The sequence below is a fragment of the Taudactylus pleione genome, unplaced genomic scaffold (genome assembly GCF_031769625.1).
Source record: "Taudactylus pleione unplaced genomic scaffold, aTauple2 ptg000046l, whole genome shotgun sequence".
NCBI lineage: Eukaryota > Metazoa > Chordata > Amphibia > Anura > Myobatrachidae > Taudactylus > Taudactylus pleione.
In genome coordinates this window covers 13,962,586-14,034,674 of record NW_028284448.1, presented here as the reverse complement: position 1 = coordinate 14,034,674, position 72,089 = coordinate 13,962,586, and the positions used below count along the sequence as shown (strand labels likewise).

The following is a 72,089-nucleotide window of genomic DNA, read 5'->3' as shown; positions in this document are numbered from 1 at the left end:
AGAAAAGCGATCCACCACTACCCATATGGTATTGTATCCTTGGGAGCATGGTAGTTCAGAGATGAAATCCAAGGATATATGGGTCCAAGGAGTATTAGGAATGGATAGGGGTCGCAGGAGACCTGCTGCCTTCCTGCGGGGAGTCTTATGCTGAGCGCATTTTACACATGAAAGAATAAATTCTCGAATATCCCCTTTTGTTGTGGGCCACCAATAGGAACGCTCAAGGAACTTGTAAGTCTTGAGGATACCAGAATGGCCAGCGAACAAAGAGCTATGAGCCCAAGTTAGTAATTTTCCATATAGTACCGGGGTCACAAAAATTTTCCCTGGGGGAGGAGTCAAAATTTGAGTAGAGGCGAAGACTACATGATCTAAAATTGGTCGGGAACGTTGATGATCCTCTTCCTGAGTGCTGGACAAGAAAGACCGTGAGAAGGCGTCAGCTTTTTTGTTTAGTCTGCCAGGACAAAATTGAAGTTATAAATTAAATCTTGAAAAGAACAAGGACCAACGGGCCTGTCTAGCATTTAAACGGTGAGCCGTTTGGAGGTAGACTAAATTTTTATGATCCGTGATCACGGTAACTGGAAAGTTGGCTCCTTCCAACAAATGCCGCCATTCCATTAAAGCTAACCGCATTGCTAGTAGTTCCTGATCACCAATTCTGTAGTTTTTGATGGCAATGGAAAATTTAGGAGAATAATACCCACAGGGATGGTACTTTCCATCACTTGAGATTTGAGACAGCACTGCCCCTACCCCTACTGAAGAGGCATCTACCTCAACTGTGAATGGTTTGTCCAATTGGGGTTGGCACAGGGTAGGTGCAGTGGAAAACACTTCTTTTAATTTTTGGAAGGCTTGGATGGCAGTATCTGGCCAGCGGATGGAATTGGCACCCTTTTTTGTGAGATTAGTGATAGGTGACACCAGTGTGGAGAAATTTGGTATAAACCGCCGGTAATAATTTGAAAATCCCAAGAAGTGTTGAGTAGCCTTCAAGGATTTGGGTAACGGCCAGTCGGAAATGGCTTTTAACTTCTCCGGATCCATCCGGAGGGTCTTTCCAGAAATTATATGCCCTAGGAAGGGTACCGAGGTTTGTTCGAAAAGGCACTTGGATATTTTTCCATAAAGATGATGTTTCCGGTGGCATGACAAGACTTGGCGGACATGCTGGCGATGGTCTTGCAGATTTTTGGAAAAAATTAGAATATCATCCAAATAGACTATAACAAAGCTGTAGAGGACATCCCGGAAGATCTCGTTCACATAACCCTGGAATATCGCTGGGGCATTGCAGAGTCCGAATGGCATTATGAGATATTCGAAGTGGCCGTCTCTGGTGTTAAAAGCGGTCTTCCACTCATCTCCAGCTTTAATACGTATTAAATTATACGCACCCCGTAGATCAAGTTTGGTGAACAAAAAGGCCCCGCGAACTTTGTCAAAAAGCTCTGGAATCAAAGGCAGAGGATATCAATTCTTTACTGTAATCTTGTTGAGACCACGGTAGTCAATACAAGGCTGAAGCCCGCCATCCTTCTTGCTAACAAAGAAAAACCCTGCCCCTGCTGGAGAAGTGGAGGGCCGGATAAACCCCTTAGCTAGATTTTCTTTTATATATGCCGCCATAGTGGCTGTTTCAGGAACTGATAATGGGTAGGTTCGACCCCAAGGAGGGTTCTTCCCTGGCAGGAGCTCAATGTCACAGTCCCAGGAATGATGAGGTAGAAGTTTATTCGCAGCCTGTTCACAGAATACATCGGCAAAATCTTGATAAGCTGCTGGTAGACCGGGAACAGAGGAACACTTGGGCTTGTCAGACGGGGGGGAAGCTTGCATTACCACTGGAGGACACCACATTAGTGCGGACAGGGAGTACTTGGATGAGACATCCATGGAAACAACTTGGACCCCACTATAAAATTTGCATAATCGACCACTCAAACATAGGAATGTGCTTTTTTAGCCAGGGGAGGCCTAAAACTAGTTCATAGGCTGAGTCGGGAAGAACAAAAAAATTAAATTGTCTCCTGGTGCAGACATCCAATCTGGAGGAACACTGGCAGGGTCTTTGAGGAAATAGATCTCCCTAGCAAGTCTTGCCATCCACACTAGAGAGCAGTAATCTGTTTGGCAATGGAACCACCGGAATGCCTAGGGTCCGAACCAGTGACTTAGAAATAAAACTGCCGGCAGCCCCAGAATCTACAAGGGCTTTGACCACCCTTGTCCTGGACTGGTAGGAGAGCGACATGGGCAGTAAACTGTCATTTATCTGGGAGGAGTCAGAAGTAACCACCAATTGCATGCTCCCAACATCAATTAGGGTTTCGCATTTCCCGCCAATACAGGACAATTCCTTAATATGTGCTCTGGAGCAGCACAATACAAGCACAATTTATTTTGAAAACGCTGGTTCCATTCGGCGGTACTTAACCGGGATCTGTTAATTTGCATCGGCTCCTCACTGCTAGAGAAGGAAGGAGAGGAATGGCCTCCCAAGGATGGGCGATCCCGAGGACGATCTCCACGCCCCCTACTTCCCCACCACTCTCTATGGCGAAGGTTAATTTTAATACAGAGGGATATAATATCCGAGAAGGTGGAGGTAAATCCCTAGATGCCAATTCATCCTTCATCCTCTCAGATAAGCCATGTAGGAAGGCTGCCTTAAGTGCTTCCTCGTTCCATTTTAGTTCAGATGCATGGGTTTGAAATTGTGCTACATATTGCCCGACAGACCGGGTACCCTGACGGACACGAAGCAAATCATAAGAAGCAGAGACAGATCTCCCAGGTTCATCGAAGATACTTTTGAAAGTGGCCACGAACTCTTCATATCTAGATACGAGCAGATCTGCTCGTTCCCACAATGGGGAGACCCAATCCAGAGCTGCCCCGGTTAGTAATGAAATTACATACGCCACCTTAGACCGGGAGATAGGGAAATTATGGGGTAGGCATTCGAACTGGATCTCACACTGGTTTATGAAACCATGACATCGTTGAGGAGTACCATCGAACCTCTCGGGAGTAGCCAAGTGCAAATGGGATATTTGAGGAACGACCCCCAAAGGTAAAGCAGGAGAAACCATAGGAGCGACAGAAGGTGGAGCATGAGACATAGCTGCCAGAGTGTTCTGAATGGACAGGAGCTGACCGGATAATTCCTGTAGGTACTGGGCCACATGCTGCTGTGCCACCTCTTGGTTATACATGCGAGCCGTTAGCTCCTGGAGATTCCCAGTACCTGGGGAGCCTGCAGCTTCCATTGGGCCTGAACAAACTGTCACGGTGGGAGGCGTGTTTCTGAAAAGCTGAGGCCTGAGGCTGCGGGAGGAAATGGAGGCGAGGGGCCTGAATGTATGACCTCCGCATCCACGGGTCTTGGTCGTTGGCGAGACCTAGTCAAAGGTGTGGAATCTAACCCACGAGATGGTGTTCGCCAGTGACCCCACCAATCGGGATATGGGCTTGAGCTGCACCTCATAAGCAGGTCGCCGTCCTTTGACTAGGTGACCAAAGCCTGCAGGAAAAAGGAGAGACAAACACTCGTGGCCCAAAGGGTCGGTGCCAGTAAGAGGCACGTAAGGACAGGGGTGGAACCCCTAGTTCGGGATACTGTACTTGAGGTACAAGGAAGTGTGCACTACGGACACACTCTACTGGGTTGCCGGTCAGAAGTCGTGCTCCACGGTGCGATACTGTAGCACGTAGGTAGGGACCACAGAGTCCAGTAACGAGGTGGGTAGTGGTGCTGGAGCCAGCCAGAGATGATGACACTGGAGAGGTGGGTACATATAATTACACTCAGGCTGTGATGGTAAAGCACTGGTGAAATGGATAGTATACTGCACACAGGCCGGGGATGGTAACGCACTGGTGGAATGGAGGTATACTGCACACAGGCGAGGTGGTAACGCACTGATGAGATGAACGATATAACTGCACACAAACTGAGGTGGTAAAGCACTGGTGAGATGGATGATATAGCTGCACACAGGCTGAGGTGGTAAAGCACTTGGTGAGATAGACGATATAGCTGCACACAGGCTGAGGTGGTAAAGCACTGGTGAGATGGACGATATAGCTGCACACAGGCTGAGGTGGGAAAGCACTGGTGGGATGGACAATATAGCTGCACACAGGGATAGATCACTGGAAGCAAGGGAACCTGGAACGAGAGACCACTAGTAACACTAGCAACGATAATGGTTGTTCAGGCAACTACCTGATACACAGGTGCCGGATGTATACCCCTGGAAGCCCACTGATTGGTCCACAGTATAAGCTGACCGGCCAGACTGTCAGGGAAGGAAGGCTAGTCAGAGAAGGAAGTGTCATGGAAGCGCCCACGACGGAGACTCTGATCCCCGCGCACCAGGCCGCCTGACACACCAGCATCAGGGAGAATGCTCAGCACCTCCCACATTGCCGCACCAGCCGCCCGACTGCCCGGGAAGTCAGAGGAAGCCGGCGGGACGGTAAGGGATGGCCGGTCCCCGGCTGAACTCTGACATAGTGTTTAACGAAGGTACAAGTGGAAGACCAATGAGCGGCTTCCATTATAGACTGTAATGGCAAGCCCTAGCTGCTGGCAAAGTGACAGCAGCACCACTAAAGGACCCTTGAAGTGGAAGGTGTCTATCGCATAGCGGAAACTGTCCAACCCCTGATTGTGGAAGGTCTGGTGGGTTTACGGCATGTAATAAAAGGTTAGAATTGTCATCTCACAGTGGGGCATTGAGTTTTAGGTAGGTAGATAAGCAGTTGACTATGCAAAGATCCGGGTCTGACTGGTCTCCGGGTAGATCGAACTCCACCAGAGGGGTCTGGATGGAACTGGTCTTTGTGTGCCCTCTCAAAACTATATGGAAACCCAATGGAGTGGGTGTCATCCATGGTTCGGATTTGTATATTAAAGAAAGTTCGGCTCCTCTGGCTGCAATTGCCAGAGCTAGGAGTGAAGCCAGCTTTCTCAAAAGATTAGAGATGTCATCAGTGGAAGGAATATAGGCTAGGAAGTTTAAAAAGGGATTAATGTCCCACGTAGTAGAATATCATCTGAACAAGAAAATACCTTTAAGTAGTCTAAGGTATAGTTTATTTTCTGTGAGTTTTGGAATAAGGAGAGCCAGTGCCGAGCCATATGAACATATTGTGGCTAAAGCAAGGCTTGACTCACTCTTGGTAGCTAGGAAATCTAGGGCTAAGTTGGGCTCAGAAAGTGAGCCCAAGAGCAGAGCCTGAGCAGCCCGCCAGGCCATAAACTCATCAATTATGGATTGGTATCTGAATCTTGTTCTGGGTCTAAGAGATGTGTTTATCAAGGCCATAGATGAAGCCGAGAGGTTAGTAGAGATCAATAACCGAGTAATGTCGCTATCCACGTGCAATGGGGAAGATCCTGTAGGAGGCCTGGAGTCCCCTGGAAGCAGTCTCTGGACATGCCTAAGAGACGTTTGGGACCCTTGCTGAGAGGGGTGATCAAGTGGAACCAAATTCTGAAGGGCCAGACGAAGTATACTAGAATGAGTTGAAATACCAGTAGCATTGCAGGAGGGGGAAAGGTGTAAGGAAAAGGAAGGTCTGTCTATGAGAAGGACTTTGCGTCCATGTGCATGGCCCCTTGAGTCCAGATCCTGGAGACAAAGTTTGGAACATGAGTGTTTGACAGAGTTGCAAACAGGTTCACCTGTGGTTGACCAAATGTCTTCACAATGCTGAGAAAAACCACCGGTTTCAGAGTTGCATGATCCAGTGTGAGTTTTTTCCTGGATAAGGAATCGGTTTCCCCTTCTGTTGTGATAAGAAACTGTGGTCCTGTTGTCTAGGCAGAGCTGGACCAATATCTCCCGGGAATTCGGTGGGACTAGTGCAGAAAGAGCTAACCTGGCAGCCCTTAACTCCAGGAAAATTGATATGAGCTGTTGACTTTTGAGCGGACGACCTTCACCTTACTACTGTGTGATTTGTATATGCTCCCCAGCCCGAAATAGACGTGTCTAACATGATGACTATTTCCTGTAGAAAAGGAAGCAGAAGTCTGGGAAAGAATACAGGAAGGGCTGTCCAGCTGCAGATCTCTCTGTGAACTATGGGATCTAAGAGGATTTTGTCTGTCCAATTCTGACCCTGCCAAAGGAGAGAGATGGATCTGAGAGTGCCTACATACCAGGGGAGCATGGCAAAAACCTCCGATCTAAGGCTCTCATTTTGCCAATAACTTTGGCCAAATCTCTCTTTGAGAATTGGTGTTTGAGGGTTTGAGATATGAAGTCTTGAATATCCTTCCACTTGTCTGGGGGAACTGCTATTTATAAAGAAGGGATATCTATCAAGAATCCAATAAAAATGATTGACCGGGAAGTAGTTAACATGGATTTGTCAATATTTATGGTAAACCCTAGTTTCTGTAGGAGTGACAGTATAAGCTCCCTTTGGAGTAAAAGTCTGAGTGAACCACCCAGGAGATCATCCAGTTAGATTATACAGCGGACTCCCATCTGACGGAGGTGTGTAACTACTGCCTTCATTAGCCATGTGATAGCCCAAAAGCCATCACTGTTCACTGATAGAGGACACCTTTCCAGAGAAATCTTAAGAACCTCCTGTGATTTGGACGCATTTGAATTGTGTGAAAGGCCTCTTTGAGGACTATTTTGATACAAAAATCATTCTTGGCAAGCAGGAAAGGTACATGCACTAAGCCCTCCATATGGAAAGAACAAGGTTTTATATACTAGTTTAGGATCTTGACATTTAAAACCAGTCTATATGAACCATCCTATTTTTTTTATTGGGAACAGGTGACTGATCCAGTTTCTCCTGGAAGGATCTGCCAACTCTATTTGCCCTGCTGAAGGGCAAGGGATAGGACCCCATCTAACAAAGGACTGGCGTTCTTTGAGCAAGAATAAACCTGATGTGAAAAATGGGAAAGTTGGAGGGGCAAACCTTTTTCCACAATCCTTAGCAACCACCTATCTGTGGTGATCTGTCTCCAGGATACTATTGTTTGGGAAAGACAAGGAGGATGAAGCGAGGGTAACTGACTTACCATATCCTCGGTCTTTCCTGGAGGAGTATGCATTGCTGGACCCTGTGCCTCTTGCAATCTGTGTCTGGGAAAAACCTCCTCTGGGAGCTCTGGGGGTGCCCCATTGGTCTTGGGTTGAACTGCTGGCTCCTGCAGAACAAACCCCCTGACAAATGGGCAGTTTGGAAGGCTGGGGGCACTTAAGGTCTGCAAATGACTTACGGGCTTTATAGCAGACTTTCACTTCATCTATGAAGTCAGTACCAAAAAGATCAGAATTTTGTTGTTAGGAACGTCTAGTGGCCTGGGGGCTAGACTAGTCAGACCTGCACTAGCCAGCCAGCGAGTGCAATGGGAATTGGACGTAAAATCAAGTCTGCCCAATCATTAAAGTAGCCCTGCTTATAGCTTTTAAGAAGGCCATCTTTGAAGCTACCAGGGAATCTAGGGAGCCCCCTGAGACTCCTTCTTTTTCAGCTTTGTCTAGGACAAATAACAGAGGACCGGCTGCGTTCGAAATTGGAAGCTGAATTTTCCTAAGTAATTTATTTATAGAATCACTCTGGGCCTTATCCCAAATGAGTGACATAAGGGCTGGATCAATCCTTGGGGCAAACAGAACGAGAATGTCAGGAATTGCAGAGAACCATCTCGTCCTCCTTAATTAGAGATGAACTATAGGCTAATTGGGCAAAATTATTTACCTGGGACCACTCGCTCAGAGCCCAGTGAGAGGAATTCTTTTTTGACGGGTGCATTCAGCCAGCTATGCAATTTGTAAATCACTATACTCGCCTCTGCAAGAGGATGCGCTAGCCCTAACTACTGTACCTCCTTCGGCTCCCAACCTACTGAAGGGTAATTAATGTCCCTATGTGAGTGAGTCAGGTGCTGTGTGTGGTGGTGTTGACTAGCCCCTTTATGAGCTCGCTGTGGTGCAAACTGCAGGTTCAAGAGTTAATTAATTTTCTTCTTTTAAATATTATCTCCTCATCTGAGGAAGAAGTACTAGCAGCCTCATCCAGTTTATGCCTGGTAGACTGCCTAGCTCTTTTACTGATGGATGGGGACACCAGCAGCGTGCCTGTCGCAGATACAGACACTGTGTCCTCCATCTTGCTGAGGGAAAATCTAGCAGGAAGGGCATGGCTTAGCCTGTTATACTGAGCGCACGCATGTGCCCAGCATGCGTGCACACATTTGCTTAGCGTATGCGCACGTGACTAGTGCGCATTATCTTCACCCATCACCCGCGACTTGCAGGTCTCCTGGGCCCCGCTCCCCCTAAGCTGTGGAGAAGGCAAGTAAAAGATTGCTCATTGGGATTCTAGCACCTTTCCCACCAGCTGTTGCTAGCTAGTTCTTTATCTCATTGCAGGTAATCGATGGAAGGCCGGATGGTACAGAATGCCGACAGCGGTAGGTAAGTACTCTAACCTACCCCTTCCCTCCCGCTAACCCTAACCCTCCCTTAGGGGTGCCTAACCCTAAACTCCCCCACTAGTGCCTAACTTTAACCTCACCCCCTGGGGTGCCTAATCCTAACCCCCCATCCTTGCACATTAAACCTAACCCTCCCGGAAGGTGCCTAACCCTAACCCTAACCTCCCCCCAGTGGTGCCTAACCCTAGCCCCCCTTCCCCTAGCCTAACCCTAACCCTTCCAGGGGGGTGCCTAACCCTAATCTCCCGCCAGTGGGTGGCTAAACCTAAGCCCCCATTCCCCGGGGACAAAGCCATTACATACCCATCTGGACGATGGGGATTGCAGCACTTGGAGATGCTGGCGTCGGTATCCTGTTCACCTTGGGGATATTGGCATCTGCATTTTGCCGGGTGCCCGGCATTCTGTCCGCCAGCAATATGACTGCATCCCCATCGCAGGGCCGTATGCTAACTGCATCTCTCAGAATGATCTCTTTTTTGGTGCATTTCCTGTCCAACACTGTTTGGGGGCAGCCCCACTGACATCACAAGTGATGTCAGTGAGAGAGCTTCCGGCTCTGTTAGAGCCGAAAGCTCTCTGGGGCTTGTGGCCACGAGACCCTAGCACAAGGATCTCGTCACAAGCCCGATGGTCGCGATGGTCTTGACCATCGCGACCATCAACCTGTCTGCTCGCTATAGCTGTGGGTGGTCACCCACAGCTATGCGAGTGGCCAGGAGGCAGCTCCAAATAAAAAAAAAAAACGCCCTGATTCAGAGCTGGACACTCTAATAGTGTCTTTGCACACTGACAAAAGAAGCTGCTGAGGAACAGCAGTCTATAGATATACAGAGGTGGCAGCTGATGTCTGATACGGAGCTCTCCACTAGTGTATGGTGGCTTCTCAGGTGCCATGTATTGGGTGGCCATGACAGTACACTCTGGGGACATAGTTACAGCCCTAAGTGGGGTGAATATATTGTGGGCAATAGAGGAGGTGCCCCTTCAGTGCTGGAGCTCGGCAGCAGGTGCCTCCATTGTCTCCCATAGTTCTGCCCCTGCCCCCTGACATCATCATCATTTGCCGCAAGTGAACTCTGAAAATTGAATGTTTGTTGATAATGTGTAGGACAAGCAGTATCTTTCTTCCTACAAAAGGATGCCAATAACATTCATAGGAGTTAATGTATCTAGCAGTAAAAAGAGTGAAGTTGCCCATAGCACTTCTCAAATACATTATATAAAATGATCGCAGTTGCTGAATGGTTGCTATGGGCAACTCCTCCACTGGTCCACTTCTTGATACATTAACCCCATAGCTTCAAATCAGCAATGTAATGAAGACAGTCCAAAAGTTCACAATGTTAACCAATACAGTAATTATAATAAGCAACACAGCTTATTCTAGTTTTATTCGAGCCGCCAGCAGTGCCCCCAGTAGTAGTCCCCCCAGTAGTGCCCCAATAGTAGTCCCCCCCAGTATTGCCCCCAGTAGTAGTCCCCCCCCAGTAGTGGTCCACCCCCAGTAGTGCCCACAGTAGTCCTCCCCAGTAGTGGTCTACCCCCAGTAGTGCCCCCCCGATGCAGTGCCCCCAGTAATAGTCCCCAGTAGTGGCCCCCCCTTGAATGCAGTGCCCCCAGTAGTAGTCCCCAGTAGTGGTCCCCCCTGATGCAGTGCCCCCAGTGGTAGTCCCATCCGCAGTAGTGGTGTCCCACCCAATGCAGTGCCCCCAGTAGTGGTGTTCCCCACCCCTAGCAGACAAACATGTAAAAAAAATGAATTAAATAAAACAAATGAAATCCCCCACTCCGGCTCCTGCTCCCGCCAACTCCATCTGCTCCTCCGTCCGTCCTCTCGGGCCGGCCCTCTCTGCGTTATGAGAGAAACATCATGACATCTCTCCCATTACCCACTGTGGGAGCCAGAAGATGGAGCTCATGAGTGAGCTCCAGCCCGGCTCCAGCAGTTGGTGCAGCAGTCAATGAGAGTCTGTCTGACTCTCATTGGCTGCTAATTAAAACACACAGATGCTGGCGCCAGCAGCTGTGTGTTTGTCACTGTGTAGTGCTGACCGAATTCCGTCCGGTCAGCACTACACGCGCGGTGCAGCTGTGTCACAGAAACACAGTCTGCCCACGGCCTGCTGTTATAAATAAATTAGCATGGTCGCAGCCAAGGCGCCCTCCTCTATGTGGCACCCTACTCAACTGCGTACCATGCGTATGCATATAACCGGCCCTGTAGACTTGATGAATTCTAACTTAAAGCTGATTAGTTGCTATGGTCAACTTCTCCACTGGTCCACTTCTCATTCTTTTCACTGCCTGATACATCAACCCCTAGTCAGTGGCATCACTATGACTGGTGACACCCAATGCGACACATAGGGCCCCCTACAGTATACGTTTGAAAGGGGGGGTGGCCTCGTGCCCGAAAGGCCATTCATTCTGATGTGTGACAGTTTGGGGGTGTGACCATTTGTCATGCCTCTGTTCTTGTGATGCTGGGCACATGCCCAGCCCTCCGAGATCTGCTGGACAACCCCCAGCCTCTCCAAGCACAGATGACGTGTGCAGCACTGCTCAGTGACACCATCCAAGGGGGTGACACCAAAATAGTACAGCGGTATTGCTAATTTGCTGCCATCCCCTTAGATGGTGTCATCTGGTACGGCCTGCACTCCTCTAGTGACACCACTGCTCCTAGTCACTAAATTTAGAGAGATAGGTAGTTTCTTAGTGGGTTACTCCTTGCAGGGGCAAGGAGGAAAGAGTCATGATGGATACAGTAGACAAGTGAAAGGACAAAGAATATAACACTAGCAAAGGAGAGACCACTAGAAAAATATATGAACATACGAATGACAAAGATGCAAAGTGAATGTGCAGATATTGTATATTTAACAATTGCTATTTATTGTTATGGGGTAGAGAAGCACGAGTGACAGAAAGCCGAATTCAGAGGTGAACACAGTGATGATGTTTGCGCAGTTGAGCGATTATTGCTACCGCACATGCACAAAAAGTCTTGAGAACCCCAACGGCGCATACGTCACCCTGAGTGTATGGCTACACTGTGGTGTATGGAATTGCAGGCATTAAAGGTGGTGGAGCAAGACTATGGGCATTTATTGGAGGTGGCCTGATTTATCTTGGCTGAGTATGTCACATGATGATAATAGAAGACCCCTTACCATGACCTCTGTCTCTCAATACACAATTTTTGTTCCTATTTTTTAAACGTGTTTTCCTATTGCAGTAATCTGTGTAGAATTTAATAACTGGTGTCATTATCACATTAAACATCAATTAACTATTTCAGTAAAAATATCATCTTGAATAATAGTTTATTGTGAACAGGTGAGGGAATACAACAGTGTCTCATCTCCTTTAGCTATTTTTTGAGATCAGCTTCTGACTTTCTGATAGTTGTTTCTATGGATAAAGCAAAAATCTGCCTAATGCCAAGAACTAGCCAGTGGCTGCAGGGGCACTTAAGGGCCCCCCAATGTTTTAGAGAGAAGGAACATTGTGTATCGCTGCCATTTTTATCAGCACCAAAACTAGCGCTCCCGGTGCCTGGGGCAGACCATGCCCCCTTAATGTGATGTCATGTGGAAAGCGGGGCCACAATCGCCGGCGATTACAGCAATGCCTGGAGCAACCTTAGGATGCTCCGGGGGTCTGTAAGGGCAGTGGTGTGAACGTCTTAAGTGTCCTAAGGATACTCCAGGCAGCACTGCTGCATAGATTCTGACTGCAGGGTGCCACTCTAGGCAACCTGCTAGCCAGATGCAGAGAGCTGTGGGTGAGCGGCGGTGCCGCCAACATAGCGCTGCGTTCTGTGCGCCCAAGCCGCTCGCACACCCCTAGTTACAGCCCTGATCTTTATGTTCAGTAATGCGGCGTCGAATACGGTATTGTCTCCGTTCTCCCACACTGCTTCTGATCTGCAGCTACCAGCCTTGGGGAGGAGGCAAAGGCACAGTTGAGGATGGTGGTGGTTGCACAGTAAGAGATTGAGTGGGTGGTTCAGAGGAACGCATGGAGAGGGGGGTCAGAGGTGCACATGGTGAGGTGGCTCGGAGGCACACATGGAGAGTGTGGTTCAGAGGAACACATGGGTAAAGGGGGTCTAAGTCACACATGGGGAGTTGAGTTCAGAGGAACACATGGGCGGGTGGTCAGAGGCACACATGGGGAGGTGGTTTCAGAGGAACACATGGGAAGTGGGGGGTCAGTGACAAACATAGAGAGGTGAGTTCAGAGGCACACATGGGGAAGGGTGTCAGCGGCACACATGGGTATGTCGGTTCAGAGGCACAGTTTGGAATCAGGGTTATAGGCACACATGGGGGGTTGGTTTGAGGTACACATGGGAGTTAGGTCAGTGGCACATTATGGTAGGGGTTAAGAGGAACACTATGGGAGGGTATCAGAGGGACACTAGAGGAGGGATAAGGGAAGAGGCACACATGGGAAACTTACTATGATACTACTGTGCAAAGCAGGGGCAGGATGAGAATAAAGGATGAGAGATGGGGGTGGGGACACATGTAAATAGAACGAGTTCAGCATTTGTGGTGGTCTCTAAGGTGAAATCTCCTATGAGAGATGAGCCAGGTTAAAGTTATTTCTGTGCCCTCATCTAAAAATGGTTCTGTAGCCTCTTCTGAGAGTATCAATGTGTTAGTCAGGGAGTCTGCAGAGCTGTTGGCCTCAATAGCAAACTGCTTCTTAGTCACAGACAGACATCTGCCTGTAACTAAGAAGCTTTTGCTGTCGGGTCCATCAGCGCCACTGCCAGCAGTCTTTATCACACACATTTAATCACACCAAAGCGTCCCCACCACCCCCATCTTCCTGTAGCACTGCCACCATGGTGATATAGAGAAAGTCACCAGTGCTCGGAGCAGGAGAGCTGTGATCATCTGATCATCTGCTGTAAGTTCCAATTGTACGGCCAGCAATGCAACCATGGCCATGCAATGTGGTGAGTGATATGAGCTGGGTGCAGTGGGGGTGGACTATGTAGGTTCTCAGGGCCCCATAGCAACTGCACCTACAGTAACTATGGCCCTGAATGCCTGACTACACCAATTGTCTGTATCCATAAACATATATTCCAATCAATAGCTGAAATTGTCATTTTAATGCATTATATATGAAATATGCCCCCAAATTCTTTGCGTTAAGGCTTTTTTGGCTATTGTTGTCCTTATTTATTGTGTCTTTTGTTTGTTTATGATCTCGTCAATGTACAGCGCTGCATAATACATTGGTGGTTTATAAAGGATAATAATCAAAATTAAAATACAAAGTACTGAATAAAATGATCATTTGTATTCTGTTTAATTGTTGTTTTCATTTTAAAATGGGTGCAAAGCAAAAAAACCTACAAGTACCTTTGGCAAAATTATATTGCACAGCAGGTGGGGCAGATTTAAGGGTGCCACACATCTGGAAGCCAATTCCGATATCACCTGATCGGACCTGAACTGCCATCGATGGTCGCCGATCCATTGGGGAAACAGTGAAATTATACATGTTAACAATCCCCGATTTGCTGATCACGATCGGCAAATCAGTGAAATCCAGCATGTTGGATTTCACTGATGTCCTGACCCCAGCATCTGCGTATCGGAGAATTGCGACAATTTGACACTAGTGTATGGGAGTCTTTATAATGTGAGGAGAGATTTAGATTTCAGAGAGGAGTGTCCGAATTCAAATCTTAATTGCAGGTTAAAAATAAAGCTGTCCAGCATTTGTGGGCTACATGCAAAAGCGACCAGTATGTACCCTGCATGCAAGAAAGTTGTTTGCTTTGCTCCCAACTCAGTATCAGGCCCCCAGATGCTGAAAACTAGAATGAGCTGTGTTGCTTATTATTATTACTGTATTGGTTAACATTGTGAACATTTGGACAGTCTTCATTACATTGCTGATTTGTAGCTATGGGGTTAATGTATCAAGCAGTGGACCAGTGGAGGAGTTGCCCATAGCAACCATTCAGCAACTGCGATCATTTTATATAATGTATTTGAGAAGTGCTATGGGCAACTTCACTCTTTTTACTGCTAGATACATTAACTCCTATGAATGTTATTGGCATCCTTTTGTAGGAAGAAAGATACTGCTTGTCCTACACATTATCAACAAACATTAAATTTTCAGAGTTCACTTGCGGCAAATGATGATGATGTCAGTTCCCGGATGCTTGACCTTTCCTAATAGAAGATATTTTGGAGTACATTGAGGAGTGTCTCTTCAGAATTACACCACCAGCTTCCATCTCTGTGCACTTTCTGTTTATTTTTTTTTTTTATTAATACACTATAATTTATATAAACCTTTTTACATTCATTATATTGACTCTGAGAAATTTGAAGTGTAGTTTTCCAGACGTTTTAGCTAGGCTGTATTATTATTTCCAGTGTCAGTACAAACTAAAGCTGACTTTTGAGCATTCCTACCATATCAAATTAATGAAGATGAAAACTGTCATTATTTATTGTGACAAAATGAGCATGTTTACAGTAAAACCACCTGCAATCACAGCTTCAGCCACAGAATGAATGGGACTCTTGTTGTCATGGTAACAGATGGAATCTAAAGTGAAATGCGTGTATTCAATGCATGGGATACACTAGTACCATGGTCTAGAAATTAGGCCTCATTAGCATTTTAGTGCATGAAAAGCAAAATGATGTTTACAAGCAGACACAGTGTGCCTTGGGTAATTTACACATGATAAAATCTTTATTCTGGATAAGCCAAAATGAAATATAACAAAAAGAAAATATGTTTTAATTCCATTAAAAAAAGTAGATTTAAAAAATCTAGAACTGTAACCTGATTTAAAAATAGTCTATCAACAACTCTAAATGTAAAGTCATTATGGCACAGCAGAAAACTAATATAGCAACTTGATATTTTTTATAAAAAATTTTTTATTGAAAATATACCAAGCTTTATTTGGAAAATTTTGTATCCTCTTTGATGTCACTTATTATCCTAATCATCAGTATGGTACAGGATATCATATTTTGAGCCATTGCACATAGATTTATAGACCAGCACACAAGGGTGGATCCAGAACAAACTGACAGGGAGGGCACCACAATAGGGGAAGGTGTGTGCGGGGGAGTTTGCGCGCACCAGAGAGTTCCTGGAAAAGTGGGTGTGTCCTCATAGCAAGTGGCGTGGCCTTACAGGGAGTGCCATACCCACAAGCCATTTCCTCATTTTCAACATGCTGAGGTCATGGAGTACATACTATAACCAAGGCCATGACAATTTACAGTATGTCCTACCTGCCAGCTGGTGTTCTAAGCTCCGCTGGTAGTTGTCTAAATCTTGGAAAGTTTCAGACCTGTCTAGAAAAGAGATGGGGAATAAATAACTGCATTGAAAGGTGTCAAATAGTTTAGAGCCCTCCCCCTGAATCTATAACTGTCAGCCAACATAAAGCATTAGAATGTATGGATCTCTCGCATTGCCCTCTCCCTGCCCATATCTATATTACTGCCCCCTCCATAGCTGTCTCATTGCCCCCTCCCTCCATATTGATCTGATCACCCCCTCCATTGTTGTCTCATTGCTCTTGTATATCACGCCGAATGCCCCCTTCATAGCTCTCTTATCTAGTCCTCCCTGCATATATATGTGACTGCCCCCTCCATAACTGTCTCTCATTACCCCCTCCAAAGCACTTTCTCACTGCCAGTTCCTTTAATGTAACACTGGCCTCCTCACAGCTCACTTATGGACTCCCTCACTGTCCCCCTAACAACACCCACTGTCCACCTCAGAGCACTCACTGTCCCTTTTTGATTGTCCACCACACAGCACTCCCCCCTTCACTGCCACCTCATAGCACTCCCTTCCCCACCAAACAACATCCCCCAGTACCTTTAAAAAACACCTAACAGCACCCCCTCGGCCCATCCAATGTCCACATCACAGCACTCCCCACTCACTAGCACCTTGTGTGAGACTTTTTGAGTGCCCCCATCCAAATATGGGCCTGATTCGGCAAAGAACGCAACTGCGAGTACGCAAGCTATCGGCTGCGTGCACGAACCAGCCACTGTGATCGGGACTGCGATCACAGAGGCTATGCAGACCCATCGCAGAGTGATTGACAGGAAGTGCCATTTGTGGGTGGTGACGGGGGTGGTCGTGCGAACGCAGGCGTACCAGTGCATTTCAACGCCGTTGCATGGGCATGCATAAATTATCCACTGCAACGCCATACGCAGCCTGAGGTCTCTTAGTGTGCATGGCCATGAGCCATTTCTGAGTAAGGTCAGGGCTTGTGCAAGTGTGTGTATGGGCCCGATGCTACTCATTTGTAATGATGGTTTCGCTATTCTGTCAAGTATTATGGATGTGAGTATGGTAAAGTGGGTGTCCTTATGTGGTGCTGAGTTTGTATTGCGATTGCAGTGGTTTGGCTTGCTATCACAGCTGAACTGCATGCGTATGCAGTATTGCGATCCAAGCTGAAGCAGGCCCTCTATCAATGATTAATACTTTTACTATTTTAATAATAAAATAAACACACACACACATTGGCTCCCACAGGAAAAAAAATAAAACACACATATTGCCCATGGCCCGTTACTGGCCGGCTGTATTGCCCCTTCCCCTGGTATTACTGGCCAGCTTTGCACCCCCCCCCCTCACCCCCAATCCTGACTGTGTAACAGTGTAACATGTAACTATGTCAATCCTCCCTGACTGTAACTGTATGCATTCCTTCACTAGCCGGACTGTGTAGCTGTGTGTATTTCCCATTTACCATGATTGTTAACTGTGTGCATTCCTCAACTTACCCCCAGCACTGCCTGTCCGTAACCTCCCCCTTGTGCCCAATAATACCCCAGCTATCTACCCTTGCCCCCTCCCTATCCTTAGTACTGCCTGCCCCTAACATCTTCTTAGGGTACTGCCCCACCCTAGCCCCCTTCCTAACACCAGCGCTACCTCACCCTAGCCCCCTCCTTGCCCCCAGCACTGTCGCAACTGCTGTCTGCACTTACCCATCCCTACTGCCAGCTCTACCCTAGCTCCCCTCTAGCACCAGCTCTACCCCAACTTCTCCCTGCCTTTACACCAGCAGTGCCCCAACTGCAGCTTGCCCTTAACCCCCTGTTCCCCAACTGCTACCCCTGACCCCGGCACTGTCCCAACAGCTGCCAACACCCCACCCCCCAAAATATGACCCCAAATGATCAAAGTGATGGGTCCCACAATTTTTTTGGCTCACTGCAATCACTGGTGTCTCTCCATTTCCAGCCAGCCCCCTTTCTCTGTCACCAGCCCCAGCAGCCCCTTGTCTCTCCAGCTAGCCCCCATATTGTGTCTCCAGCCTAACCCCCTTTTGTGTCTCCATCACCAGCAGCCCCCCTTCTGTGTCCGCATCCAGCCGCAGCAGTCTTCTATGTCCCCATCCAGCCCCAGCAGCCCCGTCTCTCCAGCCAGCCCCCATATTGTGTCTCCAGCCTAACCTCCTTCTGTGTCTCCATCCCCAGCAGCCCTCCTTCTGTGTCCACATCCAGACCCAGCAGTACCCTTCTATGTCCCCATCCAGCCCCAGCAGCCCCCTTCTATGTCCCCAGCCAGCCCCCCTTCTGTGTCCAGAGCCAGCCCCAGCAGCCCACTTCTGTGTCCAGAGCCAGCCCCCCTTCTCTGTCTCCAGCCTCAGCAGCCCCAATTCTGTCTCTCCAGCCAGCCCCCAATTGTGTCTCCAGCCTGTCCCCTTCTGTGTCCCCAGCTCCAGCAGCCACCTTCTGTGTCTCCATCCCTAGAAGCCCCCCTTCTGTATCCCCAGCCAGCCCCTCTTCTGTGTCCAGAGCCAGCCCCAGAAGCCCCCTTCTGTGTCACCAGCAAGCCCAAGCAGCCCCCCTTGTGGCCCCAGCACCCCCCTCTATGTCCAGAGCCAACCCATGCAGCCCCACTTGTGTCCCCAGCAGCCCCCCCTTCTCTCTCCCCAGAAGCCCATCTTTTGTGTCCCCAGTCAGCCCCAGCAGCCCATCTTGTGTGTCCCCAGCAGCCCCCCTTATATGTCCCCAACCAGCCCAACTTCTGTGTCCCCAGCCGGCCCCAGCTGCCCATTTTATGTGTCCCTAGCAGCATGTTCCAAGCCAGCCCATCTGCTATGTCCCCAGTCAGCCCCTACAGCCCATCTTCTGTCCCCAGCGGCCCCCCTTCTATGTTCCCAGCCTGCCTATCTTCTGTGTCCCCAATCAGCCCCAGCAACCCATCTTCTGAGTCCCCAGCAGCCCCCCTTCATTTCCCCAGCCAGCCCATCTTCTGTTTCCCCAGTCAGCCCCAGCAGCCCATCTTCTGTGTCCCCAGCAGCATGTCCCAAGCCAGCCCATTTGCTGTGTCCCCAGTCAGCCACCTTCTATGTCCCCAGCCAACCCATCTTCTGTGTCACCAGTCAGCCCCAGCAGCTCATCTTCTCTGTCCCCAGCAGCCCACATTCTGTCCCCAGCCAGTCCCCACACTTACCTTGCTGGCAGCTGCTCACAAGGCTCCTCTGAGTCCTCTCCTCTCTTCAGCAGCGCGCGTGACATCATGACATCATGCGTGCCGGGTCTTAGAGAAAAAACAAATGAAACTTTAATGCACGGCGCCGGAAGGTGCACCCATCATCAGAAGCTGCGGGGAATGGGAGGGCTGACAGCAGCAGCCTCCTGGTGGTGGCTGTGCAGCACCAGCTACAATAAAAGTAAAAAAAAAATCTAAATGACAGGGGGGGCACGTGCCTGGGTGCCCCCCCACCACCACAATCCACCAGTGCCAGCACAGGCCTTTACTATATTAATCTGCTCAAGTGCTTTTAGGAATTATAAGAATCCAAAGTCCAAGGCAGAGAGAAGTGAAAATGTCATCACATACTGTAATATATTCTATTATCATGCATACATACCTACTGTCATCCCAGAAGAGCATCCCATGCTCCCATATCCCACCAACTTCCCTAGTTATTAGATGTGATTATCAAACCTAAAGTTTCGTTTTTTAGGTAATTTTTTACATATTTATGTAATAGTAGTATTCATTAAAAGACTTAACGCAGGAGATATGACTAATATCTCCTCGTTAAGTCAGTCTCCGTTAATTTCCACATTCCACATACTTTAGGGGCTCCCACTGACCGCTCCCAGCACAGGTGTTCCCGCTGACCACTCCAGCTGATGGCTCCCAGCACAGGGGCTCCCACTGACCGCTCCCAGCACAGGTGCTTCCGCCGACCACTCCCGCTGATGGCTCCCAGCACAGGGGCTCCCACCTACTGCTCCCAGCACAGGTGCTCCTGCCGACCACTCCCGCTGATGGCTCCCAGCACAGGGGCTCCCACCTACTGCTCCTAGCACAGGTGCTCCTGCCGACCACTCCCGCTGATGGCTCCCAGCACAGGGGCTCCCACCGACCGCTCCCAGCCCAGGTGCTCCCGCCGACCACTCCCGCTGATGGCTCCCAGCACAGGGGCTCCCACCGACCACTCCCAGCACAGGTGCTCCCGCCGACCACTCCCGCTGATGGCTCCCGGCACAGTGAGTGACACACTGCTTGCTGGCTGGTACTCCACGGTGCTAATTGCTCCCACTCACTGCGCCCCAACTACTTGCTGTGGCTGGTACTCCTGCGGCCCTGACCATGCCAGTCACAGTGTACAGGCTGCGCATGTGCAATGCAGGCATGGGAGCATTAAGAAGTAATAAAATATCACTATCCGAAAAAATGTTTACGCAGAAATAGCAATGGCAGTTTTTTGGATGTGATACTTATGTAGCTTCAACATGATGAATACAACCAAAATTTTTTTTTTAAATCAATGCGAATTCTAAACTAATTTAATACTTAACAATTTTAAGTGTTGATGAATAGGCCACCTAGTGATTAGATGGAACTTGATGCTGTGATTCATAAGGAATCTCAGCATTTCACAGTGGAAGGAGGGGTACTGCATTGCCAACACTTCCGCTAGTTGCCACTTGGATATGCCAATGAAATTTGCAAATTGGAACGATATATGTGTACCAGTAATGTGCGTGTGGTCAGGTGAGGCAGATCCTTTCCTGTCATACTTCAGTATACCCCAGAGTTTTAACAAGACAAATTACAAGAAAAATTGAAAGAAACTATTATAAATATCTTCTTTTTATTATTCTAATTATTTTTATAGTCAAAACTCTGGAGTAAAAAATGTATGGCAGGTGAGGCACTGCCTCCCCCGTCTACCTTTTGCGCACATCCCTGATTAAAACAAACCATATTTCCAGCAGTATATATTGCTGCACCTTTGTATAATGCCTACATGAACCCTAGGGTTCATATATGTATCTGTATAGCTGGCTCTGATACTAACCAGTGCTTCCCCATCCATTTACCTCACCACACGCCACTGGTGTGTACACCCGATCACGCCTGTCCGCAAGCCGTTCATCGCATTGTACCTTCTGCTGTGCAATGAACGCCACCATGCTGCTAAATGAAGCATAGAGCTACACATCGTGCTGTCATCTACTGCATCGTACGGGCGTGCAATGTATCGTGCAGTCGCATCATGCTGTTGCTGGGTACACATATCGTGTTGTGTGTACCCAGCATTACTTGCTTTTTTTGCTTTACTCCCACCTCAGTATCAAGCCCAAAGCCTCTTTTTCAAATGAGAGATGTCCGCGGACCCCTGTGTTTTGGATTTGGTTCTAAATCTTCATAAACAGCTATAAAAAAACAAAAACAAATTAAAGACATGGAAAAACTATTAAAACAATCTTCCAAAAACACAATGAGATTTTTAAAATGGTAACTGAATCCAAACAGCAAATCGCAAGCCTCAGGACAATACAAGAGCTTTAAGGTAGAGTAACAGCCTAGTCAAAGTCAACAATTATTAATTATATGATTATATGATTGTTTTATACTACTCTGTATTTGTGGAGATGCTGCAGGAGATGGAGACTATATGCCTTGATGAGAAGCAGGTGATGGATGGCCTTGCATGATACATAAGAACATGAACACCACAGTAAGCTGCCTATCAAACACACACAATCTTGCAAAGCCCATAATGAAAAGTGGTGCATGCTGGAAGTGTCCTTGGGCCCTCCCAATCACCTTATGTTGTATATTAAAAAGGTCATGCACATTTTTACAAACCAAACCCATTAGTGACAGGAACTGCCACTTTTGTGGCTGAAGTGCTAGGTTTTTTTGGGCTACCATAAAAAAAACCCAGCTGCAAATTGGCTTATCGTAGCTAACAGTGTTGCTAATCATCACCACAGTTAGAAGATGTCATTATCATCCTCATCATAAACTGTTGTTAATATCATCCTCACACAATATTAGCTCATCCCTACTTGAATAGACCACTACAGAAGTCTCTGTATTTTTTTTTGTAATTGGCAGCAAAGGTCTTTCTCATAGAATATGTACCTCATTTTTATGAACATCAGCTTTTAAAAAAAATTTGGAAGGAGGCTCCTATGCTCACAAGCTTCTGGGCTGTGCAACAAACTCTTTCTGAGTACACACTGGAGGATTAGCAGCTTAAGTACACCAAAACTAGTTTGTACAAGGGACTCAACATTGACTTTTTCTCCTCCCAGTATGCAAAACAACTGTGTGACATGCTAATGTACGCATTATAATTTAAAATAATACCTCACCATTCTACTGATGCTTACTGTATCACATTGAGTCATGGTAGAGGTGTCAATTACTGTGAGTAATTCTTTTAAACCTGACCACATAATGTTCCACTCTGGTGTGCTGAGTTGACTCATCATCATCATTACCACTGTCTCTCTTGGAAAATTACAGTTTTTCCTGGCAGTAGCATTTGCAGGAGAAACTATAGCAGGAGATGTCATCATCTCATGTACCACTTGAGCTGACAACTTGCTAGCCAGCAGCTCTTTGCATCTCTTCCAATCTTTGTTAGTTGGAAAGAAAAACATTACATAGGACTTAAATATAAGATTGGAGCATGGCTGCCAAAATATAGTGATCCAATTGCAAGAAGTTGAAAACCATTTGGCCCTGGTGAAGCAAAACATGAACTTGACCTACAAATCCAAATTATTTAGCTGCGGAGAATAGCTTAGAATCCTCCTTCAGCTTCTCTAGCTGCTTTTCCAGTAGTCTAATTAAGGATATGACATGACTGGCACTCACTTCATTGGTTACAATTTCAAATGGTTTCAGTAGCTTGCATTAAAAGGATAGTATTCTCCACTGTGCTGGACTAAGGAAACATGTCTTCCATCTCACACCACAAACTCCCAATAAGATAATAAGAAAAGAAGTCTATTGGGATAAAAAGGCGCTTAGGAAATAACAAAAAAAGGACCTGTTTTATCATCAATAAACACCGGTGTCTGACACGTGCCTTGAGGAGGAATCGTTTGTTTGGAGACCCATTAATATCATATGTGTCTATATTACCAACGAGTATTTGTAAGTTTCCTGTGTGGGGGGCAACCCCGTCTTTCGTACCACGGATATAATATCATTGATATGCCTGATAACATTTCATACTTGTGAGTGGAATGTATAGGGGACCTTCCCCATAATTATAGACCACTACATTAATTTCTATATGTATATTGTTTACGCATGTTAAATTATAAACAGTATTACACTATTGGATGTTTTTCTCCCTCCTTTTATGTGACCATGAGACATTGATCCATTGTATGGAATTGGGACTCAGGAGTTATACATAGAAGGAAAGTATTACTCTATCTTTTTTTGTTATTATTGAAAAAGGTGCTACATATTAATACTAACACCAACAATATTTATAAAAAATATATATAATTTGGAATGCAAATAGTAACAATGTCCAGGAATGCACTGATGATTGCAGATGTAACAGAATGTATTAATAATAATGTCTTGGATAACACTGAGGTTTGCAAATGAACAGGAATATAATAATAATATTCTGGTAGGTATGCAGAAAGACACTAGGAACCATTTGTTGGCAACGCAGAGAGGTCAAGAGTTCCAGAAGTGGATCCAACAAGGCAAACAGGGGTACATGACTCTAAAACAGAGAGTTTAAGACCAGAAGTCTGACACCAAGTTCTGAAATGATGATCTGGCAGGAAACACACTGTTGAGTAGCTTTAAGTCATTGAATCACAGGGGCAGCCCACAGCTGCTAATCAGACAATTAACCCAAGTTAGCAGGATAATAGACAGGCCAGGGGTCTAGACTGGCTAGAAGATATCACAGGGAAGAGCAACACCATTGGTGGGGAATGATACTACATCTTTTTGTGACAGTAGCCTGTCTGTGAATGGGCTGCTAAAGTTTTTATCCCCACCCAGTGGATTGTCACAGTCTTGTAATATTTAGTTTGATCAGTACCACTTGTACACATAACTGTAGTTAAATAAATTATTGGTTCAATGGTATTTTCCACACCAAGAATAACACTTTTTTAACATCCTGGTACAGGTGATGATTTACTGTTCTGGTAAAATGGAATTAAGATGGAAGTTAGTAGCAGGGACACATCACCGCAACTAATTGTCTAAAACCAGATGCAATGATGGTGGATATTGGATCTAATGCTAACACAGCCATCATGGCTTCAGTGATCACTGTGGAACAGGATGGTGTACAGTATGTTATGTTTGGATCTAATTGCAATTACTTGTTTCACAGCCATTTGTTGTTTGAAACTGCTAGTCTTCTTTGTCCCCTTATGTGATGAAGATTCACTGCCACCAGCAGCAGCCCTAGCATGCACGGATTCTTCTTGGGAATCCTGGATAAGGGAGGAGTCAGCCTTTGCACTTTGGATGCAGGAGGACTACCTCTGATCATTAACGAGGTTGATGATGAAGGTGTTAGTATGAGGTTGCATGTGCTGGGATCTATCCATGCTGCTGATAGCTGATGGTGAAATGCTTGTTAATATTTTACAGGATTTTTCAGATTTTTATAAATAATTTGCATGCACTTGCAAATGACATAACAGGGAGGAGGTGACTAGATGGTTAACACCCTTACCTTTATTTGTTTGACTTCACAAATGGTACAGATGGCTTGACAAATGTCAGGTTTTGGGATAAATTACTCTACATGGAAGAGGTAGCTTGTTTGGTCTTTTGTTCAAGCATGACAATATCCTTCTACTTATTATCACTGGCAAGAACTGCTGTCACTGTTGGCTGACTTACTTTGACACAAACAATATCCTCCTCCTGAATATTATCAACTTTTTCTTGTCCAACACATTCATCATCAACTTCTTCATTGGTATCAGATACACAAATATCCCCTTCATCCTGTTGCATTCCCACAGTAGCTTCCTCAATTTCTATGTCATCATCATTACTTTTACTACTACTCATCTTCACATTTGCAGAGTGTTCAGAAATGGTGAAGGAGAGGCTTCTCTATGATTACAGTGTCAAAAATTTTAGACTTGCACATAGCACTCGTGGACACCTTTAGACATTCCTCAGCAATCTGTGAAGTTTGTGAATACACACTTTGTTCTTCAGCCTTAGTGTTTTTTTGTACGATGATTTGCCTATTTAAAAGTGACACATCTATACTCAGAGCGAGAAGGTGTTTCATGCAAGGTTACAGAAGATGCTTGTCTGTTTTTTGGCTCTGGCTTTCACAAATTGGCATTCAAGTGCATGAAACAGATGTAGCATGACCACCACTTGCAAAGAAAGGCCATGGCCTGAGCCATCCCTTGCTACTGGGTGTGGTGTATGGTATGTTTGTGTCACAAGCCGCCGAACTACATCTTCAGGACGAGGTGAACGCCGGATGAATGTTCACTGAAACTCCTCTTACCTCCTGTCCATCATGCTGGGATTGACCTTGATTGGTTCCTGTCTCTATTTCCTCCCTGTGTGAAAACTGCTCCGATGCTGGTGATAGCATTTATACGTGTTTCCAGTCTCCTGTTACCAGTCGAGTTCCTGATATCCAATCTGCCATGTTTCTTGTCTGCCGATTTTCCACCTAGGGGACATGGTCTGTCTAACATCAGTTGTTTGCCACTTGTGTCATCTAGGTGGCACAGCGTGCATTCCAGCCTCTTAACACTTGAGTCATCCCAGCGGCACAGGGTGCACGCTCAGTCTTGAGTGCTCAAACCAGCGTCTGGCTACTTGTGTCAACTTGGTGACATAGATCGCACTACAGTGTCCTCAGTGTGCAATCCAGCACACCAACGCTTGTGTCAACTCAGCGACATAGGCTGCACCGCTGCTACACAGCTCAAAGGCTGCATCTTGCTCACGGCTCAAAGGCCGCTACCAGCCAAGGCTTATCAGCTCTCAAGGCTGCTACACAGCCCAAAAGCTGCATCTTACTTATGGCTCACTAGCCACAGCTAGCCAAGAATCCAACCCTCAACGTTGCTATACAGCTCAAAAGCCAAACCATGGTTACCTCCTACAGGTCACTGTTTTCCAAAAACTTCCTGACTAATCCTCTGATTCCTAACTGTTGGCAAATTTATGTTTTTCAGAAGTAATTTTTCTTTTCATAGATGGAGGTGATGTTTCCTTTATGATTATGAAATACTGTCTAATTTGAGGTGCCCTTTACACCTTCTTTCCCCTTGACCTCTTATAGTAGATTTTGAAGAAGTACTATGACTGGCAGCACTAGTACTGGGTTGAATCAGGTGCACTATGGCCCTGATTTAGACCTGCTAGCAGCCGCTGGCCGCTCGCTGGGTCTGTGAGTGTTTTTTTATTTTTTTTCTCCGGCCGCTCGCAAAGCTGTGGGAGACCACCCACAGCTTGTGCAAGCGGTCAGGAGACCATCGCAATAATCGCGACCATTGGCCTTGCGACGAGACCCTGCTGTAGGGTATAGGCTGCCACAAGGCCGAGTGGACTCCCTGCTCTAATAGAGCAGGAAGTCCACTACCGATATCAGTAGTGATGTCAGTTTGCCCACCCAACAAATGCCAGGCATTCCTAAGGGAAGCCTGCATTTGTCCAGCCACCCCCCTACTAGCCCACAAAATGGGGTGAGCTGTCACTCACCATCGACAGCCGCCCCGTCTTGTTGCGAGCCCCGTAGCGACTGAACTGAACTCAGCGGGGGTCGCGCACGCCGGACACGGTGCATGCACAGTGGGCAAACATCGGGCCGCTTGTGAGTGCACAGCGCTTGCAAGCAGCTCTGAATGAGCTCCTATGTGCGGTGACCTGTCAGTCTTGGGAAAGCTCTGTATGTACACTATGTACATACTGTGTTTCTGTGGCCACTGGATCGGGTATTCATTTTTTTGTTTTGCTAAGCTCCTGGATGATCAGTTCCTTGGAGTAGCGGTAAGTATGTTGTTTGAGTGCGTATCAGTTAATGAACGAGAGAATGTGTAATAAAGGGTTAAAACATTTGGTGTTCATGTGCTGTGTTTTTTTTATATTTTCTTCACAGTGGATTATAGGTGCAAGCATCCTGCTGGCACTTGTGGTTCTACAAGTGACGCAGAACAGGCTTGATGGGACCTGTTAGCCCACTGTGAAGAACAATATTATTTATATATTTAACCCATTACCAGGGATCCAGGGAAGCGGGAAAGCGTCCTTGGCTGGTTGATCCTCGGGAGAGGTGACCCCACTTCTTGGGGGGTCCTCAATTTCCGAGCATTGCCACCCCTGGGCTGATCAGTTTGGGGCTGGATAATGTTTTGGCAGGTGGACCCCATGCTGTGTGTCCTCCTGCTATGGCATTACCACCCCAGCTGGTACAGCCCAGTGCTGGTTATAGAAAAAGATTGGGAAAGCCCCACGCCGGCTTTCCCCCTTATTTTCCTGTACCAGACCGGGATCAGAGGTCGAAGGCTGGATATGCTATTGGAGGGGACACACAAAACTACACACATGTGGTTGTCTATTTGATAAGATTTTGGTGCGAGTTTGCTCCATGTTAAATTGTGTTTCCAAACACAATTCTTAGTAAATCCATGATTTGAATACCTTTCTATGGAAAGTACATGCGAGTTGGTTCAATGGTCTATTGATTTCTATTTGCGTGTTTGGACGTCTATTTCTATTCTGATCATATTTTTAAACACGTGTTTTGCTTTAGTAAATCTCTGAGTTGCAAAAACAGGGAAAACAAGCACGGGAATCCAATCTCACCTAGACACGATTCTTAGTAAATATACCCCTTAATATTCGCTTGAGGCGGGAGTAAACTGCAATCACTAAGTCAACTGAAATCTCCTGTAGTAAATAAAGACTACATTTCTGCATTAGAAATTCCATATCAGCAGAGCAATGATTTTCCAGCATTCCGGCATTGGTGCACCAAATGTTATTAATATAGATACACACTAACCCTCATTTGGTCTTACTGGACTGATCTGTCCAATCTGACCAAAGTTCTCTCTGGAAGCTTTTCAGTTGGATCTCATCCATTTTATTAGCAAAAGAAAGAAGATCAGCAATGGAAAGCCCTCAATCACAGCAAGGCTAGCTAAAAAAAAACAGCCATCACTTAAACCAGCGTTTCTCAATCTTTTATCTGCTATGACACACTGAAGAGTGACAACCACATACAGGGTCTGATTCAGAGCCGGACGCTATTTGCGAACGGTCGTTCAGAAAAAGGGTCCGGCTATTTAAATGGAATGGGTATGATATACCATCAGGCCGCATGGCCGGCGGTTCGATTCCTGTCAGCGTCAGCCCGACAAGAGCAGAGTGCGATGCAGCGGAAGCCCGACAGTGCTGGAAATCCCGATCGTGGATAGGTAAGTATCCACTAACCTAACCCCCCTAACTCTAACCCTCCTTAGAGGTACCTAACCCTAACTTCCCCCCCAAGTACCTAACCCTAATCCCCCCTCTAAGTGCCTAACCCTAACCACCCCCTTCCCCGCTGCCTAAACCTAAGTCCCCCGGGGGGGTGCCTAACCCTAAGTCCCCCCCGTGGGTGCCTAACCCTAATCCCCCCTCCCCCTAGCCTAACCCTAACCCTCCCGGGGGGGTGCCTAACCCTAAATCCCCCCAGGAGCCCTAAACCTAACCCTCCCCCCCGCGGCTGTCCGCTCGCGGCGCCCGGCATCACTACGATCGTGATGCCGGGCGCCGGTCTCCCGGCATCGGGGAAATGCAGGCGTCTACATCCAGATGCCCGGCATTTCACCCTTACCGGGATAAGACAGTCGGGAGGCCGGCTGCCAGTATATAGACAGTCGGCTTCCCGATTGCTTCCCATTTAAATAGAGCGCTCGCTCTTTGCGGTCTGTTGACGTCTCTATATCTGAGCGAGCGAATGAAACATGCGCTCGCTATTTTGTAAAGACTCCTCTTAGCCGTTCACATCATACGTCATCTCCGCTACATCGAAAGGCGTCTGAACTGCTCGCAGTGCTTGTGGTAGGTTTTACTTCCCGCAATCACTGCGAGCAGTTCAGGCTAAAAGACAACCAAGTGACGTGGTCGATGACGCTGCTTTGTTAATTATGCACTCCCATTAAATGCCCGTTTTGACCGTTTGGCATGCCTGCGTTTGGATCTCTACTCCCCGTCTTCAAGCACCTTCCCCTGTTACCACCCACAAACGCCTCATTCTGTCACTCAAATTAGCAGGCCCTCGCTGTTTTGCAAGCGCACGATTTCTGTCCGCAATGACTGGTTGGCGCATGCGCATTACGACCCATATGCATGCACAGATGTGCGAACATCGCTCGGAGCGAGCAAGCAGCCGCTTACGAGCGGCTCTGAATCAGGCCCACAGTACAGGACACAATATAAAGATATAAAAAATAAATTAACGTTATTGTACACAAAGCACAGCGATTCCTGTAGTTTACTTACTGTACCTTAGGATTCCTTTCCTCTTCATTTGTACTTAGGGCATGATTCAGACCCGCTCGGTAGGCTGCGTTCACATGCAGCCAGCTGATTTTTGCAATCTGTGCATGAATACGCATCGCAGTGCGTGTGCGCGAACCAGTGCAAGCGTTCGGGAAGCGTTCGGGAAGCGTACGCTTGCTGCGCATAGACTACCTTGCTGACTGAGTGACAGGAGAAGCCGTTTGTGGGTGGTGACGGGCTGGACATTAGAAACGGGGGAGTGGAGGTGCGAACGAAGGTGTGCCTGAGCGTCTCAACACCATTTCAGAGGTGTGCATAATTAAAAGGCAACTTCACAGTACACGTCACTTGGTTGTATTTCGCACTGAAGAACTCGCAGTGCTTGCAATAGGGTATGGATCATATACAAGCACTGTGTTCTCTTCCGATGGTACTCTATGTACCGATGGTTGCATACACTTTCTGGAGATGACGTGCGCAAGTGGGAACCTTAAGACAGGATGGTGGACATCTGCATACACAATGCGATCGCACACTAAGACATAGTGGGCGTGCTAATGCCTTGCCGTGCAATCGCTTGCCTTGGCGAAATTTGCTTATGCATCTAGCATGCGAACGCATCTAGTGAGCAGGTCTGAATCAAGCCCATAGTCTACCATCCTACTAAATCTGTGACTGTTTTCTCCTGGCTCCTCTCTATTACAGATGTCATGATGCTGAGACGTCTGCACAGCTGTGGCTGCCTGTCTGCTCCTGGCTCCTTACTGATGCTGCAGGAAGCCAGGGGGTGGATGAGACTTTGTAATGACAAGCCTGCACAATATCCAGTCAACCAGGTGGGAGAGCAGGAATTAACACTCCTCCCCTTGCTGGGCTGATTGGCCGAGAGCATCCGGGAGCAGGGGGAGATCAGGAAAGCACACTCTCCTCCCCTCGCTTTTGCTGCAGAATGATGACAAGGGAGACCCATCAGTCACTGAGGATATGGGGGAAGAGAGTGACATTGATTCTCAAGATGAGGTGGAGGAACGGGAAGGTGAATCAGGAATGGAGCAAGATTGTGAAGAGTCTAGTGAAGAAGATGATGATGATGAAGAAGAAATAGGTGACACCTTTTTTGGGGGAAAAGATAAGAAGACCAAATGGTCCAAAAGGCCGCCCAGGAAAGTTTGTCATATGGGAGCTCACAACATTATCACTCACCTTCCTGGAGTCAGAGGAAATGCTAAGAATGCTCAAACTGCAGTCGAATGTTGGAATAATTTATTCACTGACGATATCCTTGACACAATTGTTAGGTACACAAACCAACGGATTACATTGAAGTAAGGGCTTTCATTGACTTGTTGTACCTAGCAGGAGTGTACAAAGGAAATCATCAAAGACTGGAGGAACTTTGGGGGAGAGAAGGTGATGGAGCTACTGCATTGGGGAGAATGTCAATATAGACTAAATGCTTCCTGGTTTTTGAGGTAGATGTTCTTTTTAGAAAATACATACCCTCAAAACCAAACAAATACAGTATAAAATCATTTGCTCTCGTTGATGCCAGGATGATTTATACAGTCAATATTGAAATTTATCCTGGAAAGCAGCCAGCAGGACCTTACTGTGTCAGCAACAAGCCCAGTGATGTGGTGAAGAGAATGGCCAAGCCCATATTTGGATCTGGTCACAACGTTTCAGCTGATAACTGGTTTACTGATATAAATCTTATCAATGATTTGAAAAAAAAGCTGTCCTACGTTGGAACTATTAGAAAAAATAAAAAAGAGTTGCCACCAGATTTTTTGAATGTGAAAGGAAAAACACAACACAGCAGTATGTTCGGCTTCAATAAAGGGAATGTTCTGGTTTCCTATGTCCCGCGCGAGAAGAAAAACTTCATTCTTGTATCTTCGCTTCATGATGACAACGCCATTGATGCTGATTCTAGAGAGCTAAGGAAACCAGAGGTGATCACTTTCTGAAATACAACCAAAAGTGGGGTTGAGACTGCAGATCAAATGTGTGCTACTTACAGCATAAGCCGAAACATCAAGTGCTGGCCAATGGTCATCTTCTTCGCAATGCTCAATGTGGGTGGCATCAATTCTCAAATAATTTACCTCGGCAATAAACTTGAACCACTGCGTAGTAGAGTGTACCTAAAAAGGTTGGCCCATGAACTGATGATTGGAGAACTAAGCCAAAGAAGTTTGAAGATGTCTAGAATCCCCTGCAGCCTGCGAATCCGCTTGAAAAGATTTCGCCCCATCGATGATCGAGAGAAAGTATCACCTGTACTGCAGAAATGGGTCACAGGAGGATGTTGAATTATGAATGCCATAAATGTCACAAAGCAATCTGCCTGCCCCATGCAAATATGGTCTGCCAAACTTGCACTTCACTGTGCCAATGCATCTATACTGCTGAACTTTCCAACAGTGATTCCCAGTGAGACTGACTCTACTGTGCCTATATTTCGAGTTTTATTAGTAATTTTAATGTTCATTTGATTTTTTTGTCATGAAAACTGAAGGCAGTGTCTTGGCAGGTTTTAAATTTTGGTATTTTTTGTTTTACTTGCTTTAAGGTTAATAAATGTGGTTTTGTGAATCAGATTTCCATATATTCTCTCTTTGTACATACTAATTAAGGTCACTGATAACTTTAAGAGCGTTAGAATTGAGTTAATTAGGTGTTAATGACAATTTTATAACAGGCGCCTGTCAGGCGCACTGCGCCCGAACCTGGGAGTCCCAGAGGTGCACCTGATGCAGGGTTAAGAATGCCATTATACAAAGCCCATCTCAGACCCCTTCAGGCTTATGTACAGCCTTAGAATTATATTTAGACATAAATACTATTGGTTTTATGAGCATACTAACTACCCCATGCCACAGTGATGTTAGTGCAGAAATATTTATTGTTGTGGTCTTTCTATATATCAATCAAATGTCAAATAATTTCATTACAACACTTTTTTATCACAAGCATTTTTGCATAACATGTATGCATGTACTGTACAGTGAAAGTCGAGTTTTAATTCTGTTTATAATCATACAATTCAAATACAACATGTATGTTTATCTTCATACAATGCATCTCTTGGTTAAAAAAAAACATAGTATATTACTATAAAATCATTCCCACATTTACAGAAAAGCACAGTACTCCAGAGCTTTTATTCCGCTACTTTATTCCAGCAGACCTGTTAGACTAATTGCATAGAGACTATATTTAATTACAGCATTATTCCTTGTCACTCAGGTTTGCAATTTTCACTTTTAAATTTTAGTGGACTCTTAATTAATATTGATTTGATGTGTCATTTTATGAGCAGAGTTTAAATAATTTGTAATATAAAAACCACAAATGCATGTATGAATAAAGATAGTTACCATTCTGCATGAATCAATTAATTTGCCATATGTTGTGTATATTATATATCTGTCACAATTAATACCGTGGCTAGTGGAATCAAATGCCATAAACAGACACTGTGGGCGAGATGTAATAAAGTGTAATAAGAGTTTTTAGACATTTTTAAACTCGCACATTCTCACACATTTGTATTATGCGTGTTTCCCTTTCACACACGTGCAGTGTAATGGGGTGCAAGTTTTCCGCCAAAAATGTAACTCATGTGCGTGTTATCGCGAGAATACAGATCCGGAAGTATGTGTTTTTTTTGTACCAACCGGAATGCGAGTTTCAGTTAGTGATATGGAGAGTTTTTGTTATGAATCCCAAAGCCTAATCTGTGTAAACCCCCTAGAACCCAGGGTAGCGAGGTCTTCCGCCACTAACATCCACCCATTGTTCCCTTAGACCTATAAATGATTACCGGTACTTAGGTGGCTGCCTGGTCTTAATACTTGGGGTAGTAGCGGTTCACATGAATGTACAATGGGATCCGATGATGAGAGGAGCAGCAGGAATAGGTACAGTCAGTGTTTTGGCTTGGGAGCCGATGACGCAGCTTATGAGCTGATGAAGCGACTTGGGAGTCGATGATGCAGCTGTGAGCCAGGAGCAGAAGTTTGTGTACAAGTGGTGTGGCTTTGAGAGCCGATGATGCAGCTTAGAATTCAATGATGCATAAGCCAGAAGCAGGAATTTTGTACAAGCGGCTTTGGAAGCGATGGTGCGGCAGAAGCCGGTAGCAGAAATAAGTGAATTGATGGTCCGGCTTTGAGAGCCAATAGCTCGGCTAAGGTGACGATGGTGCTGCTTTGAGCTGGTAGTAGGAGTTGGTGTATTTGAGATGTGGCTTTGTAAGTTGATGGTGCGACTTGGGAGCAGGTACACAAGTTGGTGTACTTGAGATGCGGCTTTGAGAGCCAATGGTGTGGCTTGGGTGCCGGTACACAAGTTGGGGTACTTGAGTTGCGGCTTTGAGAGCTAATGGCAACACAGAAGCTCCTGGTGTGGCTGGGAAGACAATAGAGTGGCTTGGGAGACAGTGACAGCGTGGAACCTGCAGGTGCAGCTGGGAAGCCAATGCCGTGGTCTGTGAGCCAGTGGCAGTACAGAATCATTGGCTATTGAGCCGGTGGCAGAATGGAAGCTGCTGGTGTGGCTGGGAAGCTGATGTAGCTGCTGGTGAGCTGGTGGCAGCACAATAGCTGCTGGTGTGGCTAGGGAGCCGACAGAGAGGCTTGGGAGCCAGTGGCAAGGCTTCAGTTTGAGAACCAGAATACAATACCATGACGAGATACAGAATGCTGACCATGCAGCTGAGCTAAGAGAACCTACAGAAACGATATAGCCTGCAACGTGGCAAAAGGTCAGTGTGCACAAACAGGCGAAGGGACCAATAGCACCATGTTGTGGCATCTAGATCACCTAGCAATCAATGGCACTAGAACAACAACATCAGTAGGAGGCAAAATGCTAGTGGGAGACAAGTCGTGACCGTGACTTGTAACAGTACCCCCCTTGACATGGGGTTGAGGAACCCCCAGAACACGGTTTATCAAAAAAATCCCAGAAGAAAAGTCTCCTCAGTCTAGGAGCATGTAGAGCACCTCCAGGAACCCAGTAGTGCTCCTCCAGACCATAACTCTTCCAGTGGACCAAGAAATGCAAGGGAACCCCATGAAATCTTAGAGTCCAAGATTTTTTCAACCACAAATTCGCGTTGACCATGGACCACAACGGAAGCAAACCTGGATAGAAACTTGGGCTTAAACTTGACTGAACTGAAGACCGGTTTGAGCAAAGAACAGTGGACTGTGTTGTTGATGTGGAGAAACTTGTGTAATTGAAGCTTGAGAGCTACTGGATTCACCTGAGAAATGATGCAAAACTGGCCAGTGAACCTCAGACCCAACTTCTGAGTAGGCTGGCAAAGCTTAATGTTCTTTGTGAAGAGCCAAACCAAATCTCCCTTTTTAAACATACACGACCTCCAATGTCTGTCAGCAGATCTTTTGGAGTGGAGAGAGACCTTCCAAAAGATTTGATGAACCTTGCTCCAAATACGACAGAGCCGAGAGACAGAAGGTGAAACTGATGAACTGGAGTTGAAAGAATTTGCGCTTGGATGTTAGCCCGTGACATAGAAGAATGGAAACACTGAAGATGCTCAGCAAGTGGCAGATGGGACACCCAGTCATTATGACATTTGGACACGCAACAGTGTAAATATTGCTTCAGACACTGGTTAACACGCTCAGTTGCCCATTAGATGGCGGATGGTACTCTGAAGATAGGCTGAGGTCAATGCCCAAGGAAGCACAGAAGGCTCTCCAGAATGGTGCCACAAATTGCGTTCCTCGATCCAACACAATATCCATCTGTAAGCAGTGCAGGTAAAAGATATGTTGGAGTAACAGGCCGGAGAGTTCTTTGGCAGAAGGTAACTTAGGCAAAGGTATGAAGTGTGCCATTTTGCTAAAATGGTCCACCACAGTCCAGATCACAGAACATCGAGCAGATACTGGAAGATCAATGATAAAATCCATGGCAATGTGAGTCCAGGGTCTCCTAGTTATGGAGAGAGGAAGTAACAAACCTGAAGGAGCTGTCCGAGGTGTCTTATTTCGGTCACAGATCTCACATGCCAGGACAAACTCACGAACATCAAATAAGGCCAACAGACTGAGTGGGAGAGCAACCCTAAGGTATTACTGATGCCTGAGTGACCAAAGGCTTGACGAGCATGAAAATCCAGTAAGACTGATCTCCTGAATTTTTCTGGAACAAATAGAAGACCAGAATGCTTATCTGGAGGTGACTCTGACTGACAGGCCTGAATGAGTTCAGCCAAATTATGGGTGATGGCACAGTGGAAGAAGGAGTATGGAATAAGTGGTTTGTCTGAACTGGAGATCTGTTGCACAGGTTCAAAGCTCCTAGAGAGAGCATCAGACTTGATGTTTTTTGACCCAGGACGGAAAGGGATGAGGAAGTTGAACCAGGTGAAAAACAATACCCAGTGTTCTTGCTGAGAGTCCAACCTCTTTGCATACTGAATGTAAGATAAGTTCTTGTAGTCGGTAAGAACCATGATCCAGTGTTTGGCTCCATCTAACCAGTGTCTCCAGACCTCAAAAAGCCCATTTAATCACAAGCAGTTCCCCACATCACTGCTGCATTCTGCAGAGGTGAACTTGCAAGAGAAAAAGACACAGGGGTGCAATTTATTATCAGCAAGATCCTTCTGAGACAGAATGGCTCCAGCTCCTACTTCAGAGGCTTCCACTTCTACAATAAATGGAATCGGGGTGCTGAAGCACTGGAGCCTGACTAAATATGACCTTAAGGGCTATGAAGGCCTGGACCACTTTGGATGACCAATTAGAGGTGTCCACTCCTTTCTTGGTCTATTCAACAATGGGCGCAATGATGGGGGAGAAAGACCTAATATACCTGCAGTAATAGTTAGAAAAACTGAGTAAGCGCTGGACTGCTTTGAGAGAAGTCGGCTGGACCCATTTCAGCATAGTTTCAGCTCTCCTCAGATCCATGGAGAATCCCTGGGAAGAGATAGCCTAGGATAGACATCTGGGTGACATTAAAATCACATTTTTCTAGCTTAGCATAGAGGTGCTTCTCTCGTAGTTTCTGTAGAACTAGGCATACATGCTGATGATGTTGGTCCAGCGACTGGGAAAAGATGAGTATGTCGTCCAGATATTGTACACAACAACAAATTTCCCCAGGAATTCTCAAAGAATGTCATTGATGAGATCCTGGAAGACCGCCGGTGCGTTGGATAGGCTGAATGGCATGAACAAGTACTTGTAATGTCCCAAGTGAGTACTGAAGGCCATCTTCCACTTATCCCCACTACTAATTCGGATGAGGTTGTATGCTCCTCATAGGTCAATCTTTGCAAAAATGTTGGCTTGGCGCAGCTGGTCGAAGTGTGCCGAGATTAGATGCAATGGATAGTTCTTAATGGTGATGTTGTTTATACCTCTATAATCAATACATGGACAGAGAGACCCATCCTTCTTCTCCATGAAAAAGAAGCCAGCTCCCACCGGTGACTTAGAGGGATGGATAAATCCCTTCGCCAATGTGTCCTTGATGTAATCTCTCATTGCCTTGTCCTCTGGAATGGAAAGAGAATACAATCGGCCTTTAGGTAGTTTGGCTCCTGGCACTAAGTTAATAGCACAGTCGTATGACTGATGTGGAGGAAGAACATCTGCCAGCTGATTGGAGAAGACATCGGCGAAATCTTGGTATTGGACTGGGATGGCCGGAGAGCTTCGGCAATCATAGGATGAACTGACAAAAAAGGAATAGCCAAACAATCAGTTCGACAGGAACGACTCCATTTCGTTATTTCCCCGGAAGACCAGTCGATAATAGATTATGATCCATGAGCCAAAGGAGACTGAGAATGACTGGGGCTAAAGGACACTGAAAAAGGTAAAAAGAAATAACTTCCGAATGTAGAACTCCATCTGTCAAAAAAAGAGATGTTTTGAATTTAATGTACCCACCAGAAATCAATCCTCAATCTAATCCGCAGATAGGAACTTTCTGATCTAAAGGAATGGCGGGAACACCCAGTGAGTGGAAGAAAAGAAAGTCCATAAAATTGCTAGCCTCCCCACTATCCAGAAATGCACAGGTGATCAAATTGGAGTTAGCAAGTTGGATGGCCACGGGGACTAATATCGAATTCTTTGAGGAAATGGATGCCAGGCCTAAATGCAATTCCCCCTGCACATTTAGGCCTGCCATTTACTGGCCTGAGCGGACAATTACTCACTGTATTTCCCTTGTCCCCACAATACATAGAGAGGCCTAGGGTACATCTCCTGTGTCTCTCTTCGGGTGATAACCGAGATGCACCAATTTGCATTGGCTCCTCTGGATCAAAGGATGGAGCCCAAGTGAGAGAGCGGGGTGACCTTGTGGGAAGATTTTGTTCCCATTTACATCTTCGGAGACATCGGTCAATCCTTCTTCATGAGGTCATCCAAGGAATCAGCAGGGGGATGTTGAACGAGGATGTCCTTCATGGCCTCAGAGAGTCCAAGCCTATATTGGCTGCATAGGGCTGGATCATTCCAACCAGAGTCAGTAGCCCATCCTTGGAATTCAGAGGAGTAGTCTTCCACTGCCTTCTGACCCTACTTGAGGGAACACATTTTGGACTCAGCCAAGGCATATCTATCAAGGTTATCATACAATAAGCCCATGGCCGAAAAAAAGACATTAACAGACTGCAGTGCGGCATGGGTCATGGGCAACCCAAAGGCCCAAGTTTGTGGATCCCCCTGAAGAAGGGAAATTACCAGTCCCACTCATTGCGAGGAGACAGGACTTAGCCTGAAGTATAGCTTGCAACTTTTGCGGAAGTTAAGGAAGTATCAGCAATCCCCAGAAAATCAATCCAGCAAGTTCATTTTTGGCTCTCTGGGAGGAACTGAAACAGCAGGAGACCAGCCTTCTTCAATGCGCAGGGAGAGTTTTTGGACCTTCTGAATGAGTACTTGTGCAGCAAGCACCTGGGTAGGATTCTGTGACTACTCTCCAATTGTTTATTAGGCTGAAGATAATGTTATGAGTCCCAAAACCTACTCAGTGTGAACCCCCTAGAACCCAGGCTAGCAAGGCTTCCACCACTAACAGCCACCCATTATTCCCTTAGACCTACTGTATAAACAATCAACCATGCCACCTGGTCTTAATACTTGGGGTAATAGCAGTTCACATGAATGTACAATGGGATCTGATGGTGAGAGGAACAGCAGGAATAAGTACAGTCAGTGTTTTGGCTTGGGAGCCGATGACGCGGCTTATGAGCCAATGAAGCGACTTGGGAGTAGATGGTGTGGCTGAGAGCCGGGAGCAGCATTTGTGTACAAGTGGTGTGGCTTTGAGAACCGATGATGTGGCTTAGAAGCCAATGTTGTGGCAAGAGCCATAAATAGGACTTGTGTACAAGTGGTGCAGCTTTGAGAGCCGGTGATGCAGCTTTGGAAGCGATGGTGCAGCAAAAGCCGGTAGCAGAAATAAGTGAATTGATGGTGCAGCTTTGAGAGCAAATAGTGTGACTAAGGTGCTGATTAAACCCAAAAATAAAAAAACAGATTACTTGTGTTTATTGTTTTTTCTAATCTAAAAGAAATATCACATTACATACTTAACCTTAGCATTGTGTCATTAAGTCCTACAACCATGAAACCCAGAACATATTATTGTTTTGTAAGTATTACTTAATGGTAGTGATAGAGATGTGTACACATACTGTACATATAGCCTCCTTGCATATTAAACAAGCCTTATAATTTTGCAATGACGTGGGATGACTATTTTTTTTTCCGCCATTTTGTATTTAAAAATGTGTCTTATTTGCACAATAATGTAAAAAGGATGCACAAGCAGCGTCTGCTCATTCCAACGATATGCAGCATGTCTATATTTTTGAGAGACTGCGGGTGTATCTGCATGCAAAATGTTATGTTACAGTGTCACACTGTAACATAGCATTTTACAAGCAGATACACCCGTTGGGGTAAATTTACTAAAGTGAGAGTTTTGAGAAAGTAGAGATGTTGCCCATAGCAACCAATCAGATTCTACTTAACATTTAACTAGCACCTTCTAGAAGATAATAGCTAGAATCTGATTGGTTGCTATGGGCAATACCTCTTCTAAAACTCACTTCTAAAAACTCTCACTTTAGTAAATTTACCCCCTAGTGTCACTTTATTGGAGTCATATACCTGTCTTCAAGCATAGATATTTTAAACACAAACATTGTTAGTTAGCCAAAATTACTTAAATTACACTTTTAAACATTTTAGTTATACTATATAACTAATTTTAAATTAAGGACCATCAGGAGTTTCTGTGCCACCACCGCGGCCCACGCCACCAGCAGCAAGGGTCAGAGGAAGACATTTTCGCTTGGTCTCCTACACGTCTGAGGAGGAGGAGGCCACAATCATTCTAAGCCCTGTGGAGGCAACAAGCAACATCCCACCTACCCAGCAGCAACAGCAACCCACACAGCAGACAGCACAGCCACCGACCCCCAGTGCAGATGAGCTGGCTCTGTCCCTGCACAGCTTCCGTGAACACCAGATGCAGTTAATGGAACATCAAAAAATACAAATGGACAACATAACACACCAGCTCAGGAAGCTAAATATGACTACTGCAGTAGCCCAGGGGACCCGCACCCGTAAGGCCAGCAACTTGAGTAGGCATCTGGTGGAGCTAACAGGCATTCAGAGACCAAAATGCTGCCATACGGGAGCAAACAAAGGCCTTTGTGGCATTACAAAGGGAGCTGGTGGCACAAAGGGCCCTTAGGGAAGCGCCATCAACATCTACACCCAGCTCACCTTCCACCAGTCCCCAAACGGCTTCACCACTCAGACCCCCGAGGTGAAGTGTCAGTATACGGGGGGTGCAATTTAAGGGGCAGGAAGGGGTAGAGGGTCATCTGCGTCACAGTAATTTTTGTACAAAATATGTTTGGTGAATGTTTTTCTGTTATCTTACTAGTTTAGTAAAGTAAGTTAAATCAAATTCGTCTCTGTCTTTCTTTCTAAGCTAAACTTAGATTTTTAAGCATATTTTGAACTATATTAAAATTGTACAGATGTTTAGGAACATTAATTCTGTGAAACATTACTGCTTATGGGTTTGGTTAATGGTATTTATACACTTTAAATATTTACATATGAGTATTTACATTTTTATAAATGTTTTTTTTACACTTACATACATATTTATATCTGTTTCTGGAATGAGAGATCCCTTTTTAAAAAATTTCAGAAACATTTATAAATCGACACATACAACTCTCCATTCTCAACTTTTGGTCTATTTTTTGTTGTGAGATAATGGTAATGTTTTATGTGTGAGTTTAGAACTCGCACCCTATTACATTGGTCGAGTTTTATGTACAAACTGTTGAAAACATCTTGATGCGATTTTGAAATGTGTGCGCTCTGAAAAATGCGAGTTTGCATGTTCTTGTACGTTATTACATTGGTCGAGATTACAAAATGTGCAAGGTTTGTGCAAAACTCGTAATTTTGCAAAACTCGAACTCTAGTACATTTGGCACAATATTTTACTGTGTAAAAGTGCAAAATGTGACAGTTTAGTCTTCAACCTAAATATTGGTATCAGAAATCCAAAGTACATTATTGAATTCCATTAAAGAGATGATAAAAGATCATTCTATCAGCTAATTATTGAATACATCATGAAAGATAAGTATTTCCATCTTCATGATATACGTTTTGGTCTGATGTAATCAAAGGTGTACTGGGATATATACAGTACATGTAGGGAACGGTTGACAAGTTTCTACCTAAAGCCGGGTACAAATCAGAATGTAAGGCAATTGGCAAGATAGTTGACTCAATTTCCCTTGAGTCCTAATCAAATGATATTGAGTGTACACACTGTTCAAGTGACGGAATGATTTAATGTGTCGTTTGATCATATGTGTGTTATGGGAAGCAGTCGGGATGCCGACGGACGTAATCCCGACCGCAGGCTTCCCGACTGCTTAATCCCGGCAAGGCACTAATGACAGGCGTCGAAATCCCGACGCCTGTCATTAGGCCTACATCGGGAGCCCGACACCCGGCTTACTGATCGAAGGCAAGCCAGGCGCCGGGCGCGGACAGCAGCGGGGGGGAGGGTTAGGTTTAGGGTTCCCTTGGGGGACTTAGGGTTATGCACCCCCCCCGGGAGGTTAGGTTTAGGCTAGGGGAAGGGGGGTTAGGGTTAGGCACCCCCAGGGGGAGGTTAGGGTTAGGCACCCCCCTGGGAGAATTAAGGCCCTCATTCAGAGCCGCTCGTTAGCGGCAGTACGCTCGTTCCGAGCGATGTTTGCACATCTGCGCATGCGTACGCGTTTTAGTACGCATGCGCGAACCAGTCAGTGCGGCCGAAAATCCTTTGTACGCTATATAGCGAGTGCCTGCTATTTTGAGTGACAGAATGAGGCGTATGTGGGTGGTAACAGGGGAAGGTGCTTGAAAATGGGGAGTGGAGATCCGAACGCAGGCGTGCTTAAAGGTCAAAACGGGCGTTTTATGGGTGTGTATATTTAAAACAGCAGCGTCATTGACCACGTCACTGGGTTATTTTATAGCCAGAACTGCACGCAAATTTGTGGTAGCAAACACCAACCACAAGAATAGCGAGCAGTTCATACGCTGGTCGATGTACTCGATTAATCTAATAAATAGTGGACATGACGTAGGATGCGAGCGGCCAGGGGGCGTTTTTAAGAAATAAACGAGCGTATGTTTTGCACGCTCGTTCAGACTTAGAGGTGTGAACAGACAGCAATGTGCGTACGGATCATTTGAATAGCCACCCCTTGTTTTTAAACGAACGACCGCAAATAGCGAACGGCTCTGAATGAGGGCCTAAGTTTTGGCGGCTGGGAAGGGGGTGTTAGGTTTAGGCACTTAGAGGGGGGTTAGGGTTAGGCACCCCTAAGGGAGGGTTAGGGGTAGAATTAGGTTAGTTAGTACTTACCTTAGGACGATCGGGATTTCCTCCTCTGTCGGGCTGCCGCTGTCGGGATTTGGTAAATCATACTGATTCCGTGTGTTATCGTTGCTCCCGTACACATTACGATATTTTCAGAGGCAAAATCGGAATGACATATCGCCTGGTCCGGGTGGCTGAACACGCCACACGATATGCAGCTCGGCCAACCATCTGTAAAAAAATAAAAAATAAATAAACTGATCTGTGCAGTGATTCGACCAAACCCGCCGCACCCGGGTAGGTCTATTTATTTATTTCATTCTGATGTGATTTTGATCATGTTTGTGAATCCGTGACTTCTATTGTGGTCTATGTAATGCATACAATGTTTTGACCGATAGTCTATTGCCTTCTATGGTGGCCTAAAGTCGTGTTTCACCTGCGATTTCCATGCGAGTTTGCCTTTAGTAAATCTCTGATTTGCAAAATCAGGGGGATAGAGCAGAAAAAGGACAAATCAACCAGAAACGATTCTTGTAAACTTGCCCCTAGTCTCTTTTAATTCAACTATATGTTCCCCTATAGATTGTAATCTTGCGAGCAGGGCCTTCCTACCTCATCCAGTTTTGTTCTATTAATGTTTCCAATTGTGAAGCGCAACAGAATATGTTGCTCTATATAAGAAACTCTTAATAAATAAATATGATCCGTCATACGATATATAATTCTGTCCCGGATGGGAATGATATATTGTATGGATCATGCAGTGTATAAGCCTGATTCATCGTAAACGATGATTGTTTTGCACAGCAGATGGGACGATGCAATGAACAATGCCATGCTGCTACAAGCAGCATGTAATGATATATCGCGCCAACGTACACCAGATCGTGCAATGTACGGCATGCGCGATGTGTGTACCCAGATTTACAGTAAAGCAAAATGTTGTCTTTTAGTACTATTATTATTATTTTTATTATTATTATTGTTATTATTATTATTGCAAACATAAACCACAACACTTTAATTTATTATGTAAACAATTTAGTTTTACAATAATTTAATAATTAATAGTGTTCTAATTAATGGTCCATCTGTGTACTCTTCCTGTTAGCAATAAACTACTACCTGACTTGTACATTTTTATAAATAATGACTACTGTACTGTAGGTTGTTAAGCTTTGTCCTAAAAACACCTTTTAAAAGTCATATCCAGAAATCAATGTCCCAGCAGTGGAAATGTAGGCTGCAATCCTTATATTAGTCTAACCCAGTGGTCGCCAACCTTAATTGAGGTGTGAGCTACTTTAGTAAAATAAAACCTAAGAGCTACTAAAATTGTAGAAAAAAATCTGGCTAATAATAACAGATCAATACAATTGAAGGTCATTTAAGGAAAATTAAAAAAAATGTTTCATAAAAAACAATAATGCATTTAATTATTACAGTGATATTGATCTAGTTTGTAAATGAAATGTAAGCACAGGCACATTTCACTGTTAAAACAATCAAAACTCAAAAGAGATAGGCACTGTCAGGTGTCACCCTGAATTTGATAAAACGTAATAATACCAATGTATCATTGAATTAATGTTAATAAATAGTGAAAAAATAATATTAAAAATATATAATGAGGAGCCCCTTTATGCAGCCATACAGACCTAGTAGTCACCTAGGTGAATAAAAAATGAGAAAATTACCATATGAAATGTTTTGTATACAATAATAGTTAGGGCCGTATTCAAGTAGCCGCGATAACTTCGCAGCCGTCAGCGGAATGTACTTTTCGACGACTTTGTGTGTTTTGTAGACAAAAACTTTTCGTGCGCGGCCCCGCTTTTCGCCCTATTCAGTTCCAAAGGACGTGAAAATGGGACCCGGCGAAACGCAAACAGGCAAAAAGTGCTGTTAGATTTGGGGAAACCAGCCTGACACCCCCCAAAAGATGCACTAACATTGGGGATCATGGTAGATGCCCTCGAATAGCTCTGCTGAAGGTAAATTCTCTCAATAGCTGCTAATTAGCGTCTTTGCTTAAGTGGTGAAGAATAGCATTTTGACATTTTTTGGTGAAAAAATAAGTAGACCCAGCAAATTTGGGGTACATGAAAATGGATGCAAACATAGTTAAAAATTGCTAAAGTGAGGTCTTAAGAAGCATTAAAAACGCACCATCAGGAAGCACCTGCAATCCAAAAACACCTCCCCATACTTGCAGACCACCCAAAAGCTTATTTCGCTAGTGTGGCGTTTATCTCAAGAATAATCGCCAGGAATGATGTCATGTAAATGTATATATATATATATAAATGTGTGTATCAACATGGTTTCTAGGCAGTGTCCTGTATTTGACTTGTAGGAATACAAAGCTTGGAGGAGATTTGTCTTCCTGGAACCAGGCATCTAGATAACCATCTCTTCTCTCAACAGGCCATAAAGTTTGGGGAGAGATACATCCTTAATGCAGATGGTCAGACCTGGTCAAGCCAGGTCATGGGATATAAAATCCTTTAGAAGGGAGATGACAAGAATGTAGGGTATGTTACCTGATTATTGGTTTCTAAAGACCCCTTCACACTGTTTCAAGACCCCCTACTTCCTATAGACTATATGGAAGGGTGTGGCCGATTTCTTAATGCCCAGTGTACAGCAATGAAAGAGTGAAAAACCCAAAGGTGGGGGCTAGTGCAGCTGTGAGGGTATAACTATGCATCTCCCTCAGTGATAAGTGTTCTTGTGCCCAAGGAGAGTCCTGACGACTGGCCAGAATCCAATGCTCCTGTGTCTCCTTCACGACTGAGTCTAGATGTAAAGACTCTGGGTTCTTTTTCATTTTTAATTCCTTTTACTTTCTGAAACCTATTTGTGATATATTTGTATTGTCCATATTTGTACTACCTTTTTCTGTAATCAATAACCTTGGAAATATTTTTTGGATTAAACATTCTTAATCCAGTGTATTCTCCGTGTTCTTGTCGAATTCACGAGCCTGTGAGGTCAAAGCTACGTACCTATATGTAAGTGAGTGTGCATATTGAGATTTAAGGGGAGAACCTAACGACTCCCGTTAACTTCGTTGGTGGTGGCAGAACAGTGTTAGAGTAACCGCACATGCTGAGGTAACCATAAGTCACAGTTGGCGATTCTCAGATTGAGGTATCTGGAGAATCGGCCGGCTGGTCGTGACAAATTGGTGGCAGCAGTGGGATGATGATAATTGTTGTTTTTATCACAAGAACTTAAGTGAATTAATGGTGTGTGATTCTTGAGAGAAACTACATCATAAATTCACCGGAGAATTACGCTCAAGGTTTAGATTTTAAACGGACATACATAGCAAATAGTTTCTGTTCCCCCCCCCCTCTCTTGTTTTTCTTTTCTATTTTATTTGGCAATTAGTTTGAGGTCCAGAATGACCACAGAGTACCTGCAACAGAAAAGAGATGACCTTGTGGCCATGTGTATGGAGAGAAACATTGCCTGGAAGGGCCAGAACAAGGATCAACTGGCCCAATTACTCCAAGTGGCGGATCAGAATCTTGTTGCTGAAGGTGGCCAGACAATGGACAACCCTGCTGCAGAGGCGCAGTCTGTACTGAACCTTACAACAGATGCACAGCGGGGGTCAGACACCTCTGCTGGGTCAAGTGAGTCTGCACTAGAGAGTTTCCTTCAAACTGCTGCCAGGCATATGAAGGACAGGGACTCTGCTGCCACAACTCTGCAGCTGATGCAGCAGTTCCAAACGTCTGCGGACAGGGAAGCTGCTGGACGCCGAGCTGACCAGGAAGCAGAAGCTGCCGAGCGGAAAGCAGTCCGAGAGGCTGAGGCTGCAGCTGCAGAGCGCCAGGCTGCGGCTGAGGAGCGCCAGGCTGAGCGCGTGTTCCAGCTGGAGATGGCCAGACTCCGCGGACAGAATGCCACCTGTGAACCGGGTAGGAAAAAGCCCCGGCACGATCAATTTCCTGTATTGGAGAAGGATGGTGACCTCGATACGTTCCTGAGGGGGTTTGAAAAGACTTGCCGACAGTTTGCACTGGACCACAGTGAATGGGCAAGTTATTTAACCCCTGGGCTGAGAGGAAAAGCTTTGGAGGCGTTTGCAGATCTTCCCCAGGAACTGGATGGTGATTATGCTGCGATTAACAAAGCCTTGTTACAGCGTTTCAACATCACCCCTGAGGCTTATCGACAAAAGTTCAGAGACTCAAAGCGCAGTCCCTCTGATACCTATGCGGGACTGTTAGCGCAATTGTCAACCCTGTTGCATCAGTGGGTTGGTGGATTGCAGGTGACGGACTTTGACAAACTAAAGGACCTTATTCTCCAGGAACAGTTCCTCACACTGTGTCCAGCGGAGGTCAAAGAGTGGGTCCTGGATCGGGATCCCAAAACATCTCAGGAGGCTGCCAGCCTGGCAGACAAGTACACCAGCACTCGGGCTTCTGTGGTGAAGAAGAGCTGGGGGATGCCAGGACAAGCAGCATGGAGAGAGAGACGACCTGGAGGATCACCCCCGCGGTACCCTGCAAAGCCAGCTGTTGCTGCACCTTTTGGGGGGGCGGGGGGAAAACCTGTTTTGGCAACTGGCCGCAGGTGTTTTACATGCAATGAGCTGGGGCACATCAGTGTTGATTGCCCCAAGAAGAAAAGATCAACACCCTCTCCTGTGAGTGGCCCGGCAGGGAAACCTGTGCCAGCCATCCTGTGTGTGGAAGGGCCCCAAGGACACCACCGGGACAATCTACAAGCTGTCCAGGTAGGACACCAAGTTGCACTTGGGCTATTAGACTCTGGCTCAGACCTGACTCTCATCCACCCAGCCTTAGTGGGTCCCGAGGATATTATTCTAGGGAAGACAATTACAGTGCGGGGAGTGGGTGGGGTGCACCCAGAGGTGCCTATGGCTCGTGTGTATCTGGACTGGGGAGTTGGGAGAGGTATCCGGGATGTTGGGGTGCTGGACAATTTACCTGCTACAGTACTGTTGGGGTGTGATTTGGGGAAAATGCAAACAAAATATGTAACTGAGAATTATGTTGTAAATGATGCAAAGGTACAATCTAACCCAGTTTTTCCCCAGGTGACCCCTGCTGACCGACCCAGCAACAGTACAAATGAATGTGATTGTATCAGTGATGTACAAAGTGCTGTTCTAGCAGATAACCCTTTGCAGTTCCACAGGCCAGAGTCTGGTCAGTCAGAAATGGGTCTAACAGTGAGCCCTAATGAAAAACTGTGTAATGTACTGTTAGCAGATTATATTGCAAATGTACCATCATCAGGGTTTGGAGTGAATACTGTAGGTAACGATGCCATCCCTGTATTAGCAGTAATGACCAGGAGAGCCACAGCCCAGAGTAACTGTGAGGTAACCCCTGCACCTGGGGAGAGTGTGTCACTAGAGATTCCTCCCCCTCAGCCCCCCTCCTCCTCTCCTGCTGAAGCTGTCAGCACAGAGTCTGGGATAGGGGAGGACAGAAATCACATTTTGTCTCCTCACCCTGATCAACTAATGAGAAGTGCTGCTTTCAAAGCAGAACAGCAGACAGACCCCAGTTTGGAAGCTGTGAGGGGAAGAATCAGCGAGGCAGGTCTGGAGGGTAAATCAGAGAGAATTTTTATGGAAAATGGACTCTTATATAGAGAATGGGTCACAGCTGAGGGTGCTGAAAGGCAGCTTGTAATCCCTCATATCTACAGAACTGAGCTCCTGAAAATAGCACACGAGATCCCCTTAGCAGGACATTTGGGGGTGAGACGAACCAGAGACCGGTTGAAACATAAGTTCTACTGGCCTGGCATGGGAAAGGAGGCAGACGATTACTGTCGCTCATGCCATGCGTGCCAGATAGTTGGAAAGTCCGGTGATGTGGGGCGCGCTCCTCTCATTTCCCTTCCCATCATATCTGAGCCCTTTGAGAGGGTTGCGGTTGATATTGTGGGGCCCCTAGCCATCCCCAGCAGCTCAGGAAAACAGTACATTCTGACTGTAGTGGATTATGCTACAAGGTACCCAGAAGCTGTAGCGCTTTCATCCATTCGCACAGACAAGGTAGCAGATGCGCTTATCACCATTTTTTCTCGGGTGGGGTTTCCCAAGGAGATGTTAACTGATCAGGGTACCCAGTTCATGTCCCGCCTCATGCAGAGTCTCTGTCAGAGGATGCAGGTGAATCATCTGATTACATCCCCATACCATCCGGCTACCAATGGGTTGGTCGAACGTTTTAATAGCACCCTGAAACAAATGTTGAGGACTTTTGTGGAGTCCCAGGGAAGAGACTGGGAGAGGTTCCTGCCGCACCTCCTCTTTGCATACCGCGAGGTGCCGCAGGAGTCCACTGGATTCTCACCCTTTGAACTCCTATATGGGCGTCGCGTGCGAGGCCCTCTAGATTTGATCAGGGAAGAATGGGAAGGTAAGCTGGTCACTCCTGAACAGTCTGTGGTACACTATGTAGTACAGTTCAGGGAGAAGATGCTGTCTTTAATGGGAATGGCACAGAGCAAACTGAAGGCTGCACAAGCAAAACAAAAACTCTGGTATGACCACAGCGCTAGGGAACGCATATTTGAGGTGGGGGATAAGGTCCTAGTTCTGATCCCTATGAGGCAGAACAAGCTACAGGCTGCCTGGGAAGGCCCCTACACCGTAGTGCAGCACATCCAGGATGTTAATTATGTAGTAGAAAAGGGGGATGGACGTAAGAGACAGTAGATGTACCACATCAATATGCTCAAAAAGTACCATGACAGAGGGACATGTGTGTTAGCTGTGTGTAGCTTGCCTGAGAGTGATCAGGAACCCGACCCCTTACTAGATCTGGCAGCTGCTGCAAAAGAGGGGGGGTCACTTGCAGATGCCCACTACAGCACTGAGCTGTCTGAGATGCAGCTAGAACAGCTAGCTAACACCGTACAGCCCTTTCAGTCCCATTTCACAGGAAAGCCAGGAAAGACACACTTGGTTACACATCACGTAAACACAGGTAATCAGACCCCCCTCAGACAGCCAGCATATCGTACTTCCCAAGAAGTGCTGGAGGCAATGAAAAGGGAAATTGATGAGATGCTGCAGCTAGGGGTGATACAAAGGTCTCACAGTTCATGGGCTGCCCCAGTGGTACTGGTCCCAAAAAAATGTGGAGGTACAAGATTTTGTGTGGACTACAGGAGGTTAAATGATGCCACTGTATTTGATGCCTATCCCATGCCCAGGATAGATGAACTACTAGATAAGCTTGCCCCGGCACGTTACATCACTATCATGGATCTCAGTAGGGGGTACTGGCAGATCCCGCTGTCACCCGAGGCCCGTGAGCGGTCCGCATTCATCACCCCATTTGGGCTGTTAGAATTTCTGGTCATGCCCTTTGGGATGAAGAATGCCCCTGCGTCCTTTCAGTGCCTGGTTAATGACCTGCTGGAAGGCCAGGAGGGATATGCAGTTGCCTACCTGGATGACATCGCAGTGTTCAGCCAGACCTGGGAGGAACACCTGATCCATCTGAATAGTGTGTTAGGCCGAATCACTGGGGCAGGTTTGACGATCAAACCCGAGAAGTGCCAGCTTGGCATGGGAGAGGTACAATATCTAGGGCACCGTGTAGGGGGAGGTACTCTCCGCCCAGAACCAGACAAAGTGGAGGCTATTGCTGCATGGCCTACCCCTAAGACTAAAAAACAGGTGATGTCCTTTCTAGGAACTGCAGGGTACTACCGAAAATTTGTACCCCACTACAGCACCCTAGCCAAGCCCTTAACAGACTTGACAAAAAAGAAGTTGCCACAGGTGGTCAATTGGACTGAGGACTGTGAGAGGGCCTTTCTAGCCCTAAAGTCTGCTTTAGCTCAGTCCCCTGTGCTGCAGGCCCCAGATTTCAAAAAGAGGTTCATTGTACAGACTGATGCCTCTAATTATGGTTTAGGTGCTGTGCTCAGTCAGGTCAATGAGCAAGGGGAAGAGCATCCTGTCATTTTCCAAAGTAAAAAACTGCTGCCCCGTGAAGTGGCCTATGCCACCATTGAAAAAGAGTGTTTGGCGATTGTATGGTCTCTCCAAAAACTGCAGCCATATCTGTATGGGAGAGACTTTACCATAATAACAGACCACAACCCACTCGTATGGCTTAATAGAGTCTCTGGGGATAATGTTAAAATTCTCCGATGGAGCCTTACCCTGCAACAATACACCTTCACCATCCAGCACAGAAAGGGTGCAGAGCACAGCAATGCTGATGGACTCTCCCGGCAGAGTGAAGAGGCAGACAGTGGTACACAGGTAAGGCTGTGACGTGTGTCTCAGTCCCTCCTGTGCCCATCTTCAGGGGGAGGTGTGGCGTTTATCTCAAGAATAATCGCCAGGAATGATGTCATGTATATGTATATATATATATAAATGTGTGTATCAACATGGTTTCTAGGCAGTGTCCTGTATTTGACCTGTAGGAATACAAAGCTTGGAGGAGATTTGTCTTCCTGGAACCAGGCATCTAGATAACCATCTCTTCTCTCAACAGGCCATAAAGTTTGGGGAGAGATACATCCTTAATGCAGATGGTCAGACCTGGTCAAGCCAGGTCATGGGGTATAAAATCCTTTAGAAGGGAGATGACAAGAATGTAGGGTATGTTACCTGATTATTGGTTTCTAAAGACCCCTTCACACTGTTTCAAGACCCCCTACTTCCTATAGACTATATGGAAGGGTGTGGCCGATTTCTTAATGCCCAGTGTACAGCAATGAAAGAGTGAAAAACCCAAAGGTGGGGGCTAGTGCAGCTGTGAGGGTATAACTATGCATCTCCCTCAGTGATAAGTGTTCTTGTGCCCAAGGAGAGTCCTGACGACTGGCCAGAATCCAATGCTCCTGTGTCTCCTTCACGACTAGATGTAAAGACTCTGGGTTCTTTTTCATTTTTAATTCCTTTTACTTTCTGAAACCTATTTGTGATATATTTGTATTGTCCATATTTGTACTACCTTTTTCTGTAATCAATAACCTTGGAAATATTTTTCGGATTAAACATTCTTAATCCAGTGTATTCTCCGTGTTCTTGTCGAATTCACGAGCCTGTGAGGTCAAAGCTACGTACCTATATGTAAGTGAGTGTGCATATTGAGATTTAAGGGGAGAATCTAACGACTCCCGTTAACTTCGTTGGTGGTGGCAGAACAGTGTTAGAGTAACCGCACGTGCTGAGGTAACCATAAGTCACAGTTGGCGATTCTCAGATTGAGGTATCTGGAGAATCGGCCGGCTGGTCGTGACAGCTAGTTTTTTAGCTTTGTACACTGACTGACTGTCCTAAGGGTGCTGAGTAGTTTCCCAACATTTGCACCCCAAAACTGCAATTCTGCACTTTTTTTCACCACCTATTCATAGGCAAATCTTTTTCACCTGGTACATTGCGTTTTCCTGTCCGCGAAAACTATTTGGAATTAAATATGGCAATACTTTTCCGCCTGGTAAAATGACGTTGCATATGCGTTGCTTTTCGCCTCTAATTGAATACGGACCTTAATTTAAAATAAATAAGAAGATTTAAATCATAATTAAAACAACTTTATAAAATACATAAGTACAAAAGAGAAAAATTGTTTACACATATATTTAGTTCGCCAGACTTATGCTGATAATGGTATGAGATTACTTTGGCCAATAAAAGTCAGTGTTGTTGGTGGACATAATTACCGGTATCCATGAAAAGTCCTATAGGGAATATGCAGTGATCCATGATATAGTTGTGCAGCGGCAATGAATGAGAATTCTGTGTATAGATGAGGTGATCCCGGATCCCGATGGACTCACCGTCGGGTATTGTAAATAAGCAGCTTAATTTATAATGAACCAAATTGGTTCTGAATGTTGTCGTGGGAATTCCACGCTGAAGAGGACGGCAATCCGGGACGTACAGGCAGTCCGCTCTGTGGGATCCAACTACTATAGATAGATTCCTTGATAACAATTTGATGTAATTAGGACACCAAGTAGCCGCTCTGTATATCTTTGCTGCTGCCAAGGGAGTCCGTTAGTATCAGGTTTGCTTCCGATTACTGGTATATTAGTTTGCTTCCGATTATTGGTATATTGGTTTGCTTCCGATTACTATTTGCCTTTTGTTTCAGACAGATTTTCCCAGGTCATCACTATGAACTTCTGTTACTAAGGGACTCCCTTGGCAGCAGCAAAGATATACAGAGCGGCTGCTTCCCTATTTAGCCCTCATATTTATCCTAGACATACTCCAGTAAAAAAAAACCTCCTATAATCTATAATAATGCAATATAAACAATAACACTTTAGCAGTCACTTACTGCAGTAATGCATGGCCTAAGGTGTTTTGGTGCATATGACCTGTAATGTTGTAGACATGGGTCTGATTTGTCATGATAATGAGTGGGATGTACTAAATGGAAAATGCGATAAAAACTCTGTATTCTGGGTTTTACCACATTTTCCATATGTACCATTGGGTGGCTGCCGGGGCTCCGACACGGAGGGTAACGCCAGCTTTTGCTGGCATTACCCTAGGGAAGCCTATGGGCTTCTACCGTATCACGCTGGTATCAGGGATCCAATCGGATCCCTCCCAGCATGCAATGTTGCTGCCGTGTCACTCTGCGCATGCGCTGATGGACTCCCGGGTCATAAACCTGTAAGTCCTGGGAGAAGCGCTGATCGCAAAAGACAGCTCTTGTCCTTTGCGGTACTGATCGCATACTGTATGTTAGTACATATGTGATCAGTAGGGATGCGGTGACTGGCAGGATGTACTCCGCAAGCTTAGTGCATCCCGCCCAAAGTGTGATAATATCCTTACTCTCACTGTGGCAGTTGGTAAACAAAATGAATCCTCACACTGACATATCTAAAGAGGTATGTTATGCACAATATTATCCGTCAAATAATATTTCTTCTTTCCTTTATCTGAATACGTTTACTGAAGAACTTGATACCCTCCTTACACTCTCTGTGTTGCTATTACACATGCAATTGAATGAATGTTGCATTCTGTGCATGCATATGCACCGCAGTGCGCGTACGCGAACCCGCAACTGTGATCGGGGCTGTGATTGCAGTGACTACGCAGACCCATCGCAGAGTGATTGACAGGAAGTGCCGTTTGTGGGTGTGACAGAGGGGTGGTCGGCAAAACGCAGGTGTGCCAGTGCGTTCGAACGCAGTTACAGGGGCATGCATAAATTATCCACTGCGATGCCTTACGCAACTTGAGTACTCATAGCGTGTGCTGAGGTTAGCAATTTCTGAGTAAGGTCAGAGCTTGTGCAAGTGTGCATGAGGATGCGATTGTACTCAATGTTTCCGATGGTTTTGCAGTCTTGCTAAGGATTACGGATGTGTGTAAGGTAAAGTGGGCGTCCTTATGTTGTGCTGCGACAACATAGCAATCAAAATGGATTAGCATACTATCGCAGTGAGACTGCGTGCGTAATCGCTATTGCAATCGTAGTTGCGATTTGTAGTGAATCAGGCCCTACTGTATATTGGCAGCATATGTATTGCCTTTAGCTTTATGCACAGTACAGGGTTATGTATTAATCCCATCACTACTGCCTCTGTGCAGTAGGAGTTTGGCTTTTAAAACAGCAATGGATTGTACTACCAAATGTTGAATTTACATGTTAAAGACAGTTATTATTATTATTATTATTATTATTATTATTATTATTATTATTATTATCATCATCATCAAAATGTATTTATTTAGCATCAACATACAGTATTACACTTGGGAACACAGTAATAAAACAAGACTGAGTATTAACAGACAGAGAGGTAAAAGGGTCCTGCTCATAAACTTACAATCTATAGGATAGAATGTTCTTTTATTCGCACGTAAATAGATTTTAAGACCCCAGGTTGCCCATTTAGGCTTTTCCCATGGCATCTAGAACTAAAGCAAACCATATTGTCATGATTTTAAGCAAGTGTTTACAGCAAGGCCAAGGCAAGATTACTTGTACAGTATGTAGGTAGAAGGCTAGAAATGTGTAAACTGTTTCACATTTTTAATACAACAAACATCCTTAAAGGTGCAATCCAATTAAATAGTATGCATGTTCTATTTTTTTTGAAGCTGCTATTCATTTATAGTTTGTCATGTCATTAGTTACCATGTCAACCACAGTCACATGACATTTTAAGTAGTCATCAGAGAATCGGTAGCACTAGGTACTGTAGCACCTATCTTTGAGTATCAATGCCTAATTCCCTTCAGATTGTATATTTGCGAGCAGGGCCCTCTTACCAATATGTCTGACTGTTATTACTCACTCTCGTTTTATTACTGTTTGTTCGCAAATGTAATACTCAATGGAATATGCTGCACTATAAAAGTAACTGTTTATAATTATTATTATTATCATTATTATCAGAGAAGCCTTAGAATGTCCTGTTTCTCAACATACATGTGTTCTCTACACATTTTTTTCGTGTTGTTTCATGATCACTGATGAACTTCCTGACTGCCTTGCACTAATTTAGATATCATGTTACAATCTCATCAAGAATGAGTATAACAGAATAAACCAAATGCTTCCAGATAAGAAGCAATGTATTCCAGTGGCAGCCATATCAGTGTTATGTAGGCCAAGCATCAGCACCGCTATGCCCTGATAACGTTCCATCTATTGCCGATCAAAAACAGCGATCTGCAATCTCCATGATCGGCGAACCATGGGAAATCAGGGAATTTCATCAGGTTAAAGATCCCTGAATCGCCAATTATGACCATTTTTGGGTCGGAATCATGTATTGGAACAAGTTTAACATTACTAGAAGTAATTTCTGTGGTGCACGTAGGACTCAATGTGCCCAATGCTCAGGTTCTAAGTCTGGAAGTGAGTTAAACAAATGTAGTAGTTACAAAAGTAAAAAAAATAAAAAGTGTAGCTGTCAATCACAATCCTCAAAGTGTAGGATGAGCATTACAGCAACAAACACTACTGACCTGATTTAGAGGTGGAAGCTAATACAGCCGCCACTGCATCTTTTTCAACATCATGACTGCGTTTTTATGCCAATGCCACAGTGCATGGGATTATTATTATTATTAGAAAGGAATCAATGGCACATTTTAAAAAAAAATTAAATTTAATACTTAGGCCGGGATGAACAAAAGGAAAAATGCGGTAAAAACCCCGGTTTCTGGGTTTCTACTGCATTTTTGTATGTATTAAGACCCGGCCGCCATATTATTGGTGCGAAGGGTAATGCCAGAAAAACCTGCCATTACCCTATAGAAGCCTATGAATTTCTTACCGCATCCCTCACCCGACGCTTCGCCGCCCCGCAGACGCCCAGCACTGGCCCCCACTCACCTTAGTCTCCTGGTCGCCGGCCCGTGCTCCTCCTGGGTCCTCCGCCTCCTTCTCCTCTTTTTCTTCTGGGTGCAGGTAGGAAGATGAGGAGCGCGGGACTTCCTGCACAGGTCACCAGCAGAAAGTTCACAGGGCTCGGAGGGGCCGGAATCCCACAGAGGCCCCCTCAGCTGGCGTCAGCTGCTTTGCAAAGGGCAGCTCTTATCGCAAGAGCTGTCCTTTGTTATACTAATCCCATATGTTCAATCAATCTAGCAGTACTAATCAGGTGCATGAAAGGGATTGGTCATACTAAGTAGAAAAAGGAGGTGGTTTACCCCCTATTGTTCCTCAGCACACTGAATAATGCTTGCAACAATATATGAAGACTATACGGTCACAGAAATTCAGAGATATTTTTTTTAATGCATTTAGCAGTACCTAACACTAAGGGGTTCACGTCCGGGGCGCAGTCCACCCCACAAATATGTCCAGCCCAGGACCCCCCCAGGGCATCACACGAAAAATGAAAACAGAGTGACAGTGCAGTGTAAAGTATAGATGTGTAAGACTAATTAATAAGTGTTGAAAAAAGGGGTTAAAATATTTGTGAAATATTACATGAATAAAATACAAACATAACAGATGATGGTCCTGGGCTGGACGTTTTTCGGGGTGCACGGCACCCCGGATGTGAACCCCTTAGTGTTAGGGACTGCTAGTGACAGAGAAGCCGTGACGTGGCCTAGCAGCTTCCCATGTATTTGCAAATGCATGCAACCAATATCTCTGAATTTCTATGACCATATAGTCTTCATATATTGTTGCAAGTATTATGCAGTGTGCTGAGGAACAATAGGGGGTTCAACCCCCCTCCTTTTTCTACATATGCAATTAGTAAGGTTGCAATGACTGGTGGAATGTACACAGCAACCTTAGTACATCCCGCCCTTAGAATTAACTCTTGTTCTCTACTGGCAGTTTCCAATCCTTGCTCAGACTCTCACCCTGGGCGAGATGCACTAAATGGAAAATGCAATAAAGAGGCCGTTACCAGGGTTTTAACACATTTTCCATATGCACTACTGTGTGGCCGCCGGGGTTCCGATGTGGAGGGTAATGCCAGCTTTTGCTGGCATTACCCTATGGAAGCCTATGAGCTTATACCGCATTGCGCTGGTATGATGGATCTGCTCGGATGCAGCATGCCTGGTGTCCGCCACATCACTCTGCGCATGTCATAAACCAAGAAGTCCACAGGGCTGCGTGAATCGCAAAGGACAGCTCTTATCGGTAGACCTGTCCTTTGATGTACTGATTGCATGTGTTAGTGCATATGCGATCAGTACAAATGCGGTGTGTGGTGGTAAGTAGCGCACTATGTTAGTGCATCCCGCCCCCTATCTCCATCTCGCCTATCAAAATCCATCTCACCGCCATGATCCAGCAACCTTGGCAATATCACATCTCTCACCTCTACTTTGTCCCTCTCTCCTGCACCCTATGGAATGCCAGGTCTATCTGCCCCCACACATGGGGACTGTTTCTGAGTCGCACGGAGCCATGCTTGTGGATGAGAAGCCTGTTTCTGATGGATCTCTTGCACGTAGCAAGTCCAGATACTAATGATGACTGATGTTGTGGCCGGCATAAAATCCACGGACAGCACTGCACACACACAATTCCCCACATTAGTTGAATGGATATTGGCATTAGCATAAAGTAGTTAATCAGGCTTCTGCAGCTGTTCACAACTACAGCCACTGTGCGTGCTACTCAGAATCAGCCCCATAACCTTTTCATCTCCAACTCCTTGAACCTTATAGTCATTACTGAAATTTGGATCTCCCCATCTGACACCTCTCCTCTGGTGTGCTCTGGTGTGCTCTCATCCTAGCAAGGTGGCAGTGTGGAGTCCTCTGTGTACCTGCTGCACCTTTCAATTCATATCCCCAGAACCCTCCCTACCTTTCACTTTTTTTTGAAGTTCAGACTATTCACGTCTTACATCCTGTTCACATGTTATCTATCGCTCCCTGGTCCTGTCTATGACTCCCCCACTTCAACTCTTCTAGACTTTAATCTCTCATCTTAGGTATTTTCAACATTCCTATTGATGTCCCCACTGACCCCTCTGCCTGTAAACTTTTATCCCTCATCTCAGCTTTAGGATCTCTTTCAATGGACCTCATCATACTCCCTTGTGGTTAGGCATTTTCTTTATCCAGTTATCACTCACATTTAAAAAATAAAAGTGTTGTTACAGTATGTGGTTATTACTGTGTTTTAATTTTTGGTGCCTGCTATTCTGTATTGGATTGTCGCACCTTTCAGTAAGTCATGTGAGGAACCATAAAGTACCTCCTCCAGTGGTGCTCCAGTATATTCATAGCGAGTACCTCACACATTTGGCAACATCAATAATACCCCCTTCACACACAACTATGATACCCTCCACCCCCTGCCATCATCTTTTTGTGGGTCTGCCATAGAGAGACGGAAAATAATTGGTTGAAGAGATGGGGAGGGTCATAACATACAGATGAAGGGGCAGATAATGTATTGGTGTGTGCGTGTGTGTACGTGTGTTAAGATGCCTACACACACTAGGCGATTTTTTGCACAATATGGCCGATTCCGACACAAATCATGCAGTGTCCATGAACGATAACGATGCCGATGAGCAGTCCTTGTTTGTCGCATCCACAGATCCTCAGATCTTACCTACATGTAGTAAAATCTAGCAAACTCATTAAGATGCACTGGAAATCATTAAGGACACACGATAGGTCATTGGTCAGATAGCACAGTTTAAGCACAATATTGTATGTCCAGGAGTGCCAGGGAGTTACCGGGGAGATAAAGGGAAATCGCTGATGACATTATATGGTTTGTGAGTCATCTAGTGTATAGGCAACTTTAGTATTAAATGTTATTCTTTCTTTAGAACAACATATATATGGAACCAATCACCCTGAAAAAATCCTCAGTTTCATGTCTATGACCTCTTACTTTGTTAACCAAAGGTACCCCAAATGTCCTTTACTTAATGAACTTGACAGCATCTGGCACTTTGACATATATTTTTAAATACATTGATTAAGAAATTCATATCACATTTGGATCTATGTTATTTATTATAGAGATGTGCGCTGACCCCCGTGTTTTAGATCTGGATTCATCTTCATGTTTTCGTTTTGCAAAACCACCATCAAGTGTTTTGGTTTTGGTCTTGGATCTGGGTTTTTTATTTAAATTAAAAAAAGTTTTAAAAAACATTTCAAATCAAATCATGTAATTTTTGCAATCCAAAACCCCAAATTCGGATTTAAAATCCAAATTACGGACCACAGGAAGATCAAAACTGCGACTCATTTCTGTCCGGATCTCCTCAGGTGATCAGAACCATGACTCGGATCTGTTTAGATTCACGGAATTCGGGTGTATTCGGATTACTGAAGATCTGAACCGCACACCTCTAATTTGTTATTTAATTTTTTATTTCACTCATTCAAGACAGACTAATATTTATATTCTGCCACTGTCTGTAAAGCTCAACATTGCTTAGTTGTTTGAGATTGGCATATGTTTCTGCATGAATGATTATTATTATAATGGATGCAGATGAAGACACAAGCTAATGAATTAAATGGATTTAAATGATTCTGCCAAATAAAATAGTTTTGTGAGCATTTTAATGGAAATTTTATTACTACAGTATATATTTATTTCCATAGACTGGTACATTACAAAGTGCATTCTATGATCTGCTACCAGTTCCAGTTATGGATAACAAGAAATATTTTTTAATGTTTCTCATTTAGCAGAAGCTTTAGTATCTCCCTATGCTACCTCCGCTTTTTACAGCCTACTGTATTTTTCCAAATGGATCATTACAGTAGTGTCATTTCTCTTCTCTACCTTTATTAATCTGGCTCTGGCCATATGGTTTTAATGACAGAAACTCAGCTGCTCTGTGTCTACTGTATGTCTATGTGAAGGAGGAAGGAGTTACAAATGAATAGATGCAGGGTGATAACTGCTGTGGTTTCAGCATGGCACAGTTCCTATCAGTGGGGTATCTATAATGGGTGCAGTGTGTGCGGGGCACAGACCCCCGGGTCCAGGGGGGCCCCGCACAATACACCCTGCACCCATATTATTTTAAACTTACCCATCCGTGGTCTCTCGGCGGGTGTCAGCGCTGCTCAGAACACCGGAAAATGGCCGCCGTGGCCATTTTTCCGGTGTTTTGCACATGCACAGTAGATTCCGGGCACACTCTAGTGCCCGGAGTCTACCAATGCTTCGGTGGCTGGCAAGCCACTTCAGTCGGCTGCTGGCCACCGGCAAGAGAGGAGGGGGCCCCGCAAGGGGAGTATACACGGGCCCTCTCCTCTCTGAAGACGCCCCTGGTTCCTATCACTGTAAATGCAGTCAGAGCTGGATTTAGACCTTACGGGGCCCTAGGCAAGACATTGTTTCGGGGTCCCCACCCTCAAACAATCCTGTGCATATATTACAGTAGGTGTCACTGGAGCAAGACACACACATCATATTATATACATGCATCATATTATATACACGCATCATTATATATATATATATATATATATATATATATATACAGTTTTATTTCTGCAAATGAAACCTGTCCAGTCCGTGGAAAGGAATAGGCGGCACTCTTGAATCCTGACGAAAAGGTCTTAGGACCTTGAAGCGTTGACTATGTATTTAATATATCGGTGATCAATACACATTTTTTTGGAGGCAAAAGACTACCACCTTGTCTTTTACACACGGGGAGGCCCAGGTTTTCCTTATCTTGCTCCAGTGACACCTACTGTACTATATGCACAGTTACTACAGTCTTCCTAGATCACATTGTATATATATATATATATATATATATATATATATCATCCTGTAACAAATATATACATGAAAGGAGTGTGCATGTATGTGTGTGTGTATACATACATACAGTACATACAGTACATACACAGTGTGATAGGCGAGACGGGATGAAAGGGGGTCAAATGAATAGAGAAAGACAGTAGGAAAAATAGTGTGAGACTGTAGGAAAGGGGGAAGAACAGAGGGAGACGGGAGGAAATGGGGAAGAACAGAGGGAGATGGGAGGAAAGGGGGAAGAACAGGGGGAGACGGGAGGAAAGGGGGAAGAACAGAGGGAGACGGGAGGAAAGGGGGATGAACAGAGGGAGACGGGAGGAAAGGGGGAAGAACAGAGGGAAACGGAAGGAAAGGGGGAAGAACAGAGGGAGACGGATGCTTGATTTTAGAGCGAGTGTGGCCAGTCCATGAAGAGGGCATAATCAGTATTTATCCAGCTTTAATATGTTACATACAAAGTGTATTGTGTTGTATATTTCCAGTATATACAGGACCAGTGTCATGCCTTCAGCATAGGCTTTGTTATGTTGCACTAATTCACATTAGCAGCCCCACCTAATGGTCAGTACAGCAGCAGTTTAAATCTGATCCATTTTGACCTTCTTAACATTCCATAGCAGTCTAGCAATGCATTCTGGGCCAAAGGAGCTCTAAGCAGCCATTTTACTTTTTCCCAGGCAGTTATCATTGCATATGCTCAACCTGGTACAGCACCTGATGGTGAGTTCTAAGCTTCAACTGTGCCATAGATCTGCTAGCCAGTTATGTTATGCATGTTAGCTGTACTATGTGACACTACAGTCTATACTTTGCATACTGTATGTTTCATGTTGTTTGCATATCCCATGTGATGTATATGTTTGCCTTGCATTCCCATGTACATATAGTAATTGTTTTTCATTGATTGTTTACAGTTTTACCATCACTTGTCATCACTTGTCATTACTTATCATCACTCAGCATCACACATGCGCACACACGTGCACACTTGTTTATACGCATCGATCTGTGTACATCCACGCAAGTTCCTCTATCGAATAATAAACTCAGTTCTTCAGATCACATCTGACTGGATTATTGGAAGATAGAGTATTGGTTATGCTGGCTGCCCCCAATTTGTCACTTAGTGCGAGGCAGTACAGTAAAACATCGGGCTCCCAGTGTGTGATGCATATATCTGACTTCGTCAGCAACATTTTCTGTCAGCAAGTGGGACACATACAGACTTACAGATCACTGCCAGCCAGAGCTACCTGCATATGACAGCACAAGAGTTTCTATACAGTCTAAACGTGGCAGCTCAGCAATAGGAGTACCGCCATTGACTACACAGGAATTTCACACTGTCAGTACAGCCACCTGCATATGGTAAGACAACAGTCCCTGCACAGTCAAACAGCCCAACAACAGTCCCAAGACCCTGACTACTCAGAGACCTGCTACAGTGTCAGCTCAGTTATCTGCACATTACAATACAGCAGCCTCGACACAGTCAAGCATTTCCATTCCATCATCATGTCACAGAAAACTACATCTTCATAGAAAACAAGGTCCCAAGTCTCTAGTTCCTCCAAATCTTTATCTGTCAGCAATGCAGCCATAATGGCACGCGCAAAAGCGGAAGCTGTAAAAGTGCGGGCCACCTTTGCTAAACAAGAGATGCAATTGAAAATAGAGAGGTCATGTCTGGATGCAGAAAGATCACATCTGGATGCAGAAAGGTCATGCCTGGATGCAGAAAGAGATATGGAGAAACAACGCCTAGAAGCAATAAGTGAGAAGCTCACTGCAGAGAAGGAGGCAGCAGCTGCTATCGCGGAAGCAGCATTCTTAGAGTCTGTAGAACGTCTTAATATAAGGAAGATCAATGTACTTGACGCAGAGCTTGGATCGCAGAATTCAGTGCAACGCACATCATATATGTAAATCAAGCATCCAAAATGAACAGCAAACCTCAATCAGTACAAAGCATGCATTCAGACTTCATCAGTGAAACAAGCCAAACACACAATGCAGCGCCCCCACTAGTCAACAGTGAACTACAAACTTGCAAACAAGAGAATTCTAGACACACACAGGGAACCCATGAGAGATAACTCTCCCCCACACCGGGTGTCTGAATCTGCAAACTACAACAAAGGCACAATTACCCGCCTACAAAAATGGCATGATACAAGCCAACAGGAACCGCACAATTCTAACAGGTATGACCATGCACCATTTACTCACCATGTTAATGCACAAACAGCATCTCCTAGAGCCAATCAAGACACATTAGACTTTGTCAAGTTTCTTGCTCGCTGTGAGCTGGTCACGAATGGACTCTCAAAGTTCAATGATTGCCCTGAGAGCTTCAGAGCCTGGCAATCCTCTTTCCAAAATGTAATCAGAGGGTTAGGCCTTTCACATAGCGAAGAGATAGACCTTTTAATTAAATGGCTTGGAATGAATCCGCTGAATATGCTAGAAGGATAAGAGTGATCAATATTAACCACCCTGAGAATGGCCTTAGCAAGATCTGGGAAAGATTAAATGAGTGCTATGGCTCACCAGAGATAATAGAAAGTGCACTATTCAAAAGAATTGATGATTTCCTTAGGTTACCCAACAAAAGCTATCAGAGACTGAGAGAATTAAGTGACTTACTAATGGAGCCAAGCATGAGGGAGACTTACCAGGACTTGCCTTCCTCGACACAGCCAAAGGCATTAACCCTATAGTGCAAAAGCTACCTTACAATCTGCAGGAGCAATGGCTCAACCATGGTTCCAAATATAAGCAGCGGCACAGCGTGCCATTTCCACCATTCTCTGTTTTTGTGGACTTCGTGCACCAACAAGCTAAGACCAGGAATGATCCTAGTTTTGCCTTTACACTGACCAGCTCAACCCCTATTCTACCTAACCCCCGCAAAATGTCAGTCGCAGTTCACAAGACTAATGTGCATTAAACAGATTTTTCCCACAGGTCTACCTATTCTACTCGTCAAGAGAATAAAGATAAAGATCCTGCCAAGCAGTGTACCCTGCATAACAAACCGCATCCTCTCCTGAAATGCAGAGCCTTCAGAGAAAAGTCCCTGGAGAACCGCAAAGCATTCCTAAGAGAAAACGGCATCTGCTACAAGTGCTGCTCTACAACCCACCTTGCCAAAGATTGTAAGGTTAGTGCATAGAATGTCACAGCATAGAACACAACACAGCTCTACACCCTGGATCTTCCCCATTGACTTTACAACACAGTTATGGTGACACAGAGCATGGCGGGGAGCTCAGTGTGGAGCAAAGAGACACTACTGCAGTTATACCAGAGATAACTTCACAATGTACTGAAGTTTGCAAAGACACTATTAGTGGCAGATCTTGCTCCAAAATCTGTTTAGTCAGAGTCTACCCTAACGGCCAACCAGAGAAAGCCGTCAAACTTTATGCAATCCTAGACGACAACAGTAACAAGTCTCTAGCAAGATCAACCTTCTTTGAGACCTTTAACATCAAAGGACCCAGCACTCTATACTCCTTAAGGACTTGTGCAGGGAGTTTTTAGACAATGGGGAGGAGAGCAATCGGCTATCAAGTCGAGTCCATAGACAGAAAGACATGCCTTCTCTTACCCACTATCACTGAATGCAATGAGATCCCTGATAATAGGTTTGAAATCCCTACACCAGATGCAGCTATCCATCATGCACATTTGAAATGTATAGCACATCTGATACCAGAACTGGACCCACTAGCCCAGATAATTCTACTCATTGGGAGAGATATCTTACGAGTCCACAAAGTCAGAAGTCAGATTAACGGTCCACACAATGCTCCTTATGCTCAAAGATTAGACCTACTGTAGGATGGGTCATAATAGAAGAAGTATGTCTTGGAAATGTGCATAAACCAGTTACTGCCAACAGCATGCTTACCTGTACTTTAGAAAATGGATGCCCTTCTCTATTTCAACCATGACACAATCACTTCCTCATAAAGGAACTACCACACTGCACTGTCATAGACTCTCCTAGTGACAACCACATCTGTGACAGTGTCAGAGTCTGTGTTTGTTGTGGACCCGGGGTGGAAACAGGAGCAGACACAGGTTTAAACTGAAAGGTGGGTAGTTTAATGTGACTGTTTGTTGACATGAATAATAAAATAAAGTCCAGTAATAAACAAACTGTTATATGTGGCTGAAGGGAGCTGTAGTGAATAGGAGTAAACAAATGTCCAGATCAGTGATAGAGATGAATCCAGATAGACCTTGAGAGTGAAGTGGATATCCTGGTTTGCTGAATAGTGGCTGAAGGAGATATCCGGTAATGCTGTAATGCTGGCTGAAAATGGAAATCCGGGAATGCTGTGATGTGTTAACTGAGGAGACAGGTTCAGGCAGGAGTGGGTTAACTGAGGAGACAGGTTCAGGCAGGAGTGGGTTTGGTGGAAGGTGCAGGGCTGATCTCAGCAGGGAGCAAGGCAGAGTGGTGCAGGTTATGCAGGAAGCCAGAGGCCGACAAGGAGCTAGGGCAAGCACCAGAGCACAAGTCTGGGTTACAGGAGTGCAGATAACTCTCTCACAGCTACGCTGTGAACACGTTGCACTGGCAACTACAGGGAGCTCCAAACACCCTTAAGTACCCAGTAGCAGAACGTGATAGGCCAGAGAGAGCAGGTGACCTACAGACGATTGGTCTGCTATGTCACATGGCAACAGACAACATGGTGGCATCCAGACACCTGTGACGCAGAGATGCCACGAGAGTTACCCTTGCCAGGATGGCCCAATGCTGGTAGACCTCTGCATACAGCCAATGCCAGTCTCCACATGCCAGCTCCTCCGACAGAAGGACCGCATCATAGTGCCCTCACTGGTAAGGACCGCAAACCTCCACGTCATGAAACCCTGGTCATGACAGTACCCCCCTCCTTACGGGTGGCCTCAGGACACCTTCCAGGCTTTTCGGGATGAGCCGAGTGGAATTTGCTGATGAGTTTGGGAGCGTGGACGTCCTCAGCTTTGGTCCAACAATGCTCTTCCAGACCATAGCCTTTCCAATCAAGCAGGTATTGCAAATGACCATGACGGATACAAGAATCCAGAATCTGAGACACCTCAAATTCCACCCCTTTTTCAGTTTGGATCCTGGAGGGAACAGGGAGAACACTGAGAAATTTATTAAGAACTAATGGCTTGAGGAAAGATATGTGAAATGAATTAGGATTTTTCAAATAAGATGGGATAAACCAATAAACCGGGGGGCAAACTTCATAGATGATACCCTGAGGTGAAGGTTGAGGGTAGAAAGCAATACTTGATCCCCGACCCGCATCTGAGGAACTTTTCTTCATTTTCTATCAGACTGGTCCTTTTACCGCTGGGAGGTTTTCACAAGACCAGCTCGCACTTGAGCCCATACTGAAGCAAAGTTCCGTACAGTGTCATCCACAGCTGGTACATCAATGGCTGGTAAACTTCAGAACTCAGGGACCCTAGGATGAAGACCATATACAATGAAGAAAGGAGTTTGGTTCGTAGAAGAATGGTATGATGCGTTGTGTGCAAATTCAGCCCAGGGAAGGTACTCAGACCAGTTGTCCTGGGGTGAGGACATAAATATTCTCATGAAAGTATCGGGGTCCTGGTTCACCCTCTCAGTGGACCCATTACTTTGAGGGTGATAGGCTGTAGAAAAGTTAAGTTTCACTTGCAGGACAGAGCAGAGAGCTCTCCAGAATTTTGCCACGAATTGGACACCCCGGTCTGAGATGATTTCTGAAGGGAGTCCATGAAGGTGAAAAATATGGTGAAAAAACAAGTGAGCCAAATCAGGTGCCGAGTGTAACTTCTCTAGCGGAATGTAATGGACCATCTAGGAGAAACGATCCACTACAACCCAGATGGTGGTATATCCATTAGAATTTGGCTGGTCTGTCTCAAAATCCATAGACAGATGTGTCCACGGATGAGATGGTATGGGGAGAGGCACCAATTCACCGGCTGGAGACTGTCAAGGAGACTTATACTGGGCACACTGGGTACAAGATGAGATGAACTCGGTTACCTCGGTTTTCATCGATGGCCACCAGTATGATCTCTTCAGGAACTCCAAGGTCTTACAAATGCCTGAATGACAAGCAAAACGAGATGAGTGAGCCCACGTCAATAACTGTTTCCTCAACTCCGGTGCCACAAAGGTCTTCCCAACAGGTGGTTGCAGTTGTACAGTGGCGAACACCTTTGACTCCAGCACGGGGGTATTCCGCAGAGTTTCTGGACCACTATCAGTGGACAGTGATCATGACAAGGCATCTGCCTTCTGATTGAGAGCCCCAGAGCGATACGACAGGGTAAAACGGAAACGGGCAAAAAATATGGCCCATTGGGCCAGACGAGGACTTACACATTGAATACTTTTCAGAAAAAGAAGATTCCTGTGGTCTGTAAACACGGTAAAAGGGAACTTAGCGCCCTGTAGGAGGTACCGCCATTCCTATAAGGCCAGTTTGACAGCTAATAGCTCCTGTTCGCCTATGGCGTAATTTCTTTCAGCAGGGGAGAATTTCTTTGAGTAGAAACCACACGGGTGAATCTGGTTATCCTCAAAACACTGGGACAAGACAGCTCCCACTGCCTCAGATGAAGCATCCACTTCCAGTAAAAAGGGCCTATTGGTATCTGGTTGTCTCAAAACTGGAGCTGTTATAAAGGCTTGTTTGAGGACTTGAAACCTTTACGAGTTAGGGCTGTGATGGGAGCCATCAAAGAGAATCCCTTGATAAAATGCTGATAGTAATTTGAGAAACCAAGAAGTCTCTGGATGGCTTTTAAAGACGTGGGATGGGCCAATCCAGTATTGCTTGCACCTTTTTGGGGTCCATTTCTAAACCCGATCCTGAAATTATATATCCAAGAAATGGGATACTTGGTACACCAAACACACATTTCTCCAATTTACAATACAGTTGGTTCTTTCTCAGACAAGATAAGACTTCTTTTACATGATTATAGTGTTCCTCAGGAGAAGATGAAAAAATCTAAATATAATCTAAATAGACGACAACTGAGACATATAAGAGATCCCTAAAAATCTCACAAATCCTTGAAAAACAGCAGGTGCATTACACAGCCCGAACAGCATGACCAAGTATTCAAAATGACTGTCCCTTGTGTTGAATGCTGTTTTCCACTTGTCACCTGGTTGTATGCACCTCGGAGATCTAATTTAGAAAATATAGTGGATCCCTCGACTATAGAGGGTATCTGTTTTTTACTGTAATATCAATCAGGTCTCTATAATCTATACACGGCCTCTGGCCTCCATCTTTTTTAGAAACAAAGAAGAATCCCGCTCCAGCAGGTGATGTAGATGGTCGGATAAATCCCTTTTTTAAGTTCTCTTGAATGTATTCTGACATGGCGTCTGTTTCTGGTAGGGACAGCGGATAGGTCCGACCACAGGGAGGCGTCTTCCCAGGCAACAAGTCGATAGGGCAATCCCATTCTCTATAAGGATGTAAGATGTTAGCTTGATTTCAGAGAAAACATCGGTAAACGATTGATATTCTTTAGGCATAGATGGGGCCTCTGACGTCTGAATTTTTCTCACAGGTCGAATCTTCAGAAGACAAGACCCCTGGCATTCCTCACTCCATGACAGAACCTGCATAGTGTTCCAATCAATTCTGGGATAATGTTTACGCAGCCACGGGTATCCAAGTATAATCTCATGGGAAGCCTTGGGTATGATTAAGAAGCTGATATGTTCAACATGGAGGGCTCCTATACGAACTAGAATAGATTGGGTTCTTTTAGACACAGTTCCATTAAAAATAAGTCTACCATCGATAGAGGTCAAGGAGATAGCAGGATCCAAGGTGATGCAAGGAATTTGTAATTTATCTGCCAAACTTTGGTGAACACCAGGATAGTAAGTGCCGTAGCAAAACAAGCCCATGGTAGCTCCTGCACAGGTGTAGTGACAGAAGTCGGCCGTGCCAACCACAGGCACACCTTACATAATCCATCAGAGTTACCATCACCCTCTGCCAATGGTACCTTGCATACAGTACACTTAGGCGGAATGGGGAAATCGTGCTCACTGTCAGACATACTGAGTGTGTGACCCGGAGCTGTATGTGACCACCACACTTCACAACAAGTTGTATAGTAAGGTATAAATCCCCCTTGAAACACCGCACCGCAAGGGCCTGTTAGAGAGAAGAAGAAAGGGATAGGGAAAATAGCTGACAGTATGTGAAAGTGAAAGTAACAGACAGTAGCACTAGCCCAAAGTCACATACAATGCAGAATATTGACAACCCTGCAGTATCTGCGCTTCATCATCTTACCAGACCTCAGCCTGGTAGGAAACAGCGCTGCATACACTGACCTTGCACAGGAGGAGAAGTATGCAGGGGGACCCAGACCACGATGCCCGTGTTAACAGCTTCCAGCAGCGTTTGCCACATGTATTAAAATGGCCACCGAGGAGCAGAGGGAGGGCTGGTCCGGGGGCCGAACGCATGCAGATGCCTAACCACCTTGTGGAGAGGCCTTGTGCAGCGGGGGAGGCGCCGGCTGCTTAGCAGGGAAAGCGCGCTCCCCTGGCATGCATTTAACCCCTGGGACGCTGGACATTTACTGTTTCTGTCCAGTCCTAAGTCCCAGGGGGTAGTGGAAAGCGCAGGGATCAGTAGCCTGGTTCCACACTGCAGCCAGTCCCCAGGGAGCCCCCTGCCTGGGGACTAAGGACTGTGCTATTCAGCTGGGACCCACTGCAGGACCTTGCCACTTACCTGAACCCCCGTAAATCTGGCCACAGTCCGGGCAACCGGGGCCACCGCTAGCTGTGACCCCAGTCACCCACCAGCATCCCCTGATCAGTACCGGCATTCTGGTACCAGCGGGGTGTAGGAGCGACGACATGGATGTCAGTACAGACTGTACATGTTGTCTGCTCATTAGATGTGCAGCCACAGCTGCATTGAAGAACTTCAGGGGCCGTGCAGACCCCCACTCTGTACAGTGCATCCGACTTCGGCCAGGCAATGACGAAAACTGAGTGCCTGAGGCTCGGGGGTGGGGTATAGGAGAGGTACCCCAGTGCATCCTGGGAGGATGGAGAAGTTTTTAACTCTGTGGTGCCTGGATGTCTGCCGCCATCGCCTATACCCCAAGGTATCCTGTGGATACCCTATGGACCCTGAAGTAGAAATATATATATATATATGTGTGTTTTTATTCTAGGCAGCGCATCAGTGACCCTACATGACTGGCCTTGCTTGGTGCTGCTGGTGGGCGGCGGCGGGCCTGGAAGGCTGGCAGAGTGGCTACTGGGGCAGGCTGTGGTGGGGCCCGGCTAGGTGGGTGATGATGGATCATCAGCTGCGAGGGACAGGGAAGCGGGCGGGTTGCGGACCCGGTGAGTCAATCTTTCTGTGCAGTGTGCACACACGCACACCCGGCTTCTTGCCTCAGGCAGCCACAGGCAGCCTGCCGGGCCGTGTGCAGGCTCTTTCTCCTAGACAATGAGACAGCCGTGAGGGACTCTCTGGGAGAGGATGCGGGACCACGTGACATCATGACATCACGTACGCGCGCAGTGCTCCTCTGGGAGCACTGTGATTGTGTAATCTCTAAGGGCAAAGGGGCCCGTCCACGAGTGCCTAGGATGCCTAGCAGGAAATCTGACCCTGAATGCAGTGGTGTACCAGGGATAAGGAAGGGAAGAGAGGTGCCTGCAAACACATGGAGCCTCTGTCAAACAGTATTATTATACACAGTATAAATAATTCAGCTTCTTCTTTTGAACAATTCTCTGACATTCGAAGTGAGTTCAGTACAGGGGATGAAAAAATATTCCACTGACAACTACCAGCGGAAGCATTTGTTAAACCTTATATCGTGAGCAGAGCTGGATTAAGGCTTCTGGGGGCCCGGGGCACTTAAGACAGGGGGGCCCTAAAATCTAAAATTAAAATCATAGCGTCATCAATCACTAGAGAGAATTACGATACAAGTAGGTGGTAAATAGCATATAGGTATCCTGTAGAAAGGAAGAGGCTGCACTCCACAGACTTTTAAAATAGTTTAAATCTATATTATTAGTTACTGATATTTCAAGACCTCTATGAGTTTTTTCCTCAGGGTACAGATTTACATCCTGGTCTCAGGATGCTTTACTGTTGGCATGACACAGGACGAAGACTTTTGGAGAATGGCCTGGTGTCAAGAAGGGCAGCAAAGAGCCACTTCTCTCCAGGAAAAACATCAGGGACATACTGATATTCTGCAAAAGGTACAGGGATTGGCCTGTTGAGGACTGGGGTAAAGTTATTAGGCCCCAAACAGTACATAATGCAAAGAAGAAGCAAAAAGTGCAAGATGGAATTGTCCTTGGGCCCTCCCACCCACCCTTATGTTGTATAAACAGGACATGCACACTTTAACAAACCAATCATTTCAGCGCCAGGGTCTGCCACATGACCGTGGCTGAAATAATTGGTTTATTTGGGCCCCCACAAAACAAGCTGGCAATTAATCTGTTCCTGCACAAACTGGCTCTACGGAGGCAAGATGTCGTCCTCATCCTCCTCATCCACCGATTCCTCACCCTCTTCAATGTTGTGTACATCCTCATCCTCACAGAGTATCAATTCGTCCCTAATAGAATCCACCACCACAGGTCCCTCTGTACGTTCTGAAGGCTGGTCTCCCTGGAAGAATTGATAATTCATTTTGATGAACCTCATATTCTCCACATTTTGTGGAAGCAACCTCCTTCGCCTTTCGCTGTCAAGGTTCCCGGCTGCACTAAAAAGTCTTTCGGAGTACACTCTGGAGGGTAGGCAACTTAGGTAAAATAGAGCCAGTTTGTACAGGGGCCTCCAAATTGCCTATTTTTCCTGCCAGTACAGGTACAGACTGTTTGACATGCCTACTTGGATGCTGTCACCAATGTAATCCTCCACCATTCTGTCAATGGTGACAGTATCATATGCAGTGACAGTAGACATGTCAGAAATTGTTGGCAGGTCCTTCAGTCTGGACCAGATGTCCAAACTTTGTCCTGTCTGCCCTGCATCACCGCCAGAAGGTTGCTTAGGATACCTAAGTTGTTTCCTGGCAGCCCCAGTTGCGGGAGAAAATGAAGAAGGAGCTTTTGACGTGTCACGTTCTGTTTAGGCTGACAGTGTTTTCACCAGCAGGTCTTTGCACCTCTGCAGGCTTGTGTCCACTGAAAAGAGAGACACCACGTAGGCTTTAAATCTAGGATCGAGCATGGTGGCCAAAATGTAGTGGTCAGATTTCAACAGATTGACCTCCCTCGAATCCTGGCAAAGCGAATGAAGGGCTCCATCCGCAAGTCCCACATACTGAGCAGAATTGCTCCATCTTAGCTCCTCCTTCACTTTCTCAAGCTGCTTCTGCAAAAGCCTGATGAGGGGAACGACCTGACTCAAGCTGGCAGTGTCTGAACTGACTTCACGTGTGGTAAGTTCAAAGGACTGGATAACCTTGCAGAACATGGAAATCATTCTCCACTGTGCTTGAATCAGGTGCATACCCCTCCTTTGCCTATGTCATAGGTGGATGTATAGGCTTCAATGGCCTTTTGCTGCTCC

The 72,089-nt window shown here is 45.6% G+C and overlaps 1 protein-coding gene and 1 pseudogene across 1 annotated transcript; both read left to right on the top strand.

Moving 5' to 3' along the window:
- The first annotated feature begins 30,027 nt into the window (after positions 1-30,027).
- Positions 30,028-31,287, top strand: LOC148537702 (uncharacterized; annotated as a pseudogene).
- A 14,354-nt stretch (positions 31,288-45,641) lies between these two features.
- Positions 45,642-66,785, top strand: LOC148537701 (uncharacterized). The gene is made up of 3 exons (XM_088460503.1): positions 45,642-48,410; positions 49,647-50,522; positions 66,660-66,785. Exons 1-3 carry the CDS (start codon positions 45,651-45,653, stop codon positions 66,783-66,785), a joined length of 3,762 nt encoding a protein of 1,253 aa, XP_088316629.1. The 5' UTR covers positions 45,642-45,650.
- The last annotated feature ends 5,304 nt before the right edge of the window (positions 66,786-72,089 follow it).

What these genes read in the sequence shown, in the direction of transcription:
- LOC148537701 (XM_088460503.1), top strand. Translation starts at nt 45,651, where the DNA reads ATGACCACAGAGTACCTGCAACAGAAAAGAGATGACCTTGTGGCCATG. An exon ending in GTCTCTGTCAGAGGATGCAG is followed by an intron (nt 48,411 to 49,646) that starts GTGAATCATCTG and finishes GCGTCCTTTCAG; the next exon opens with TGCCTGGTTAATGACCTGCT. An exon ending in AGGCAGACAGTGGTACACAG is followed by an intron (nt 50,523 to 66,659) that starts GTAAGGCTGTGA and finishes GGTGCCACAAAG; the next exon opens with GTCTTCCCAACAGGTGGTTG.